At 39.7% G+C, this 72,089-nt stretch overlaps 1 protein-coding gene across 3 annotated transcripts; it reads left to right on the top strand.

The window, feature by feature from the left end:
- The first annotated feature begins 22,098 nt into the window (after window positions 1-22,098).
- LOC143675731 (isopentenyl-diphosphate delta-isomerase 2-like) lies at window positions 22,099-52,473 on the top strand. 3 transcript variants are annotated; one of them, XM_077151774.1, is made up of 6 exons: window positions 22,099-22,164; window positions 46,427-46,469; window positions 47,834-47,996; window positions 48,367-48,459; window positions 50,915-51,045; window positions 51,637-52,473. In XM_077151774.1, the coding sequence occupies exons 1-6, from the start codon at window positions 22,139-22,141 to the stop codon at window positions 51,952-51,954; spliced, it is 774 nt and encodes a 257-aa protein (XP_077007889.1). In that variant the 5' UTR covers window positions 22,099-22,138; the 3' UTR covers window positions 51,955-52,473. The 3 variants fall into 3 exon arrangements, with proteins under 3 accessions (XP_077007889.1, XP_077007887.1, XP_077007885.1); XM_077151772.1 differs by lacking the exon at window positions 22,099-22,164 and adding an exon at window positions 28,269-28,489; XM_077151770.1 differs by lacking the exon at window positions 22,099-22,164 and adding an exon at window positions 29,275-29,405.
- The last annotated feature ends 19,616 nt before the right edge of the window (window positions 52,474-72,089 follow it).

Here is a 72,089-nt window from a genome sequence, read left to right as displayed (position 1 = left end):
AGGGGCTCGAGCTGGGGGTCTGGGTCCAAGGGGCGCGCGCAGGAGACCTCACTGCGGGTCTAAAGGACTGGAGGCCGAGTCAATTAAGGCATGAAGCGAGGTAGCTTTATTGTTGGTAGACGCTTATGCCAGGGCCGCCAGAAGCTAAAGACCACGAGGCTTGACGAGCCCTGGATTATATACAGTTTGAGGAGAGGCGGAGTTAGGGCGTGGCCTCCAGGAGAGGGTAGCCAATCACACAGGGAGGACGGATGAGTGACTGTGACCATAGAGATGCTGTTCCTGAGTGTACCCATAGCAGAGGATGTTGGGTAGGTGGAGGACTAAGGAGAAGGCCAATAGGGTTAGAGAGACAAGGCTGCATCATCACTAGTCGCTGGTGAGGCTTGTAATTCAGAGGCTTAGAAGAACCAGACGTGCCAAAATGGCGAGGGAGGGAGAGAAAGAGACTAAGCCACCAGGCCAAGAATAAAATTATGCCACAATTCCTCTCTTTTTCTTTTTTTAAAGAACACACTTGTGTGACAAGTGGCGGGCATGAACCTTTGCTGGGAGGGGCAGTGATAAGATTCCCCTTGTGTGCAAGGCTCAGGGTTTCAGGGGAAGGGTATGTGCTGAGCCGACCCTTATGCAAATCTCATGTGCCCCAGAAGAGCCAGAGGAGGTCTATTAGAGTGACCCTCTTCTGCGATCTTTGTGCGCACCCAGCGGTGCCTATCTTGTGGACCCAGATGCACGTACTCTGGTAACATGCAGCCCCCGTGGGGGAGTGTGAGGAATGTGGGCAGGCGATGACTGTTACAGCCTAGGGGAAGCAGGAGAGACTAGTCCTCCACTGTCCCCGGCCCGAGGGTGATCAGTCCTCAGGTGAGGCTAAGCCTGCGAGTCAAACCTGGGCTTGTCTGCGTTCCTCCATAGAACAGTCCGGACGAGAAGGCTGAGCATAACAGCAGCCAAAACTGGGCCTCAGCTCGAGACCGGCGACAGAGAATGAGCAGCTTAGAAACGAGAAATGTTGAGGAGTAGTGCTATAAGTTGTGAGGGCGAGCAACGCTAGCTAACTATATCTGCGCTTGCTGCCGGTTGTCTGCATAAGAGAAAGGGTTTAGAGTTGCTAGAGCAAGAAGTTTTTAGGTATGCGGTGAAGATTTAGTCTCGCAAGGTGAGACGGGGCATAGAATGGTTAGCCGGGATAGGAGTAACAGATTTTAGGGAAGGGGTACCATCCATTGCAAACAGAGGAGGCAAGTTTACAAGCAGCTTAGAACAATTAAGTCTCTTTGCTGTTGTAAATTGAACACAGCGCTATGCATCAGATGGTTGATATTTTCTTGCGTCTCCAAAGCTTGAGAGGTCGTTTGGGTCACGTTGAGGAGAGTCTCCGCAGTGACAGAGGCTTGAGTGAAGGTCACGGCGGCAACTGCACTGGCTGCTATAGCAGCGATGATGGCGGCGGCGATGGGGCTACGTGTTGCACTGGGCAAGTTGTTACAGGATTCCTAGAAATAAGACTTAAAAGGAGAACTTATTTTATGCAATCACGGGGGGTTTAAACGCGCTCTCCTTTTCGGCTGACTGGTAGATAACTCTCGGCAAAACCTGTACTAGGATGCAAAACTGTGAGTTGTTGAAAATACTAGTACTGACACAGGGTGTTAGACCCATGCTACATGCCCATTTAAGTCCTGGCAAAGGAATTAGGTAAGTGTTTCCTGAGGAATTGAACTTATTGGATGCATTTCTACTACAAAGTCCCTGGAAGCCTGCCGGTGGCGTGCTAATGCAAGTGCCCCTACCCGATACTTCCAACAGGGAATCGGGTACACTCGCATGTATTGCTCGTGCAGACACTTTTCCCAGGTTTGTTTGGATCAACAGAGGGAATGTCAAAGTCATCCGCCCCTGCAATTAAGTGACATAAATCAACTTCGAGGGAGGGCCACCACTGTCCCATGGGATGCTTACTATCAGTTTTGGTAGCCACGATATCACCATTGGAATTCAGGATTTGCCAAGTTTGTTTTACAGGTTGGTGAGGGTTGGGAGGTTCGGCACCTGCTAAAATCCTTTTAAGATGAAGTCCCAACAGAATACAGCCCAGCAGCTGGGGTCCAGCTACCCTGACTGCCTGCATCACTTTGTCCCGCACAGCTATTTTAATTATTCTTTTAATTAAAGGAGAAAAACTAACAGGTTAATATTCCAATCTTTTGGGGCAATTGTTGCTAATATCACTGCTCACACTAGGGCCAGAGGACAAATGAATAAGAACCAATAGTTCATGAGACGTTAGTGATGGGGTAAACCTGTAAGCAGGAGTTCTTCTGGCTCCCGGTCTTTGGCTTTATTTGTAGAGGCCGTTGCTGGCCGGACGGAGCGTGAAGGGATCCAGAGGGGTTGCGGCTCACTTTCTGGAAAGACACAAGCAAAACCGCGCCCCTGCGCTAGGAGCGGGGCGGGACCTGACCAAGTATTTGTGACTGGGTCACACCAGTAGACTAAGGGGACCACTGAAGGTCAGTTGGCTGGGCCCCAATGCCTGTGCAGGGGTGACAGACCATCTTTGTCAAAGGTCAACAAATTTAAAACTATGAGGACTTGAGTAATAATGTCTTTGGGTGATGCCTGAGGCATGTTACTTCTTTGCTTTTCAATTTGAATTTTGATCCTTTTGTTTAGTGCCTCAACCATGGCCTGCCCCTGAGGGTTATAGGGGATGCTAAAATGGTGAGTGATGTTGTACATATCCAGAAAACTTTTGAAGGCAGCACTGCGATACGCAGGACCATTGTCTGTTTTTAGGTCCCAAGGGACTCCCATAAAGAGAATTCCTTGCCTGAGGGCTTGAACACAATGCTTGGCAGTCTCTCCTGGGAGAGGGACCGCGTGACACATGCCAGAATAGGTATCTATAATTACATGTAAATATTTGTGCCGCCCGAAAGACAGAACATGAGTGACATCCATCTGCCATCTAGCGTTGGGCTTGAGACCTCGGGGATTTACCCCTTGTGGCTGTAGAGGTCCCAAGGGCACGAATGGAGCGCAAGTGGCGCAGCTTCTGACTAAATGCTTAGCTGTTTCGATAGGCAACCTACATAGATGCCGGATTGCCCCTGCAGACAGGTGGAACCTGCTGTGTAACTGTTTGGCAGCGTTGACGGGGTCCTGCACGGTTGCAAGGACCTGGGCTGAGACAGCCCTGTCAACGAGCCGATTGCCTTCGGCAATGGGGCCTGGGAGGCCCGAGTGGCTGCATACATGTGCAATGAACCACGGAGGCCCTCTTTCTTCAAGGGTGTTTTTTAGTAAAAATAAGAATTTGTCTATATGCTTACTTGGATCGGGGTAGAACATGGCTAAGGCGAGGACTTTACAAACTTGGTAGGTGTACAAACTATCAGTGAAAATATTTACCGGCTCGTCAGGGAATTGTTGTAAGGCTAGGGTGACAGCTACCAACTCCCCTACCTGTACCGAGTGATGGTTTGATTGCACAACGCAGACAGGCTCTTTACGGTGAGGGACGAAGGCTACAAACGCGAGTTTGGTTTTACAGGCGTCTGTAAAAATAGTAGTGGCTCGCGGCACAGGGGCCGACACTGGGAAAGGGTGAAAAGGACCCGAGCTTGGCCGTAGTGGGATGTGTCTGACTGCCTGACAGAGCTTGTGAGGAGGGTATTTGCTGGAGACCTCCCCGTGGAAGCCGAGCATTAGCGCCTGCATGTCGGGATTAAATTGTAGCAGCCAGGTAAACTGCTTGTACCAGCTGAACTGCTGCTTTGATTAGTGACTGATTAGGTTGATATCTACCCAGGTTACTGGAGGCAAAACATTCATTGAAAAGGTGTAAGGCTAGTTTCGCCTGCCATGTGAGCTTCATATATTTTGTTTTTGCAAGCCTCTTGTACCCTAGAGACAAAGGAGGCGAAATCCTCGTCTGTTTTCTGAATTAACTTGGTACGGGGCAGCGGCATAGACCGCTGGGTTGAAGTACCGACCGCTCCCGAGGAAAGACTCGAGAGGGATGCCGAGGCCCGGGGGCCCTCCTGGGTAATCTATTTGTTGAGCAGCCCGCTCGGCCTCTGAGTTGAAGTGCGCCTTCCAATCAACATACTGGCCTGGGGTGAGAATAGCTCTGGCTAGAGTTGTCCAATCATGAGGTGTATTAAGCTGCGTGGACATTTCCTCTAGCAGGTGGGTCGCGTATGGACTCGCAAACCCGTCTTCCTTGACCGCTTTGCGCAGTTGCTTGATTGCCTCTGCATTGTGAGGATACCAAGCAAGTGGGCACTGCTGCGTCGGCTGGAGATTCATAGGGAAGCATCCAACCATGGGCGGCGGGAGGGGCCGCTGGGGCTCAGTAGGCCATGCCACTGCAGCGGACTGAACAGGTGGGCTACCAGGCCAGACTGGGCCGGCGGCCGTGGCCCCAGAGTCACAAAATGATGGACGGGTCTCACAAAAAGGCGGAGGAGGGGCATAAGATGGCGGACTAGGCTCCTCCCCTGTGAGAGGAGGGGTCGAGGGAGTGTCCTTCCGCTTTTTTAACTCCGGAGGAGGCGGAAGTGGGTTGGGAGGGAGTGAGTTACGAGATGGCTCCTGGCCACTCCCTTTCGGGAGGGCGGGGTAGAGGTTCTTCCTGTGGCTTTGTTCTTTACTCGAGGAAGAAGCCGGAAGGCCGCCATTTGTATCCCTCGGGGGATCTACCTCTAGCCGATTATTAAGCTGATCGAGCAGCGATTCGGCGACCGAGTCTGACTCAGAATCGGAGCCGTCAGCCTCCACGGCCCTTGCTCGGGCCGGGCGGCCGTCTGTCGGCAGCGAGGAGCCCTGAAGGCAGGAGCGAATGGCAAGGAGAGTGGGGAGCAACCCCGGAGGGAAACGCTTACCCTCGTGCTCCATTTTGTCCATTACTCTCGCAATTAGCTGATCGTAAGTGTCTATACTCCACAGGTGGCAAGTCACTAGCCACGGGTTAAAAGGAAGCAGGAGATCCCAATAAACCTGCAGCTGCTCAACAGAGACTTTACAATTATGAGCGTCTAAAAGCGCCGCTAGGGCACGGACCTGTGGTGCCTGCTGCCGAGTAATTCTGCTACCCATGTTCACCAAAATTTAGGGAGACAACTAGCCACTCCGGTTAGGGCCTAGGACTTCCTTGGGAGTTTATTTGGGTGGCTAGTGCCGAGGGCGCTTACCTTGGACGAGGTCCTAGGGTGCCGTGGGAGTTCGCCGGGTGAGGAGAGAGGGGTCCCTGTTCGGGCGCCACTTGCGGTTTGGCCCAACCGCTAAGCTATCGGGGACCCTCTACTCCTCAGCTTCTCACTGCTTGCTAGATGACACTGCCGCACACAGAAAAGGGGCTCGAGCCGGGGGTCTGGGTCTAAGGGGCGCGCACAGGAGACCTCGCTGTGGGTCTAAAGGACTGGAGGCCGAGCCAATTAAGGCACGAAGCGAGGTAGCTTTATTGTTGGTAGACGCTTATGCCAGGGCCGCCAGAAGCTAAAAAGACCACGAGGCTTGACGAGCCCTGGATTATATACAGTTTGAGGAGAGGCGGAGTTAGGGCGTGGCCTCCAGGAGAGGGTAGCCAATCACACAGGGAGGACGGATGAGTGACTGTGACCATAGAGATGCTGTTCCTGAGTGTACCCATAGCAGAGGATGTTGGGTAGGTGGAGGACTAAGGAGAAGGCCAATAGGGTTAGAGAAACAAGGCTGCATCATCACTAGTCACTGGTGAGGCTTGTAATTCAGAGGCTTAGAAGAACCGGACATGCCAAAATGGCGAGGGAGGGAGAGAAAGAGACTAAGCCACCAGGCCAAGAATAAAATTATGCCACAGGTAACAGAGACCACAAGGAGATAGAAATAGGTTAAGATATTGGGTAATTAGAGCTGAAGGGATACAGATTGTGCAACAGGACTGAATATAAAAACTCAGAAATGGACAGCACAATACTACCTAACTGCACTACATTATGCTAAAACACTTAATGAAGCCGCATGTGAGAATGATAGAGGGAGGAGGGCTGGGGGTACAAATGAAATCAGAAAGAAGGATAGATGTTAAAGATTGAGATGGTATAATCTAGGAATGCCTAGGGTGTGTAATAATAGTGAAATGTGCAAGGTACAATTTTAAAAATGTTTGTGCATGAGGAAGAACAAAGGAATGTCATTATTGCAGGGTGCTGAAAATAGATGGTAATTAATATTTTCAAATGTCACCTGATGTGTGAGACTAAAGCAAAAAATGTTTATTTGTTACAAAATTTATGTTTTGACTAGTGCATTTCCTAATATAACTTATGTAGATAGTTTGATTTGAACACCATAAGTACTTGGAATCTCAAGTAGGACATGAGATTTTGCTGGTTTGTCCAGAGTGATGCCCCGATGAATCCCAGAGTGATTCAGTCAGTGAGTGGAAAAGTATATGCAAAGCACCCTTCAGGGAATGCTGAGAATGGGGAGAAATTCAACTTTCCCAAGTTGAATTCTTTTTTTAAAAAATTTATTTATTAATTAAAAAATTAGGAAACAAAATAAAACATCCACATACATAATCAGTAATTCATAATATCATCACTTAGTTACATATTCATCATTTCTTAGAACATTTGCATTAATTCAGACAAGGAAATAAAAAGACAATAAAAAAAGAAATTAAACAAACACAGAAAAGAAAGAAAAAAAAAGAAGGTTATACCTACCATACCCCTTACCCCTTGCTTTCATTGATCACTAGCATTTCAAACTAATTCATTTTAGCGTTTGTTCCCCCTATTATTCATTTTTATTCCATATGTTCTACTCCAGGTTATCCTGGAGGTTATTCTTATGCATTAAGCGGATATCACCTTGTTATCAAGATGTAATGGAGAGGCTGGAGGGAATGGCCTGAAAATGAAAACCTTGTGTCTGATGTTCCTTTTATCTACCTTGTCAACAGATGAGTAGAACATATGAAATGAAAATGAATAATAGAGGGAACAAATGTTAAAATAAATTTAGTTTGAAATGCTAGTGATCAGTGAAAGCAAGGGGTAAGGGGTATGGTATGTATAATCTTTTTTTTGTCTTTTTTTGTTTTATTTGTTTTTCTGTTGTCTATTTATTTCTTTTTCTGAATTGATGCAAATGTTCTAAGAAATTTTGAATATGCAACTAAGTGATGATATTGTGAATTACTGATTATATATGTATAACGGAATGATCACATGTTAATATTTGAGTTGTTTGTTAATTTTTCGAATTAGTAAATAAATAAATTAAAAAAAAGTTCCAAGCAAACACCTCACCCACAAATATATAAATAAGGCAAATAAGCAGATGGAAAGATGCTCGACATAATATATTCACCATTAGAAAAATGTAAATTGTAACAATGAAATACTGCACAGCTATTGGTACAGTTGAAATTTCCCTCAGCCCCCTGTAAAAAGATGATATCAATTGCTATTAGGATATAGAGCAATAACTACTTTCATTCCTTGCTGGTGGGAATGCAAAATGATATAGTCACTTTGGAAGATAGTTTAGCAGATTCTTACAAAGCCAAACCACAGACCCATATGACCTGTAGTCAGACCCCTAGGAATTTATCCAACTGAGTTGAAAACATATATCCACACAGAAACCAGCACAAAATGTTTATAGCAGCTTTAGTTAGAATAACCCTGAACTGGAAGCCATCTATATGTCCTTCAAAAGGTGAATGGCTAAGCAAATTGTGGTATTTCCATGCACTGGAATGGTATTCAGCAAAGTAAGTGAATGAGGTATCAAGCCACACAGTGACATGGATAAATTTTAAATACATTTTGCTAACTGAAAAAAAACCCCATCTGAAAAGCCTGCATACTCTTTGATTCTGTTTATACCCAATTTGGGGCATTGGGGAGAGAGTTGAATATGGGAAAAGGGGGAATTTTTAGGGTGTTGAACCTATTCTGTATGATACTGTAAATGATGCATATGTGACATTGTATTTTCAAAACCCTTAGAATTTACAGCATAAAGAGTGCACTTTTATGTTATTGCAAATAAAAAAATCTTTTAGGAGTTTTAAGGAATCACAGGATGGAAAGTAAAATGAGACAAAACAATCTAACTGTATTAAAAACACATGAAAAAACCTTACAGAAGTGCATGGAAGTTGGAGAAAAGGTACTGATCTAAGTAACTTTGTAAATGAGTGAAATATGTAAAACTAGAGATAAGACTTCTGGGCCAAGATGGTGGTTTAGCAAGGTGCGTGATTTAGTTCGTCCTCCAGAACAACTACTAAATAACCAGAAATAGTACAGAACAGCTCCTGGGCCCAAGTCAGTGACCAGACACACAGTGTAACCCAGTCTGGAACAGCAGGACTGGCTACCAGCCCCACCCCAGAACTGTGAGTTCCCCAAGCTGTGGCAGCTGGTGCTCCTCCCCCACAGGCTGCTTCCCAGAGGGGAAAGGAAAGGGACTTTTCCAACAGCAGGGGTTGAGCTCAACCAAACGCCAATTGTGGAATTGATTAACAAATTCTGACTGCTAAAAATAGGCCATCAGCTCAGGTGAACCTGGTCAAAGCAGAGGTTGCTCATTTTTGCCCTGGCACCAAGGGGGAGAGGTGACAGATAAGAAAAAATTCAGAAGTTTTTGTGACTGTGTTTCTACAAAGACTTGACTGCCTTTGGATACAGCAGCAGGGCTTCTCAGGCTGCAACTGCCCCAGGCATAGGCAGAAACAAGAAAGCTTGTTTCAGGGCTTGTCTGGAGCCTGTACCTTCCCCAGGGGAGGGGTGCAGCCCAACTCAGAAGGAATCCCTCCCTCAAGGAATTCAGACACCAGGGCTTGGTAATGTGAAGCCATTAAAACCAGCCTATAACCTCTCCTCTGTCTCTGCCACGTCCCCAGCTGGGAGAGTCTGCCAAAGTTACAGGTACCACATCATCTTATGCTGGTGGGACCTGCAGGCAGACAAGCACCACATACCAGGCAGGATAAGAAAAACAGTGTCCAGAGCTTCACAGGAAGGTCTTTCAAACTGCTGGGCCTCACCCTCAGGGAAAACTGATGCAGGTGACTACTCCAGACAGGAGGACAGTTTTGTCTGGGAAAATATGGCTGGCATCTATAATATCTAAGTAGTCTCTCCTAAGGGGGGTGAAAAAGGCACCATATAGTCAGGGGAAGAAACAAGAAAACAAGAACTGAAAAACTATGATCTGTTAAACAAAACCGCTGTGGAAGGCAGTTTGGCAGTTCCTCAGGAAGCTAAGTACAGAATTGCCATATGACCCGGCAATACCATTGCTAGGTATCTACTCAGAGAACATAAGGGCAAAGACAGTAATGGAGATTTCCACACCAATGTTTATAGCAGCATTATTTACAATTGCCAAGAGATGGAAACAGCCCAAAAGTTCATTAACAGATGAGTGGCTAAACAAGCTTGGAATACACATATGATGAAATATTATACAGCTGTAAGACAGAAAAAAGTTATGAAGTATGTAACAATGTGGGTGGACCTTGTATTAGTTAGGGTTCTCTTGAGAAACATAATCAACAGGAAACACCCACAAATATAAAATTTATAAAAGTTTCTCACATAACTGTGGGAACTCAGGGTCCAAAATCTGCAGGGCAGATGGTGACACTGATGATTCTGAAGGAGGGTCTGAATGAACTCCACAGGAGAGGCTCGCCAGCTGAGGCAGGAAGAGGGCCTGTCTCTTCTGAATCCTCCTTAAAAGGCTTCCAATGATTAAATTAAGCATCACTCATTGCAGAAGACACTCCCCTTGGTTGATTACAAATGGAATCAGCTGTGAATACAGCTGATGTGATCATGATTTAATTCTATGAAATGTCCTCATCGCAACAGACAGGCCAGCAGTTGCCCAACCAGACAGATAGGTATTACCAATTGGCCAAGTTGCTACATGAACCTGACCATGGCAGACCTTGAGGACATTATGCTGAGTGAGATTAGCCAGCAACAAAAGGATAAATACTGTATGGTCTCACTGATATGAACTAACATTAATGAATGAACTTGGAGAATTTCAGTTAAGAACCAAGGTCATCAGGACATAGAAATAAGGTAGATATTGGGTAATTGGAACTGAAGGGATACAGATTGTGCAAAGGGACTGATTGTAAAAATTCAGAAATAGATAGCACAATACTACCTCACTGTAATACAATAATGTTAGAATACTGAATGAAGCTGAATGTGAGAATGATAGAGGGAGGAGGCCTGGGGGCACAAGTGGAATCAGAAGGAAAGATATATGATAAAGACTGAGATAGTATAATCTAGGAAGGCCTAGAGCATATAATGACAGTGACTAAATGCACAAATATAAAAATGTACAGTTTTTGTACATTTGCATGAGGAAGAACAAAGGAATGTTATAATGCAGGGTGTTGAAAATAGATGATAATCAATATTTTTAAACTTTAACTTATGTGTGAGACTAAAGCAAAAAGTGTTAATTTGGTACAAAATTTATACTTTGACTAGTGCATTTCCTAATATAGCTTATGTGGACAGCTTAATTGAACATCATAAGTGTATGGAACCTTGAGTAGGGCATGAGATTTTGTAGGTTTGTCCAAAGTGATACCTCAATAAATTCCAGAAGGACTTGAAGAGTGAATATGAAAGTATTTGCAAAGTCCCCTTGGGGGAATGGTGAGAAAGGGGGAAAATTCAACTTCCCCAAGTGCAGAATTCTTGATATTCTTACAAGCAGTGTAGACCACCAAAGCAACAGGCTGAGACCCCAATCTTGGGGTTTGTTCATATGAAACTTAACCCTGCAAAGGATAAGCTAAGCTTACTTAAAATTAGACCTAAGAGTCACCCCCAAGAGAACCCCTTTTGTTGCTCACATGCGACCTCTCTCTCTCAGCCAATATAAGAAACAAACTCACTGCCCTCTCCATCTCTATGTGGGACATGACTCCCAGGGCATGGCAATGTGGGACAGAAATCCTAGAATGAGCTGGGACTAAGCACCAAGGAATTGAGAAAACCTTCACCACCAAAAGGGGGAAGAGAGAAATGAGACAAAATAAAGTGTCAAGGGCTGAGAGATTCCAAACAGGGTCGAGAGGTTATCTGGATGTTATTCTTACACCTTAAATAGATATCACCTTTTTAGCTAAGGCATAACAGAGAGGCTGGAGGGAAGTGCCTGAAAATGTAGAGCCGTGTTCCACTAGCCATGTTTCTTGAATATGATTGAATAATGATATAGCTTTTGCAGTGTGACTGTGTGATTGTGAAAACCTTCTGTCTGATGTTTCTTTTATCTACCTTATGGACAGATGAGTAAAGCATATGGTTAAAAATGTATAAGTAATAGGGGGAGCAAATGTTAAAGTAAATTGAGTAGATTGAAGTGCTAGTGATCAATGAAAGGGAAGGATAAGGAGTATGGTATGGATGATTTTTTTTCTGTTTTCGTTTTGTCTCTTTTTCTGAATTGATGCAAATGTTCTAAGAAACAATCATGATTATGAACATACAACTGTGTGATGATATTTTGAGTTATTGATTATATAACAAGAATGGAATGGTCATATGGTAAAAAGAAAGAAAGAACCTCAGTTGAAAGTTAGCCGCCTTTCCTCTGAAGAACTATACATTTTTAACTAAAGCCAAATAAATAAATAAATAATAGGTGGAACAAATATTAAAATAACTTTAGTAGTTTGAAATACTATTGATGAATGAAAAGGAGGGGAAAGGGGTATGGTATGTATGAATTTATTCCTGTTTTCTTTTTATTTCTTTTTCTGAATTGATGCAAATGTTCTATGAAATGATCATGATGATGAATATACAACTATGTGTTAAAAAAGAGTGTTCATATGATATGTTGAATGGTTTTATTAATAAAAATTAAAAATGAAAAAAATTGGGTAGACTACAATACTCATGGTCAATGAGAGGAAAGGGTAAGGGGTATGGGATGTATGGGGTTTTTCTTTTTTCTTCTTAGTTCCTTTTCTGGAGTGATGCAAACGTTCTAAAAATGATTATGATGATGAATTCACAACCGTGTGGTAATATTGTGAGCCACTGATTGTATACTTTGGATGGACTGTATGGTGTGTGAAGGTATCTTAATAAAAATATTTTTGAAAAACAAAACAAAAAAAAGAAATAGAAGACCTCAACAAACCAAATACAAGTAAAGAGATTCAATCAGTTTTCAAGACTCTACAAAAAAAGAAAAGTCCAGGACCAGATGGCTTCACATGTGAATTCTATTCAAGAAAGTCTCAATTCTGCTCAAAGTCTTCAAAAAAAATTGAAGAGAAGGGAAAGCTACATAAGCCATACTATGAAGCCAAAATATTCCTAATACCAAAGCCAGATGAAGATACTACATAAAAAAAGAAATGAAACTATGAATCAATCACTTTAATGACAATAGATGCAGAAATCCTCAACAAATACTTGCAAATTGAATCTAACAGCACATTCAAAGAATTATACACCATGACCAAGTGGGATTTATTCCAGGTATGCAAGGCTGGTTCAACACAAGAAAATTAATGTAATATATCATATTAATAAGTCCAAGCAGAAAAACCACATGGCCATCTCCATTGATGCAGAAAGGCATTTGACAAAATTCAACATCCTTTCTTGATGTAAATATTTCAAAGGATGGGAATTAAGGGAAAGTTCCTCAAGATGACAAAGGGAAGATGTGAAAAACACCCAGTTAACATTGTCCTCAATAGAGAAAGACCGAAAGCTTTCCCTCTAAGTTCAGGAACAAGACAAGGATGCTCACTGTCAGTATTGCTATTCAATATTGTGCTGGAAGTTCTAACCAGAGTATTTAGAAAAGAAAAATGAATAAAAGTCATTCAAATTAGAAAGGAAGAAGTAGAACTCTCACTGTTTGTAGATGACATGATACTATATGTCAAAAAATCACCCCCAAATTTTAGTAAAGCTACTAGAGCTAATGAATGAGTAGAGCAATGTGGCAAGGTACAAGATCAACACCCACAAATCAGTAGTGTTTCTATACACTAGTGCTGAGCAATTTGAAGTGGAAATCAAGGGGAAAAATTCCATTTACAATAGAAACCAAACAATCAAATATTTAGGAATAAATTTAATTAAGGATACGAAGGACCTACACACAAAAGCCTATAAGAAATTGCTAAAAGAAATCATGCAAGACCTAAATAATAGAAGGGTGTACCATATTCATGGATAGGAAGACTAAAAATAATTAAGATATCAATTCTACCCAAGTTGATTTATAGATTTAATGCAATACCAGTTAAAAGTACATATTATTTGCAGAAATAGAAAAACCAATAGCCAAAATTATTTGGAAGGGCAGGGTGCCATGAATAGCTAAAAATATGTTTAAAAAGAAAAATTAAGTGGGAGTTCTCACATTACTTGACTTTAAAGCATATTAAAAGCTACAGGGTCAACGCCACATGGCACTGGCAGAAAAATAGATATACTGACCAAGGGATATAGATGTAAAATAATGACTGAATTGAGTGTTTCAAAATAGATCCTCTCATCTATGGACAATTGATCTTTCATAAGGCATTCAAGCCAATCCACCAGGCATAGAGCAGCCTCTTCAATAAATGTTGTTTGGAGAACTGAATATATATCTGCAAAAGAATGAAAGAGGATCCATATCTCACACTCTTTACAAAAATTAACTCAAAAGGGATCAGAGACTACTAAAGATGAGAGTGAAGGACACAAAACTTTTAGAAGAAAATGAAGGAAAATATCTTATAAATCATGTGATAGGAGGTGGTTTCCTAGAGCTTATACCCAAAGGATGAGCAATGAAAAAAATAGACAAATCAGATTTTCTGAAAACTAACCACTTTTGCACATCAAATAACTCTGTCAGGAAATTAAAAAGGCAGCCTACACAATGAGAGACAATATTTGGAAACCACATATCCAATAAGGGTTTAATATCCAGAATATATAAAGAGATTCTGCAATTCAACAACAAAAAGAAAAACACCCAATTTAAAAATGGGCAGAGGATATGAATAGACAACTTTTTGAAGAGCAAATATCAATGGGTAAAAAATCAAGAGGACAAAGAGATTTCACCTCATACCTGTAAGAATGGCTGTTATTAAATAAACAGAAAACTACAAATGTTGGAGAGGATGTGGAGAAATTAGAACACTTATTCTCTGCTGGTGGGTATGTATAAAGGGACAGCTGTTGTGGAAAATAATTTGGCAATTACTGAGAAAACTAAATACTGAGTTGCCCTATGACCCAGCAATGCCAATACTCGGTATATACCCAGAAGAGCTGAAAACAGTGACACAAATGGACATTTGCACACTGATGTTCATAACAGCAATATTCATAATTGCTGAAAGATGGGAAAAATCCAAGCACCCATCAACAAACAAGTGGATAAACAAAATGTGATATATATATATAAATATACATAAATACATATTGTTTATACACATATCTATGATGAACTATAATGCAGCAGTAAAGATGAAATGAAGTCTTGGAGTGTATGACAATGTGGAGGAATCCAGAGGACATAATGCTGAGTGAAATGAGTCAGACACGAAAGGATAGATATTGTAAGATTTCATTATTATGACTCTGGTAAAGGCAATCTCAGAGGTTACACTCTAGAATATAGCAGACCTAGAGGTACTCAAAAGCTAGAAATGGAGGAAAGGCTACTCATGAGGTTGAACCTAAATGCAAGGGAATGAATAGAAATGATTGTAACTAATTAGTGAGGTTATAAGTAACATTGCCATATTGAAGATGAATGTGATTGAAAAGGGATGTATAGTGCCATGTATCCCACTGATTAAATTTACAATGATAGCTTTAAAAATGTTTATATACATCCAAATCATGGTTTCTAAACACCATTCTCCAATGAAAGGAACCAGGAATCCTTGGGGAAATGACTGATTGTAGGGCTGGAGCATCTTATAGTGCCAAAAAGTAAGGAAGGGTTCAAAAGAGAAAGTGGATGGGGGCATGTCATTGGGACACAGGAGCTCACTGAAAAAGCACCAATGGTCAAAGCTGGAAGAATCTGAGCCTATCTTTGAAGCAATAATAATGATGATGATAAAATGCTTATTATGCCCACATATTGGTTTATAAATATGATGACATATAACTAAATGTAATGTGGTATAGTGGATGAAATCCTGGAACAAGAAAAGGACACTAAGAAAAAACTGCAAGTCTGAATAAGGCATCAAGTTTAGTTAATAATAATGTACCAATGTTGGTTTCTTTTTTTTGTCAAATGTACCCTGGTGAGGTAAGGGGTTAACAAGAGGGGAAACTGCGTGAGGAATATATATGAAATTTGGATATCATTTTTGCAAACTTTTCTGTAGATCTAAAATTATGCCAGAAAAAAAATTATTTGAAACAAGTTTAGTAAAAAAGGATTCCTTCAGTGTAATCATTTGCTAAAGGAGATGACATTTCCATGCACATTTCTGTGATAAGCAAAGTTCCCATCAAGTTCATTTGCCTTTTCTTCAGTTGTCAGGGTACTTCCTCACCCCATCCCTACCCCTTTCTCTCTGCTCCTGTTATGGCCAAATCCAGCTTCCTTTTCTTTTCAACCCATTAATTACATAAATCCATTCAAACCTGGAGATGACTCTCTTTCTCTCTCTTTTAACATTTTTTATTGTGAAATGTATATACAAAAAAAGAAAAAGAAAAAAAGGAAAAGCAGTAAGTTTCAAATACACTCCAACAAGCAGCTACAGATTAGATTTAATAGTTTGGTATGGGTTACCATTCCACAGTTCAAGATTTTCCCTTCTAGCTGCTCCAAAATGCTGGAGGATAAAAGAAATAGCAATATAGTGATAAAGCAGTCATACTCATTTGTTAAATCCTATCATCTCTGTTATAACTTCTCCTTCTCCTTTGATCCTTCTCCCTCTCTATAAGGGTCTTTGTGCTATGCCATTTCTAACTTTTTCATGTTGAAAAGGGGTTGTTTTAGTAACATAGTATAGGGGATGGAATTAGATGATATTCTTCAAGATGCTGGCTGCTCTTTTTGCACTGCCTATCTAGCCTAGGAAGCCTCTGGAAGCAATGGGTTTCAGGAAAGTAAACTCAGTGCAAGAAACTTTTATATAGAGTTTCAGGTACAGTTCTAGGTGTTCTTTAGTGTTAATAGGCATGAAATTGGTTGGGGGTTAGCAAACCATGACAACTGCAAATATCTAGCTGAAGCTTGTGTAAGAGTAGCCTCCAGAATAGCTTCTCTGCTCTCAGATACCACTGATATCTTCTTTTATTTATTCATAAATATAAAAAATTATCAACAAATGAAAAAAATATTAACATATGATCATTCCATTCCACAAATATAATCAGTAATTCACAATATCATCACTTAGTTGCATATTCATCATTTCTTAGAACATTTGCATCAATTCAGAAAAAGAAATAAAAAGACAACAGAAAAACAAATAAAACAAAAACAGACAAAAAAGATAATACGTAGCATACCCTGTACCCCTCGCTTTCATTGATCACTAGCATTTCAAACTAAATGTATTTTAACATTAGTTCCCACTATTATTTACTTTTATTCCATATGTTCTACTCATCTGTTGACAAGGTAGATAAAAGGAGCATCAGACACAAGGTTTTCACAATCACACAGCCACATTGTGAAAGCTATACAATTATTCAATCATCATCAAGAAACATGGCTACTGGAACACAGCTCTACATTTTCAGGCAGTTCCCTCCAGCCTCTCCATTACATCTCGAATCACAAAGTGATATCTACTTAATGTGTAAGAATAACCTCCAGGATAACCTCTCAACTCTGTTTGGAATCTCTCAGCCATTGACACTTAATTTGTCTCATTTCACTCTTCCCCCTTTTGGTCGAGAAGGTTTTCTCAATGCCTTGATGCTGAGTCTCAGTTCATTCTAGGATTGTCTCATTTCCTTGATGCTGAGTCTCATCTCCTTCCAGGATTTCTATCCCACATTGCCAGGAAGGTCCACACCCCTGGGAGTCATGTCCCACATAGTCAGAGGGAGGGTGTTGAGTTTGCTTGCTGTGTTGGCTGGAGAGAGGCCACATCTGAGCAATGAAAGAGGCTCTACTGGGGTGACTCTTAGGCCTAAATTTTAATTAGGCTTGACCTACCCTTTGTGGGTTAAGTTTCATATGAATAAACTCCAAGAGTGGGGCCTCAGCCTATAGCTTTGGTTCTCCACACTGCTGGAGAGAATATCAAGAATTCTCTACTTGGGAAAATTGAATTTCTCCCCATTCTCACCCCTTCAGGGACTCTGTAAATACTGTTCCACTCACTAATCGTATCACTCTGGGATTCATGGGGGCAATACTCTGGACAAACCAACAAAATCTCATGTTCTACCCAAGATTCCAAATACTTATGGTGTTCACTCAAGCTATCTACATAAGTTATATTAGGAAATGCACTAGTCAAAATATAAATTTTGTACCAAACATTTTTGCTTTAATCTCACACATAAGGCGACATTTTAAAATATTAATTACCATCTATTTTCAGCACCCTGCAACAATGACATTCCTTTATTCTTCTTCATACAAAAAGATTTTTAAAATTTGTACATGTCATCACTATTATTATACACTCGAGGCATTCCTATATTATACCATCTCAGTCTTTATTGTCTATCTTTCCTTCTGATTTCATTTATACCCCCAGCCCTCCTCCCTCTATCATTCTCCATGCAGCTTCATTCAGTGTTTAATAGAATTATATTACAGTTAGGTAGTATTGTGCTGTCCATTTCTGAGTTTTTATATTCAGTCCTGTTGCACAATCTGTAGCCCTTCAGCTCCAATTACCCAATATCTCACCCCATTTCTATCTCCTGATGGTCTCTGTTACCAATAAAATATTCCAAGTTTATTCACTAATGTCAGTTCATATCAATGAGACCATACAGTATTTGTCCATTTGTTTTTGGCTAATCACACTCAGCATAATGTCCTTAAGGTCCATCCATGTTGTTACATACTTCATAACTTTATTCTGTCTTAAACCTGCATAATATTCCAGCATATGTATATGCTACTGTTTGTTTAGCCACCTATCTGTCGATGGACATTTAAGCTGTTTGCATCTCTTGGTAACTGTAAATAACGCTGCTATAAACATTGGTGTACAACTGTCCGTTTGTGTCCTTGCCCTCATGTCCTTTGAGTAGAGACAGCATATGGATGGGTCCTGTTTTTTAATCCGTTCTGCCAGTCCATGTCTTTTGATTGGGGAGTTTAATCTATTAACATTTTGCATTATTACTGTATGGGTAGTACTTTTTTCTGCAATTTTGCTTTTTGGATTCTGTATGTCATATCTAATTTTCCGTGTTTTTAGCTTTATTCATAGTCTTCCTTTCCACACCCTTCTCCACACCTCTCTCTTCTGTCTTTTTATATCTGTCTCTAGTGCTCCTTTAGTATTTCTTGCAGAGCTGGTCTCTTGGTCACAAATTCTCTAAGTGATTTTTTGTCTGAAAATGTTTTAATTTCTCCCATTTTTGAAGGACCATTTTGCTGAATATAGAATTCTTGGTTGGCAGTTTTTCTCTTTTAGTAATTTAAATATATCATCCCACTGTCTTCTTGCCTCCATGGTTTCTGCTGAGAAATCTATGCACAGTCTTACTGGGTTTCCCTTGTATGTGATGGATTGCTTTTCTGTTTCTGCTTTCAAGATTCTCTCTTTCCCTTTGACCTCTGACATTTTGATTAGCAAGTGTCTTGGAGTACGTCTATCTGGATCTATTCTCTTTGGGGCATGCTGCACTTCTTGAATCTGTAATTTTAAGTCTTTCATGAGAGTTGGGAAATTTTCAGTGGTAATTTCCTCCATTAGTTTTTCTCTTCCTTTTCCCTTCTCTTCTCCTCTGGGACACCCACAACACATATATTCATGTGGTTCGTATTGTCATTCAATTCCCTGAGTCCCTGCTCATATTTTTCCATTTTTTCCCTAAAGTTTCTGTTTTGTGTTGGATTTCAGATGTTACATCCTCCAGTTCACTAATCCTATCTCTTGAAATCTATCATTGTAGGTTTCCACTGTTTTTTTCATCTCTTCTACTGTACCTTTCATTCCCATAAGTTCTGTGATTTGTTTTTTCAGACTTTCCATTTCTTCTTTTTGTTCATTCCTTGCCTTCTTCATATCCTCCTTCAATTCATTGATTTGGTTTTTGATGAGGTTTTCCATGTCTGTTCACATATTCTGATTTAATTGTTTCAGATCCTGTATCTCCTTTGAACTATTGGTTTGTTCCTTTGACTGAGCCATATCTTCAACTTTACTGGTGTGATTTGTTATCTTTTTCTGGCATCTAGACATTTAGTTACCTCAACTGGTTTATTCTGGAGACTGCTTTCACTTCTTTTTCCTAGGGTTTTCTTGCTGGATGAATTTGTTGTCTATCTGTTCTTTGACATTCAGTTCAGCTTTTCTGGACCTCTAGCTTAGGTTTTGTTTAACAGAGGAGACTTTTTCAGTTCTGGTTTTCTTGTTTCTTCACCTGTTTGTATTGTACTTTTTTCCCCCCAACCTTAGGAGGGTCTATTTAGGTTTTATAGACCCCAGCTGGATTTTCCCAGATCAAACTTGCCTCCTATCAGGGGAAAGAGTCACCTGTGTTGGTTTTCCCTGAGGGTGAGACCCAGCAGGTTGAAAGACTTTCCTGTGAAGTCTCTGGACTCTGTTTTCTTATCCTGCCCTGTGGCAATTATCTGCCTGCTGGTCCCACCAGCATAAGATGATGTGGTACCTTTAACTTTGACAGTCTCTTCCTGCTGGGGACATGGTGGAGACAGAGGAGAGGTTGTAGGCTGGTTTTAATAGCTTCAAATTACCAAGCCCTGGTGTCTGAATTCCTTGAGGGAGGGATTCCACCTGTGTTGGACTTCACCCCTTCCCTGGGCAAGGTATAGGTTCCAGACAAGCCCTCAAGCAGGCTTGTTTCTGCCTATGCCTGGGGTAGTTGCAGCCTGAGAAGTCCTGCCACTGTATCCAAATGCAGTCAAGTGTTTGTAGAAACACAGCCATAAAAACGTCTACTTCTTTGCCTTTTTTCTTTTTCTGTTGGCACAATGAGCGACCTCTGCTTTGACCAGATTCACCTGAGCTGGGGGCCTATTTTTAGTAGTCAGAATTTGTTAATTAATGCCACAATTGTTTTTTGGTTGGGTTCAGCCCCTGCTGTTGTTAAATCTCTTTCCTTTCACCTCTGGGAAGCAGCCTGTTGGGGAGGGACGCTGGCTGCTGCAGCTTGGGGAACTCACAGTTCTGGGGAGGTTTGTAACTTGTCCAGCTGGTCCAGACTGGGGTACACTGTGTGTCCAGTAACTGATGTGGCCCCAGGAGCTGTTCTGGACTGTTTCTGGTTATTTAGTAGTTGTTCTGGAGGATGAACCAAAACACACACATTGCTAAACTGCCATTTTGGCCCCTTCCCTCAGTTCACACTTTTGCTTGGATCTTTTGACTATGTTTTAATTGGGTTGTTTATATTCCTATTGTTGAGTTTTAAGAGTTCTTTTTATATATTGGATATGAGTTCTTTATCAGACATGTGATTCCCAAATATTTTCTCTCAGTTTGTGCCTTGTCTTTTCATTCTCCTATCTTTCACACAGTAAAAGTTTTTAATTTTAATAAATTACAACTTATCAATTTTTCTTTCATAGATTGTTCTTTTGATATTGTTTCTAAAAACTCATCACCAAACCCAAGGTCACATATGTTTTTCTCCTATGCATTCTTCTAGAAGTTTATAGCTTTGCATTTTATATTTAGGTACATGATCCATTTTGAACAGCTTTTTGGTGAAAAGGGCAAGGGTTTTGTCTAGGCTTGTTTATTTGCATATATATGTCCAATTAGCACAGCATCATTTCTTGAAAAGACTGTATGTTTTCCATTAATTAGCTTTTGTACCTTTGTCAAGGTCAGTAGATTGTATTTATATGGGTTCTATTTCTAGGCTGTCTATTCTATTCCATTGATCTATGAGTCTAATCTTTCACCATCCTCTCTTGATTACTATAGCTTTATAGTAAATTTTGAAATTTAAGAGCGCAAGTTCGCCAACTTCGTTCCTCTTTAGTCTTTTATTAGTTAGTCTGTCTTTTGCCTTTCCGTATAAAGTTCAGAATCAATTTTCCATGTATATAAAACAGCTGGCTGGGATTTAAATTGGGATTATGTTTAGTCTATAGATCAAATTATCAAGACAAAATATCTTAACAATATGAGATTTTACCATCCAGAATGTGGATTATTGTTTCGTTTATTTAGACCTTCTTTCATTCGTATTTTATAGTTTGTTGCATACATATCTTGCATGTATTTTGTTACTTATGCCTAAGCACTTCACGTTTTTTTTTCTTTTTATTGGCCTGGGTTCCAGGAATCGAACCTGGGTCTCCAACATGGCAGGCAAGAATTCTGCCACTGAGCCACATTGCAACTGCAACACCCGAGCACTTCACTTTTTTTTTTTAATTTTTTTTTTTTTTTGCAGGCACCAGGAATTGAATCAGGGTCTCCAGCACGACAGGTGAGAATTCTACTACTGAACAACCATCACACTACCCCCAAGTACTTCACTTTTGATGCTATTGTTTTAAGTGGTATTGTTTTTAAATTTCAAATTCTGATTGAAAATTTGCACATGGCTGACATATAAGAAGGTAATTGACTTGTATATTTATCTTGTATACTGTGGTCTAGCTATACTCACTTATTAATCATAGGAGATATTTTTGTAGATTTTTTCATACTTATTTACATAAGATATTATGAAATAAAGATAGTCCTATTTTGATGGGAAAGCAGCCATTGTGCAAACAGGTGCCCCTCCTGAGCTGGCCCAATAAGAGCCTTGAGCCTGGAATATTCCCTTATTCAGAAACTGGACAGTGAGCTCATACTCAGCCCAGATTCTTCCTTATAAGGTAATCCTCCCCTGATCCAGGTGCACAGCAAATCCTTACTTACACATGGGCGTCATATGACAGCTGGACTCTGGCTATCTGCTGGCTGAAAATGACCTTACTCTGTCTCTTCCCTATGTGAGTACACGTTGTTCCTTCCAGTACCTATGTGACTCCCATTTTTAGTATCTGGCCACACTCTTGTATTGGAGTGGGTTGACATCTCCTAGGTGTCTCTTCTGGCTGGCAGTCTGGTGCAGTGGGCATCTCCAATTAATGAGCCATGGCATGGTGGTGACTTAAGGAACCCAGTGTTCCACTAGGGTACCAGCTGCCTGCAGGGTGACAGATTGAGATGATGGCCTTCCTGTGGCTACAGGGAGGCAAGTGTTCTGTAGATACCACATTGTCTACTGGGCCACAAACTACAGAGGTGGGCCCGGGACGGGGTACTGGAGTTTCACCAGGTCTGGCTAGTTGCAGGCCCCAAATGCCTGAAGCGTTAGCTAGGGGTGATAGCAGAGGCCACGAGGCTTTCTTGGAGAATGCTAATAGATTGCTTTCTATAAGCTTTGAGATTCCAAAGGCGGAGCTGGGGGAGGTGGATTGGTGGGAGGCCTTGACCATTCTCCTTAGCCCCTGCTCCCACCCCAACTCCCCTGCAGAGCTGAGTGGACAAGATTAGAGATCTAGGGTTCGAGGAAGACTGGGGAGCAATTCTGCAGCCACTGCTTATGGCCTTTCAACAATGGCACCAGGCCAAGCCTGAGGGTGACTCAGGAGCTAAGTATCTATCCACAAGCAGGTTCTTGGCACCAGCAGACACCTAGACATTCCTGTGGCTGTTGAAACTGGAGAAAGGAAGAAAGAAGAAGAAAAGAATGTAAGCTGTTTGGGATCTCATTGCCGAAAGGCCTTTAAAAACCTTTGAGACTTGGTTCCTTTGCTTCCAGGATAATGGAGGCAATCTGGTGAAAGCCTTGAGAGTGTCGGATTACACCCCCACCCACCTTCAAAGCCCAGAGCACAACCTGCAACCTCTGCCCAGACAGTAGTGGTAGCTGTAGGGAAGGTGGGGTGGCCCTGCCCCCCACCCACGTCGTCCTGCAGCTGTGGGACCCCAGCAGCATTCACTTGAGCAATGACCGCAGGAGGCAGGGATGACCCTCGTGGCAGTGGCCAAATGACCGAGTGCCCTGTGGACCGGCACCGCGGGGCGGGCACTGGGCTTCAGAGAAGCAGGTTCCTCTGCCTCCAAGACTAAAGAGAGGGGGAGGGAGAAGGTGGGGCGGGAAAATGGGGAAGCAGAAAGACAGGGAGGAAAGATGGTAACTAACCTCACCCCTACTCGAGGTCGCTGTGTCTGCAAAACTGGCACAGGAGGGGTGCATGTCACCTGATGGCAGCTCTCCAAGCGCACCGTCCCCCTTTCGGGACGCCTGAGCTTGGCCCACACCCAGGAGGGCTGCTTTGCGCTGCTCTGAGACTCACCCAAAGAAGAGCGGCTCTGCTGGGCTCTTTGCTCCCCCCACAAACAAACGGGAGGCCTTGCTGCAGTCTGCACCCTGGGGGTGTAGTGACCGTCGGGGTGCTGTTCCCTTGCCCTCCTATGAACCTTGGGATGGGTCTCAGGGCCTCACAGGCTTTTTACCCCATCATCTCTGTTGAAGTGCCTGTGTCCCCAGGAGAGAAGGAAGCCTCGGGGGAGGGGCGGTGTTGGGTGGGAAGATTTCAGAGTGTTGTGATTTTGTGGTCACTGGATGCTAAAAGGATACTGGCATTGGGAAGAGGGGGAAACAAATAATGCCCTCCGGTTTGGGGTCTGAGGCCACCACCAGTATGATTCTTGTACAAGCTGCCCACACACCTCACTGTGTGGCCCCACCATATAATGTATTATTGGTAGAGATGTGTTTCTATGTGCACTAGTGCCCAATCCCTAATGGGAATTGCTGCAGTGGGAATTGTGTTGGGAATGGGAATTGTCCCATTTTAGTGGGGCATATGAAAGACTGAACTTCAGTGACTCATGAGCTGTGGCTAATGGCCTGCTATTTGATGAGGCCACTGGCAAGACAAAGTGGAATATGAAATCAGACCTCTGTGGGGATAAGGCAATGGGCTAAATATCAGTTCTGCTCCTAATGAGCTTTTCTCCCATGCCTCTGGCTGGTGAGGGCATCAGAACCAACAGCAGACCAGGCTTGTCAGCTGAATGTAGAGGCTGAGATAAGACAGCCCATGAGGGTTCAACCTCCATCCTGGACTGGGCTTTCACGTATGGACTGTCACTGTCAATAGAAGACTTAAGAACAACATGAAAAAGCTGTCCTAGTGACAGACTCCTGTCCTCAGGCCAGCATCTTCTGAGCAGATAGATCATAGGGCCTCTCATTTTACTGGATCCTGACTGTAGCTGGGACACATTCTGTGGGTTTGGCCTCGCCATTCCCATGCATTCCACTGACTCAGGCCCCACAATACCCTGCCCAGGCCCGACAATACCCCATGTGTTTCCCGTTCAGCTATTTCCTGAACACATTGCATCTGATAATGACACCAGTTTCGCAGCCCATCAAGGGGCATATGATGGACTTTCCATGCCCTATTACACCATGAAGTCACAGGGTGGGTAACTGAACATTTTCATGGACAACTAAAGGAGAGGCTTAAGTGGCTGTGGGAGGAGACAAGATAACTCCTCCCTGGATGACATACCTCAGGTGAGAAGCCTCAACGCGGCAATTCCAGGAAAGGGTGCTTTCCATTTGTACCGTATGTTTGATAACCAAATCAGGTACCTGGGGAGGCTGGGGGAGGGGACATATTAATGATTTTGCTTTTCAGAAATGCTTCTAAATTTGTTCCCTCCTCCTGAAGAAAAACTCTCCATGCTTCCTTTTCAAATTGCTGTGAGCCCTTTTGGTTCAACTTAGTGCTGATGCATAATCACACATGTTTCTGTTTGCTAAAGCTGCCAGAATGCCAGAAATGGGTTGGATTTTTCAATGGGGTATGATTAGTTTACAAATTTACAGTTCTGAGGCCATGAAAATATCCCAATTAAGGCATGAAGAGGAAGATACCTTCTCTGAAGAAAGGTTGCTTGCATCCGGGGTTCCTCTGTCAGATGGAAAGACACATAGCAATGTCTGTGCTCCCTTTCTCTTGGATTCTGGTTTCAATGGCTCTCTCTCTCAGCTTCTATGAGTCCTTCCTTGTTTCTCCTGGGATATTTCTCTCTAGGCTGTCTGGGCTTTTCCTATCATGTATCCTCTTTGCAAAGAACTCCAATAAAGAATTAAGATTGAATGGGCTGGGTCTCATCTCAGTTGAAATAGCCTAACCAGAAATTCCCACATATTATAGGCCTGTCCCCACAAGAATGCATTAAAAGAACATGGTCTTTTCTGGGGTACATAAAAGATTCAAACTGGCACAACACCTGACAGTACTGATTTCAAGACAGGAAGATGGAGAACCCTAAGGCTGGAGTCCCACCTTGGAAGGTGCTATTGGCGGCCCTGATAAACTGACTGCCTGGTGAATGCATGCTCTGCTTTGGATGCCTTAGCACTGGAAGCTCTTTGTTTCCAGAGGTTTTGCATATGCCCTGTGAGAGTGCACTTTTTCTGTGTTCCCTATTATGACACCTGCTTTTTGAAATAGCCCCTCAACATCTGTTACTGGACAAAGGCAGTGAGCTGTCTTCCCCATGCTCGATGACCCATTCCTGAGACACCCAGGGTTGCAAAGAGAGAAAGAGTTTATTGCCAGGCATGAAGCAGGAAAGCAGATGGCCTATCAACATGAAAATCTCTCTGTTACAATATAAGTACAGTAATTTGGACAGTTTTATAATATCAAAAAAATGGGCAGGTTTTAGGATAATGAGCACAATGACTCCAAATGATGTAATTAGAGGTGATCTAATTAGTTGGCATGCACAGATTGATAACATGCTTAGTCACAGAATATATGTAAGAAGATGGTCTTAATAGGATGGTAGGCATGATTTTTAGTATTATAATGAGGTAAGGTGACTTATAGGTTAAAGTCTGTATTAGTTTCTTAAATGCTGCCAGAATGCAGTATACCAGAATTAGAATGGCTTTTAAAAGGGGGAATTTAATAGGTTACAGGTTTACAGTTCTAAGCCTATGAAAATGTCCAGATTAAGGCATCCAGGGAGATACCTTCATTCAAGAAAGGCCGATGGGTTAGGAACACCTCTGACAGCTGGTAGTCACGAGACTGGCTTCTGTTGGTCCCTTGCTCTTGGTCTCCATTGCTTTCAGCCTCTGTTCCTGTGGGGTTTCCTCACTTTGCTTCTCCAGGGTTGGCTTTCTATCTCTTGGCTTCCTTTGGCTCTCTTTGGGTTCTGGCTTGCTTAACATCTCAATGCTATACCTGCTGGGCTCCAAACATCTTCAAACATGGTGTCTCTATTCTCTGCCTGTCAGCTCTTCTCTGAAGTTTCTTTCACCTTTGTCATTTCTGTCTTTTCTCCAAAAATGTATCCCCTTTTAAAGACTAGTAAACTCTTCAGGGCCCACCTGGAATGGATAAAGTCACATCTCTAGCAAATCAAAAGGTCACACCCACAATTGGGTGTGTCACATCTCCGTGGAGATAATCTAATAAAAGGTTTCTGTCCTGCAATATTGAATCAGGATTAAAAGAAACAGCTGCCCCCACAAGATTGGATCAGGATTAAAGCATGGCTTTTCTGGGGTACCTAATAGATTCAAACTGGCACAAAGTCTGAGCTACCGCACATGTTAGGTGGGCCCATTTTGGTTAGATCAAGCTTCAGTTATCAAGATAACTTTGGACCTGGAGGTGTTTGATTTGAGTTGACCCAAGACTCTTCATTAATAAACATTAGGAACTGTCTTTGGTGAACACGAGTCTCCAGAGTTGCAAAACTGGAAGAAAATGGGTACAAATGAGGGTCAGTCATCAGTTTTTACAAACACAAGGGCACAAGATAAAGGTTATACAATCATCAAAGATCAAGGCAACTAGATTAATTTGACCATTTCTGGTATTTCCTCTTGGCTATTCTAATACACTTAGAAAGTAAAAAAGAAACATCTACAAATTGATTTAATAATCATAATCATTTGTTAATTCCTAACTTCTTGGCTACACATCCCACCCATTCAGGTCTAGGATGGGATAGCTTAGTTTTTCCCATAGGTCCTGAAAAATCAAGGGATGGAGTTGAAGAATCTGGTGCCTAGCTAAGAACCTAGGTGTGATCTTTTCAGGCCTGACCCTAGGCCATTACTAAGGCTTTGTCTGGCAGGTCTCACAGGGGAAAGATTTGGTGCTCAGTCATTGCGATGATACGAAACAAATGCAGGTTCCCTGCCTGATGCCACAACAGCCAATCCATAACCCCAAGGTTTCAAAAAGAGAGAGTTTATTGCTATGGATGAAGCAGCAAAGCAGATGACCTCTCAGCCCACAAATCTGTCTCCCCAAGTCTGAGAAGTTCATAGTTTTTACGGATGCAGACAAGAAGGGGTGGGGTTGTTAACTTTACAATAGTAAGTGTACACAGGGCTGAGACTAGTTGAACTTGAGTAATTTCAGATATTAACTTCTGCCTATTCTACAGTATAGAAAGAATAAGACACCTATATAATGGTTCAATAATCATAATCATTTGTTGACTCTTAATTTCTCAGTTACAGCACTACGGTTTCTGAAGGGAGTTGCAGTCAGTCACACATGACACCCCAGGCTGGCCATGCTCTTAAACATGTCTCCATTTGAAATGAACTAAAAAGGATTCATGCTCAAGTGGGGTGGTTGTCTGTACAGCTGCAATCCCCCTTGAGCTCTTTCTTTAATTTCTTTAGCTGACAACTTTAGTATTTGTGGTTCTTGGTTGAGAACTTGACTCCAAGGAGGTCTGGCCATATTTCTAGGAATGGTCCTCCTGGAAGCCACAATTAAATGCCATGTAAACCTGATAAGGAAGCTTTCCAAATGAATCATCATCATTGGAATTATTCATCATACACATCTCCACCTTCAAATTTGAGGTGGTTGCTGGTCCTACTGATTGTGACCTTCTATTGCAATTTTATTTGTTATAGCATGGTATGGGTGAAGGGAAGTAGACTGTTGGGCAAGGAGTCATCATATGACCTGCCATGCCTCCCAGGGTTTGCCCAGTCAGAGCCCTGATCCAGAATAATCCCTTTTTTGGGGAGTAGGCTGTGAGCTTATTATACTCAGTCAAAATTATTCTTCCTTGTATGGTGATCCTCCACTGTCCCATAGGAACAGCAAGTTCTTTGAATTGCTTCATCATGTATGTCATGTGACACCTGACCAACTCCACTAATATATCTGCTCCTAGCAGGGAAGGGATGAGGTAGCCCCACTGTAGCATCAGAAGGGACCCACTCGCTGAACTGAAAATGGCCCTGGTCTCTCTCTTCTCTATGTGAGTAAACACTGTTCTATCCAGTGCCTCATGTGAGTTGTGCTTTTACTGGGGACACCAACACTTGCATTGGAGTGGGTTGACATCTCTTTAGTGTCTCTTTTAACTGACATATTTCTTTCTTTTCAACTGCATATTTTCACTTCTTTGTCTTGCTTATTGTTTTAGTTAAGCATTCCGGTTTGATGATGAATAACAGTGGTAAGAAAGGACATCCTTTTCTTGTTCCCAGTCTTATAGGTAAAGCATCCAGTCTCTCACCATTGAATCTGATGTTAGCTGTAGGTTTTTCCATATGACCTTTGTTGTGTTGAGAAAGTTCCCTTCTATTCCTAGTTTGATGAGATCTATTATCATGGGTGGGTGCTGTGTTTTGTGAAGTGCTTTTTTGTAACTGAGAAATTAAGAATTAACAAATGATTATGATTACTGAATCATTATATAGATTTTTTCTATATTGTAGAATTGACAGAAGTTAATACCTGAAACCACCAAAACTCAACTAGTTTCACCCTTGTTTATAGTTGCTATTGTAATGGTTATTCTGGCCTAGTCTAGTCCTGTTTATATTTTCTATTGTAATGGTCATTGTAAACTAGTCTCAGCTCTGTGTATGCTTTCTAATGTAATGGTAACAAATCCGCCCTGCCCACCTTGTCTGACTCCATATATACCCTGAACTCCTTAAACTCAGGGAGACAGATCCAGGGGCCCATAGGCCATCTGCTGTCCTGCTTCATGTGTAGCATTGAACACTTTCTCTCTTAAACCCTGGTATTATGGATTGGCTGCTATGTACAATGGGCAGAGAACCCTCTGCTTTTGTCCAGTATCAATTTGGTGACTATGAAGGGAGAAAGATTCCTAAGAAGCAAGGGTTCAGAATGCCTGATGTTTTGGAGCCCCGATGGGACAGGTAAATGTAGTACTTAAGTCTTTTGCGACTGCTAGACTCTTTTAGTCTAGAGGCTTGGCAGCTGCATTTTTCTCTACTCTGCTGGTACTCCAGACCGCTGGCATCTTGAAAAGCTTCAAAGAGAGAAAAGAGTTCCCAGTTTCAGGTCCAGACGTCTGACCGAGTGAATGGGTCATCAAGTTAAAAGCAGATCAGGAAGTTAGTCCAGCAGTTTTGAGTCCCTGGACCTAGGCCTTGAGGTCCTGAGTCCCACTTCCAGAATGTTGTCCCTTGCTCTGATCTCTGTACCTTTCTGTTTTCTGGCTACCATTCAGTATGAGATTTGGGGCCCTACCCTGAGTTTGTTTGTGGAGTATGCTCCTGGAAAGTAAGCAGTCCAATAATTAATTGGTATTTGATGAAATTGAGTATGCCTGCTTAACTATTTAACTGGTGTGTTATGTAGGGATAATGTTGAATACCTGTTTAAATGTTAATTAGTATGTTCGGTCTAGTTATTAATTTGTGTGTTACTTACATATATAGTAAGTGTTAAGTGTCTGTTAAAATTTGTTAGTCATTGTCTTATTGCATTTGTATTGTTCAAGTGTTCCTAATTGGTTATTGATTATTGAAATTCTGAGAAATGGGAAACTTTGGGCAAGTGAGAGGAGAAATGGGGTAACAAGATACATGTTCAATCCTTTATTTGTCTTTCTCAGCAATCAATGTTGAAAAAAATGTAAAATTTTGCCTGTAAAGATTAGCAGCCACCTCCACCCTGTAACCAAGGGTCCAATAGATCAGGAAAGCAGGAAACTCCCTTATTCTCCTACTCTGTATCTCTCTTTATCAGACGTAAAAGACCCTGAGATAGAAATGATCTCCCCCTCCCATACAAAGCAGTGTAGTCATGCTTTCTAAAATCAGCAGCAGAGCCTCTGGCAAGTTTCTACCTCATTGGCAAGTGCCAATTGGTAAGAGCCTACAGCAATGCATGAACAGCGAGGCCCTAGAGAAATTATAATATTCAAGCATACCAGGAAAAGTAGGGTTCAAATTAGCGAGTTTTCTATCTCTATGCTTCTGGGTGGGTTTTTTTGTGTGTGTTATCTTCTATTTGTGTCTGTTTGTGCAGTGTTTATTTTCCTGTCTCCAAACGGTAATACCAAATTGGCAAACAAAACTCTTAAAAGAGCTGTATTCAGATTTCTTAAAGATAAGTAAGCACCTATATAGTAGTACTCTTGGAGACCTAGAGGGGGAGAAAACAATCTAGGTACCAGGGTTCAAAGTGTTAGTTTTTACAATGACAGTAAAGAAAAATAAACAGTGAAAAGAAATCAACCCCCTGGAATTTCCTGAAGGCAGTAGAGGAATGCTTTGGGGAAAGGCAAAGACTTTTCCAATTGCTTTAGGAGCTTTAGAAGAAATATATCTAATAATTAGAAACAATTAAAAGAAGGGCATAAGAACTCTCATCAACACTAAGGCCACCTTAGGGGTCTTAAATCGTTCATTTAAAATTTTTAAAACCAAGCCTTGGTTCTTTCCATCTCACCTAACCCTGCCCCTAGAGCCTAACCAGCTAAGACAGATATGGGGAGGGGTTGGGTAGAGAAGGATGGGTAAGGGTAGGCTTGATTTAGAATTCTTTCTACTGGGTCTGGAGACTAGAAATGAGGGGCGCAGATGAAATATTGTGAAGTAGGCCATGTTTGTTCTGAGAGAATTCCCCAATTTGAAATTATTTTTTAATTCCCAATCATACCTTTGCAACAGTAGCTGCAACAAACAAATCATTATTAAAATATAAATAGCTTTAGGATAATGGTAATAGAATAAGATCTAATTTCCAAATTTCAGAGAGTAAGAGAAAATGTCCCTGAAAGACATAGTGAAGCTTCCTGGAGTTATACTTGGAGAAAACTAAACCACTGTTGCATATTTTCCAGAGCTTGAGGCTTTTGAGAATGTTCATAATTTTAGGATATTATGAAAACAAAAAGATTTTTTTAACCTCCAGTAGAAAAAAGGAACATCATATCTATTAGATCTTTAAGATGGTGAAAAATGTAAGTTTGTGTTTAATGAAATTATTAGTTTGACAAACTATTTTAAAGTAATTAAGCTTTGTAGGAGGTTTAAGACTGTATCAAAGATCCTTTTGGTGACAAGGTATGTGAGTATGTAAATATGCCAATTTGAAACTGTAGTGTACCCCATAAAAGCCATGTTCTTTAATCCTGATCCAATATTGTTGGGTGAGATCTTTTTGATTATGTTGTTTCCATGCAGACATGTCTCCAACCATTCAAGGTGGGGTCACTTATGGAGTCCCTTAAGAGTAAACCATTTTGGAGAGAAATTGCAGAGCCCACACAGGCCAAGACTTTTGTAGGTGCAGGAAGAAAACATCCCAAGGAAAGCTTTGTGGAAATTGTGGAAATGAATTTTGTCTGTTGTGGTCAATGCTGACTAAAATTTGATGAGTTTGAGAAGGGAGAATAGTTTGGTAAATGGCTAGTTTTAATGTGAGAGACAGGATCTGAGTGGATATGAAAAGTTGTAGAATAGTTGAGTTTCTTTTACTCAACACTAATAAAAAATTTGATAGTCTTACTTATCACATTATTGAAGAGCTTTTCATGTCAAACTGTGTGGTCATAAAAAATTGGAATTTAGTCTCTCTTAAAAATAATGCAGATTCCAAAGGAAGAGAAGTTGATTTTATCCAAAAACTAAATTTTCTGTAGCACATAATCTAATTCAACCTGTCTAGGTAGATGATTTAAACAACAAAACTCATGGACCCCAGAATGGGAATGAGGGCTTGCAATTCTGTAGAGTTTAATGTAATATCCTGATACATTCCAGAGTATGTTGAACAGATCATTAAAAAGTACTGGCAACATCCCTTGATGGATAGGAGGAAAAATGGTCCTATTAAGCTTTACCACTGGGAAAAGCCCTGATACCGTCTCAAATACTAGAACTCCCAAGTCAACAGGCCAAGCCCTTTATCTTGAGGCTTGCTCTTGTGAAGCTTATTTATGTAACAGAGAAGTTTAACTTACCTATAGGAATGGCTAACAGTAACTTCCAGAGAACTTCTTTTGTATTCAGATATGGCCTCTTTGTTTCTAAGCTGAACTCTGTAAGGAAAATCATTACCCTCCCCGCTATGTAGGACATGACATTCAGGGGTGAAAATCTCCCTGGTAACATAGGAAATGAATCTAAGGGATGAGTCTAGCCTTAGCACCGTGAAATCAACAATGCCTGCCTGACCAAATTGGGGAAAAGAATTGTAACAAAATAAGGTGTCAGTGGCTGAGAGAATTCAAATAGAGTTGAGAGGCTACTCTGGAGGCTACTCTTCTGCAAGCTTCACCTAGATATTGCTATTTGCCATGGTTTGACAAACCCCAACCAAAACCGTTCCTGCCAACCCTAAAGAATACCCATGGCATTATCTGAGCTTCTACAAAGGTTCCATGCAGTATGATTACTTTCGAGGAACATACAAACTCTAGATGGGTTCCTAGGCCGCATAAGTCCTGAAACCCAGAGGGGCCAGCCTCTCCAGAACATCAACCAGTTCCATCCTTCATCCCATATTATTGACAGTACTTTTCAACATAAAAAAAGTTATAATGGGCATAGCCCAAATACCCCTAGAGATTGGGAGAGAGATCACAGGAGAAGGTGGAGTTGTAACAGAGCAGATAGGATTTAACAAATGAATATGACTGCTGAACCATTATGTTGATTTTTTTCTTTAGTTTCCAATGTCTTGGTGAGTTAGAAGGAAAAACCCAAAATTGTGGAGTTGTAACCCATGACAAACTCTGAAATCTGCTCTACAACTAATTGTTTGCAGTGTGAGTTGAAATATATTGCTTTTTTACATATATGCTATTTTTCACAATAAAAAAATATATAAAATAAAGACACCTAGGGCTCTAACTGAGATTCTATGAAAGTTCAATGCACTATGATTACTTTCCAGAAAACTACACACTCCAAATGAATTCCTGGCCAGATAAGTCCTGAAACCCAGAGGGGCCAGCCTCTCCAGAATATCAACTAGTTCCATCTCCCTATCCCATATTATTGACAGCCCTTTCCAACATGAAAAAGTTTGAATGGACATAGCCCATATACCCCTAAAGATTGGGAGAAAGATCACAGAAGAAGATGGAGTTATAACAGAGAAGATAAGGTTTTACAAATGAGTATGACTGCTGAGTCATTATAATGATATTTCTTTTAGGCTCCAGTGTCTTAGAGCAGCTGAAAGGAAAAACTGCAATTGTGGAACGGTAACCCATACCAAACTCTGAAATCTGTCTTATAACTACTTGTTACAATGTACTTTGAAATTTATTCTTTTTTGTATATATATTATATCGCACAATAAAAAAATTAAAATGAAAACAATGAAAAATAATGCAGATTGCTGTTCTGCTCTTAATGAAACATGATAAAAAGTTTTCTTAACCATCTGGGTATTCTTTCTAGAAGAGACAGATTTTATGTCATATCAGAATAATAATCTTGTTGATTTTTATGCTGACATTATCATCATTTATTTTAGAAGACTTTTTATCGTCACTTTGTTTAAATAAGGGGCCAAATCTTGTTTCACAGTAACCCATTTTCATTTTTAACATAATGTTCAAACCTGACAACTTCAGACATTTTGCCCTTTCAAAATCGATCTCTACAGATTATCTTTTATTTTAATCTTTGCAAAGGATGTGCCCTCTTACCTGGTAAAAGTGAGATGATATTACATAAAGAGTGTTTGGAGGAATTGCAATAATCAAAAAAGATTTTCTTTCCTTCTGTTAACTAAGAGTGAACTGTTATTCAAATATTTAGAGGTTATATAAAATTCCTAAAGACTTGACAATGTTCTCACTGTCCATATTACATCCTCATTCTGATCTGCATGATGTTAGACAACTACTGTTGTCTATTGATGCTATTAGGAATGGTTTTGTTATTCTTAAAAGAAGATTACAGAACAGGCCACGATGGCTTAACAGGCAGAGTTCTCACATGCCAGAGACCTGGGTTCAATTCCCAGTGGCTGCCCATGGCAAAAAGAAAAAGGAAGTTTACAGATCATGGAACAATGAAATCTACTTGTCAGTTATACTGCTTTACTCTAATGCATCTCTGGAAATTCACCTGTAAGTCAGAACTTCATCTTCAACAAAAAGGGACTTTAAAGGAGAAATAGTGCAAGTATATAAATCATGTTCTGCCTGTTAATTCACATAATCCTGGTAAATGTGTAAAGCTGAGTGTGCTGGTTTGAAGCTGTTATGTACCCTGGAAAAGTCATGTTCTTTTAATCTGATCTTGTGGGGGAAGACCTATTGTTAGCTGGGGTCTTTTAATTAGGCTGTTTCCATGGAGATGTGATCCTGCCCATTCAAAATGGGTCTTGATCCACTTATTGGAGTCATTTAAGAGGGACACATTTTGGAGAAAGCACAGACACTTGGAGACAGAAAAAAAAAAATACCTCAGAAGATGCTAGCTAAGAGGAGAAATCCAGAATTTTCCCAGGAGAACCTAAGAGAGGACCCAGGAATCAGAAGCTGAGAGCAATGAAGCAGGAGCAAGGACAAGCAGATGCCAGTCATGTGCCATCCGAGTTGACAGAAGTGTTCCAGATGCCAGTGGCCTTTCTTCAGAGTCCAGGTATCATCTTATTGGTGCCTTAATTCAGGCAGTCTCATGGCCTTAGAATTGCAATGTGTAATATAATAAATCCTCTTTGTAAAAGCCAACCTATTTCTGCTATATTGCATTCCAGCAGCTTTAGAAAAGCAAAACAGATTTTGGTACTAGAGAAGTGGGGTTCTGTGATTAGCAAAACCCAAAAATGCTGGAATAGCTTTGTAAATGAATAAGGGGAAGATTCTGGAAGAGCTGTGAGGAGCTTGATAGAGAAAGCCTAGATTGCCTTGAAGAGACTGTTCTAGGATATATGGACTCTAAAGATACTTGGGATGAGATCTTAGAAATGGTCTGGTTGCAAATTGGAAGAAAGGTAACCCTTATTTTAAAGTGGCAGAGAATGTGGCACATTTGAGCCCTGGATTTGGATGGAAGGTAGAATTTGAAAGTGAACAAGCTTGTATATTTAGCTGAATTGATTTCCAAACGGAGTTGGAAAATACAGCCTTACTTCTCATTACAGCTTACAGTAAAATGTGAGAGGAATGAAATGAATTGAGAACTGAACTCTTGGCTACAAAGCAACCAGAAATTAATAGTCTGAAAAATTCTGGGCTTCCAGAAAGTGAGACCCCAGAGAATCATACCCCAAATCAAATAAATCAAATAAAGATTTACCCAACTGTGGAAACAGTCATCCATTTCAGAAAAAGCCAAGAGTGGAAATATAATTATCCTGAAAGAATTTGTGCAAAGTCCTATTGTCTGACAGCTGATACCCCTTATACTGCATGCCAACCGTACAAATTTGTTTTATGAGATCTGTATGCATGGAACCACTGCCAGTCTAGACTAAAATGAAGAGAAAAGACAGATTGAAGGAAAAAGGACTTCAAAGACAGAACCATGGAAACTAAGGTCTGGAGCCAAGAAACCTTGGGCCGGTAGAACAGACTCACTCATGCATGTGGAAAGGGTGAGTTTGCCCTGGAGGCAGTTGGGCAGGCTTACTGCCTTGCTGTTCAAGAAAGGCTTGATACCTCAGGCCTTAGAAAGAGTGGGGCACATTTCTTGGCAATTCAGGAGAGCCTGGCCACCATCCCACTCTTCTGAAGGGGTAGAGTGTGTACTCCAGAGATGGCAGAGAGTCTGGATGCCACCCAGATGCTGGAGGAGGCGGAGTCAAGAACAAGGTGTTTTTCCCAATTTTGTAACCCTCTCTCCAGTGTTTGAAGAGAGCAGGTCCACTGCATAAGTCCTTGGAAAGATGAGACTGCCTCTCTCAAGTGCCAGGGATAAAACATCATTCTATAAATGACTATCAGACTTTGCAATATAATGGAGTTTGCCCTGCAGGTTTTCACAGTTGTTTGGGTCTGGTGACCCCTGTTTTCCTTCCAATTTCTCCTTATGGAAATGGAAAAATTTATCCTTTGACTGTCCCTCCTTTGTAATTGGAAGCAGATTACGTGTTCTAAGTTCCACAAGTTTACAGCCAGAGGAGAATTTCACGTTAGAATAGACCACACCTGTAAGTGATTTTAATGAGATTTTGTACAGTTTATGACTTTGTATTATACTGAAATGGTTTAAGGTGTTTGTGATATTGCAATGGAGTGAATGTATATTGTATACGGAAAGAACATGTCTTTTGAGGGTCCAAAGAGTTGAATGTGCTGGTTTGAGGCTGTTATGATTTCCAGAAAAGCTGCCTTCTTAAAATCCAATCATGGGATGGCACACCTAGTACTGGGAGGGAGCTTTGGATTAGGTTGTTTCCATGGAGATATGGCCCCGTCGATTCAAGGTGGATTTTAATCCACTTACTGGAGTCCATTAAGGGAGAGGCATTTTGGAGGAAACATAGACACATGGAGACAGAAAAGAAAATACCTAGGGACGTGCTAAGCTAAGAGATGAAATCCAGAATTTGTCCTGCAGAAGCTAAGAGAGGACCCTCCAATCTGAAGCTGAAAGCAACAAACCATTAGCAAGGACCAGCAGATGCCAGCCATGTGCCTTCATAGCTGACAGATGTGTTTCAGATGCCAGCGGCCTTTCTTCAGAGTCCAGGAATCTATCATCTTGTTGATGCCTTAATTCAGACATTTTCATGACCTTGGAGCTCTAAATTTGTAAACTCATAAATCCTCTTTGGAAAAGCCAATTCATTTCTGCTATATGGCATTCCATGATTTTTGGCAAACCAAAACAGTGGGACAGAACAAAAACTTCGACATTTTCTGGCTGATGTTTCCAGTATAAGCCAACAGTCAAATGTCTTTATTTCTGAAACTAGCTTCATTTAGAAAATGCTTATAAAAAATTAAGGCCTATATTAGAAACTCTTACAGCAGTCCCATATATCCCTGAGCTTAACTGTTTTTTCTAAGTTCTGAGATGCTTTGTTCTTTGTGTATGACCTGGTAGGTCTTTGGAATTTTGGGTATCTGTGTGACATCTGCGACTCAGCATTAGGGTACTGCAGCTCTGAAACTCAGCATTACTCCAGACAGCCACTTAAAATTTTTTTAATTTTTATTTTTTATCATCCCATAGCTCTGCATTCTTCACCATGATCATTTTTAGAATATTTGCATCACTCCAGAAAAGAGAAAGAAAAAGAAAAAAAAAGAACTCATATACTCCATACCCACAGTATTTCAATCTACCCGGTTCTAACCCTTTATCTTCTCCATTATTTATTTTTACCTCCCCCCCTTTTTTAAACTCATCTATCCACACTCTGGATAAAAGGAGCATCAGACACAAGGTTTTCACAATTACGTAGTCACATTGTAAAAGCTATATAGTTATACAGTCTTCTTCAAGAGTCAAGGCTACTGGAACACAGTTCAGCAGTTTCAGGTACTTCCATCTAGCCGCTCCAATACACAATAAACTAAAAAGGGATATCTATATAATGCATAAGAATAACCTCCAGGTTTACCCCCTAACTCCATACAGCTGTTTTTAAAGTAAAAGAAAAAGAGATTAGAATTTAATTAGAGATGTGAATGAAGTTGATCTGGGTAGGGCTAAAGTAAATCAGAATACAGGATAAAAGATGTTATTGTCTGTATTTTAAGACCTTTTATTCCTTTTTAAGAACAAAGGAATAGATATTTACTTTAACCAACATTTAAATTTTCTGTGGCACACTAACTTAATTTACTTGTCAGTTTATTTAAACAACTTAATTCAGCTTTATGTAGCAGAGAACCTAGACTATGGAATGATATATTAGTATAATTTTGATGTAATACTCTTACACATTTCAGAGTGTTTTGGGCACAACATGAAAAAGTATTTGTAAGGTCCCTGAGGGGCTGGTAAAAGAAAGTGTGGAACTATTAAACTTCCCCACATGAGGAATTCTTACCATTCTTACAAGTAATCGGGGCTCCCAATTAAATAAGCCAAGCCCTTGATCTTTTTTTTCCCCTGTAGGAACAGACTATACATTGGGGAAATTATAATACGTTCATAGAAAGACTAATTTCTCCACAGCAGGAAATAAAGATGAAATTAATAGCATTGGTAATTCTTTTTTTAACTCTTTTTAGTGTATAATATAACATATATATAAAGCAAAGAAATAAAAAAGCAATAGTTTTCAAAGCACTCTTCAACGAGTAGTTAAAGGACAGATCCTAGAGTTTCTCATGGACTGCCGTATGATCCTCGTATATTTTTCCTTCCAGCAGCTCCAGAATATAGGAGGCTAGAGGGTTTAAATATTTTTTTATCATCGCAATAAACTTTTTTCCTTTTTTTTGGTGAATAATAGCATATATACAAAAAAACTACAAGTTTCAAAGCACAGCACCACAATTAGTTGTAGAACGTATTTCAGAGTCTGACATAGGTTACAATTCCACAGTTTTAGGCTTTTACTTCTAGCTGCTCTAAAATACTGGAGACTAAAAGAGATATAAATTTAATGATTCAGCACTCATATTCATTTGTTAAATCCTATCTTCTCTGTATAGCTCCACCATCACCTTTGATCTTTCCATCCCTCTCTTTAGGAGTGTTTGGGCTATGGCAATTCTAAATTTTTCATATTGAAATTGTGTATCACTATTATGGGGTAGGGAGATGGAACTATCTGATGTTCTGGAGAGGTTGGGCTAGGTTTCAGGACTTATCTGGTCTTGGAGGTTGTAGGTTTCTGGAAAGTTACTCGAGTGCATGGAACCCTTGTGGAATCTTATATATTGCCTTAGGTGTTCTTTAGGATTGGGTGGAATGGTCCTGGTGGGGGTTGGCAGGTTATGATAGGTAGCAAGGTCTAACTGAAGCTTGCACAAGAGAAGACCTGAGTAGCCTCTCAACTCTATTTGAACTCTCTCTGCCACTGATACTTTATTAGTTATTTATACTTCTTTTCCCTCCTTAGGTCAGGATGGAATTGTTGATCCCACGGTGCCAGGTCTCCTTCTTCCCTGGAATTCTTATCCCACATCACCAGGGAGAATTTCTCCCTTGGATGTCATGTCCCATGTAGGGTGAAAGGCAATAACTCCAAGAACTTGAGCTTGAGGCTTGCCCTCATGGGAGACTCTTTTTAATAATGCCAAAGCTAAACTTACTTATAGCTAATACCTACAAGGATCCCCAGAGAAACTCTTTTGTTGTTCAGTTGTGGTCTCTCTCTTTAAGCCAAACTCTGCAAATAAACTCACTATCTTCTCCTCCACATGGACATGACGTCCAGGGTTGTAAGTCTCCCTGGAAATGTGGGACGTGACTCTCAGGGATAAGCCCAGCACTAGTATCATGGGACTGGTTGACCAAAAGTGGAAAAAGAAATAAAAGTAAAGTTTCAGTGGCTAAGAGATCCAAATAGAGGTAAGAGATCATTCTGGAGGTTACTCTTATGCAAGTTTCAGCCAGATATTGAAAATGCCACAGTATGCAAGCCCCAGGTAGGCACAAGGTTTTTGTTCTTGAAAACTCTAAGGAACAGCTCAGGTTCTATCTGCAACCTATAAAATGTTTTTTCTCCATGTAACAGGGTTATGTCACCTCCTTCTACTCCTTTTGTTAAAACTTACAATTTTCTTTTTGTTTGTTTGTTTAGTTGTATATTCATCATCATGATCATTTCTTAGAACATTTGCATCAATTCAGAAAAAGAAATAAAAACAGAACAGAAAAAGAAAGAAAACGAAAACAGAAAAAAAGTTGTACACATGTGATAGTTAGATTCAGTTGTCAGCTTGGCCAGGTGCAGGCACCTAGTTCTGTTGCGATGGACATGAGCCAATGGTACGTGAACTTCATCTGTTGCTGATTACATCTGCAGTCGGCTAGGAGGTGTGCCTGCTGCAATGAATGACGTTTAACTTAATTGGCTGGTGCTTACCTGAGCGAGCACAACCTAGCACAGCCCAAGCAGCTCAGCATACCTCAGTACAGCACTCGCATCTCAGCCCAGGCCTTTGGAGATGCAGAAAGGAATCACCCCGGGGAAAGTTGTTGGAACCCAGAGGCCTGGAGAGAAGGCCAGCAGAGATTACCCTGAGTCTTCCCCCATAAGAAAGAACCTCAGATGAAAGTTAGCTGCCTTTCTTCTGAAGAACTAACAAAATAAATCCCCTTTTATGAACAGCCAATTCTTCTCTGGTGTGTTGCCTTCCAGAAGCTAACAAGCTAGAACAACATACCATACCCCTTACCCCTCCCTTTCATTGATCACTAGCATTTCAAACTAAATTTATTTTAACATTTGTTCCCACTATTATTTACTTTTATTCCATATGTTCTACTCATCTGTTGACAGGATAGATAAAAGGAGTATCAGACACAAGGTTTTCACAATCACACAGTCACATTATGAAAGCTATATGATTATTCAATCATCATCAAGAAACATGGCTCCTGGAACACAGCTCTACATTTTCAGGCAGTTCCCTCCAGCCTCTCCATTACATCTTGAATAACAAGGTGATATCTACTCAATGTGTAAGAATAACCTCCAGGATAACCTCTCGACTCTGTTTGGAATCTCTCAGCCATTGACACTTTGTCTCATTTCACTCTTCCCCCTTTTGGTTGAGAAGGTTTACTCAATCCCTTGATTCTGAGTCTCAGCTCATTCTAGGATTTCTGCCCCATGTTGTCAGGAAGGTCCACACCCTTGGGAGTCGTGTCCCACATAGACAGGGGGAGGGTGGTGACTTTGCTTGTTGTGTTGGCTTGAGAGACAGAGGCCACATCGGAGCAACAAAAGAGGTTCTCATGGGGGTGACTCTTAGGCCTAATTTTAAGTATGCTTGACCTATCCTTTGTGGGGTTAAGTTTCATATGAACAAACCCCAAGACTGGGGGCTCAGCTTATAGCTTTGGTTATCCACACTGCTTGTGAGAATATCAAGAAGTCAACTTGGGGAGGTTGAATTTTCCCCAGTTCTCACCATTCCCCGAAGGGGACTTTGCAAATACTTTTTTATTCACTGGCCAAATCACTGTGGGATTTATCGGGGCGTCACTCTGGACAAACCAACAAAATCTCAAAAGCATACAATTTTCAATTTAATTATGAACCTTATTTTTCAGAGCCATAAGCCTCCAGATTGTTCCTATGCCATTTAAGCCCTGAAACCCAGACGGACAAGTCTCTCCAAGAACAACAACTAGTTTCATTACTCTACCCTTTAATGAACATGCTCCTTTCCAGCATGAAGACAGTAGAACAGTCCTCACCCAGATATCCCTCAAGATTTATGAACGAACAAAATTAAAAGGGAGTAAAAGAAATGAAGTATTAACAAATAATTTATGACTACTGAATCATTATATAAGTGTTTTACTTTCTATATTTTAAACTAGGCAGAATTTAATTCCTGAGACTACTGAAACTCAACTAGTCTCACCTAGACCAATTGTTCTGGCTAGAACTTCTAGTATAATATTGAATAGCAGTGGTGAAAGTGTCATCCTTGTCTTGTTCCTGATCTTTAGGGGAATTCTTTAAATCTTTCACCATTGAGTGTGACGTTAGTTGTGGATTTTCTTAAATGTTGAGAAACTCCTTCTATCCATAATTTCTTAGTTTTTATTTTTAAACAATAAGGTGTACTAGATTTTGTGAAATGCCTTCTTTGTTTTTACTGAGAAAATCATGTATCTTTCCCCCTGCATTCTATTTAGGGAGTGTTTTGCTTTGGTAAGGCTGAAGAAATGCAATATACCAGAAACAGAATGGCCTTTAACAGTGAGGATTTTTAGCTTACAAGTTTACACTTTTGAGGCTGAGAAAATGTTCAGATACGGGCATCAACAGGCTGGCATCTTCTCCCCAAAGACCAGCTGTTGGTCATCCTCAGATCCTCTGTCACATGGCCTCACACATGGTAATGTCTGCTGGTCTCTCCTTTTTCTCCTGGGTTTCGTTGATTTCATCTTCTGGCTTCAGTGACCTCTACTCTGAGCCTCTGTGTGTCTTCTTGTCTCTCTTCACTTTCTGTTTGTTTTCTGTGTGTCCTTTATCTTCTTATGAAGGTCTTCAATAAGAGGATTAAGACCCACTTTGAACGTTATAGGTCACATCTCAGTTGAAATAACATAATCAAAAGTCCCCCCAACAATAGGCCTACACTCACAGGAATGGACCAAAAGTACGTGATCTTTCCTGGGGTCCAAACAGCTTCAGGCTACCACATGCAGTTTATAACACTGATTGCTTTTCATATATCACCTTGGTCTGTAAGGTTCTTTCCTTGTAATATCTTTATCAGGCTTGGTATCGGGATAAGTCTGGCCTCATTCCATCTCTTGAATTCTTAGGAAGAGATTTAGAAGCATTGGTGTTAGCTCTTAAATGTTTGGTAGAATTCACCGATGAAGCCATCTGTTCCTGGACTTTTCTTTGGCGGGAGGTTTGATTATTGATTAAATCTCTGTAGCTGTTACAGATTTATAACATGTATAGACATATTGGATATGACAATTATAGCACATAGGGGGAGAAGGGAAAGGAACTATACTGGAGCAAAGTTTCTGTATTTTACTGGAATTAAGTTAGCATGATCTTGAATTAGTTTGTAACAAATTAAGACACATATTATCAAGTTAAAATGACTACTTTGCTTTAACTTTTAATAACTCTGTTGCTTTCCTTTTAAGACATGCTGATCTTAAGACTTTTTGAGTAATATACAATAATTGGGTAAACAGTGTTGGGAGGCAAAATCTAAAGTAATTTTCTACTTGACACAGTTCCTGTAAGTAGAAAATCATAAGTATTTCATTGTTGCTTTACATTTCTAGATACAAAGAAAACGAAAACAGTTTTTATTAATCTTTTTATTTTGAAATTATTGTAAATTCACATGCATAGTATAAGAAACATCATGCTAAGAAATGATCACGATGATGAATATACAACTATGTGACGATATTGTGAGTTATTGAGTATATATCAAGAATGGAACGATCATATGGTAAGAATGTTTGTATGTTGTTATGTTTAATAAATAAATAAATAAATAAATAAATGCAATTTTAAAAAAAGAGAGGGAAATGCTATGGGAAGAGACCATGTTATCCTTTACCCAGTTCTTCCCGATGGTAAAATCTTGCAAAACTATAGTATGATATTACAACAAGGAATTGGACAGTGATATAGCCGGGAAAGTTGAGTAAGAATGATGAGCTCATTGGCTGCGCGGCGCGGGGGCACAGGAGAGTAGGGAAGGAGGTGCATCTGGGCGCGCGTTCACGGGTCGCGCGCTTTGGGAAGGCGCGCGGCGGCGGGCACGGAGAGGCGCGGAGGAGCGGTGGGGGCAGGCAGCCCTATCCGCGCAACCGGGAGCAGCCCCGGGAGCAGCCCCGGGAGCCGGGCGAGACGCCCCCAGAACCTGTGTTCGGCGCGCTGGGAGATTCCGCGCTCGCTGCCACGGATCCCGCCACTAAGGTCTGCCTCGGTGCTATGGCCATGTTCCTGTACATTCTAGAGCAGCGGCCAGCAGGATGCAGTGAGATGCGTTCCCAGACCAGAGCCACTGTTTCGAGTAGGATTGACATCTTAACAATATTTCGTCTTTCAATTCTTGAACATGGAATGTCCTTCTATTTATTTAGGTCTTTGATTTCTTCTAACAATGTTTTGTAGTTTTCTGTGTACAAGTTCTTTATACCCTTGATTAGTTATCTGAATGTAGTTAAAAGGGAAATGTTAGAGTGTACATATGGTAACAATAAAAATCTTAAAAAAAAAATCCATGGAACTGCATAACACAAAGTTAAACCATGGACTATAGTTCACAGTACAATTATGAAATGTGGTATCATCAGTTGTAACAAATGTTCCACAGTAACGCAAGAGGTTAATAATAAGATGGTATATAAGAATCTGTATTTTATGCGTGATTGTTCTGTAACCCACAACTTCTCTAATAAAGACAAAAGAAGTTATTATGGATAATTCATTTACTGTATGAAATGTAAATTTGTATTGAATTGACTAATCTTCTACCTCATAATTTTTTAAATTTTAATTATTTTTATTGTTTTAAAATTATTTTTAAAAATTAATTTGATGTACTGCTGAATTCAGTTTGCTAATATTTTGTTGAAGATTCTTGCATTTATAATCATGAAATACTGGTCTATAATTTTCTTTTCTTGTGGTATCCTTATCTGGCTTTGATACGACGGTGAGATTGGTCTTGTAGAATGTTTTAGAGTGCTACACCTTTCTTCCATTTTTTGAAAGAGTTTGGTTGGATTGGTGTCAATTCCTCATGGAAGGTTTGGTAAAATTCCTCTGTGGTGCCATCTGGTCTGGGCTTTTCTTTGTTGGAAAGTTTTTAATTACTAATCAATTTCTTTACTAGTTATTCGTTTTTTGAGATCTTCTGTTTTTCTTCCTGAGGAAGTGTTGGTAGGTTTTGTGTTCTGGGGAATTTGTCCATTTCATCTGGGTTATCTCATTTGTTTGCATACAGCCATTCATCATGTTTTCTTATAGTCCTTTCATTTCAGTGGGGTTGGTAAATATTGTCCCCCTTTTCACTTCTGATTTTAGATTTTTGTGTCTTCGCTCTTTTTTTCCTTCATTAGGCTGTCTAAAGGTGCATCAGTTTTATTGATCTTTTCAAAGAATCAACTTTTGGTTTTGTGATTCTGTCATTTTTTTACTCTCTATTTCATTTATATTTCATTTTAAATTTTCTTCTTTTCTGCATGCTTTGGGTTTAGTTTTCTCTTCTTTTTCTCCTTCTTCAAGTTTTGACGTTAGGTCTTTGCTTTGAAATCTTTCTTCTTTTTTAATGTAAGCACTTAGAGCTATAAATTTCCCGTTCAGCACTGCCTTTCTTGCATCCCGTAAGTTTTGTATGTTCTATTTTCATGTTCATTCCCTTCACGATATTTGCTAATGTCTCTTGTGATTTTCTCTTTAACTTACTGGGTTGTTTAAGAGTATATTGTTTAATTTCCACATATTTGTGCATTTTCCATTTCTCCCTCATTTCTAGCTTTAACCATTGTGGTTGGAGGAGATACATCATATGAGTTCAGTGTTTTAAATTTATTGAGGCTTGTTTTGTGACATAATATATAGTCTATCCTGGAGAATGATCCATGTGCTCTTGAGAAGAACGTATACTCTGTTGTAATTGGGTGAAGTATACTATGTATGCTAGGTTGGTTTAGAGTATTATTCAGGTCTTGGCTTTTCCTTATTGCTCTTCCTTATAGATGTCCTGTGAATGGGATGTTTTTGTCCATTATATTTCAGTGATGATACTTATTGTTCCTTCAGAAATATTTTAATTTTCTTTTTTAAAATATGATGTTGAATGAAAACTTAAACATACAATTCACTCTGGAAAAATATATATTGTCACTAGATTTATCTCCTGGATTTCACCCTAGTGATTTAAAATTACACCTGACCCACTCTCCATTTTTACTAGTGATGTGGATCCAGGGCAGCCAGATCAGTCCCCTGCACCTTTTCTATTTTAGCGAGGAGTCCTGGAGTCAGGTCAAAGTATCTTCCTACTTTCTGAGACCTTGAATCAGGATATGATCTTCACTGCTGATTTTTATGGCTTAATTATAATAAACTTAAAATTCCAGTTTTTCTCTTCTTTGTGCTTTTAAGAATAAGCTGTCAATCCACAAGTCAAATGAAAATTTTTGTATTGTCCTTGGATTGTAATTGGGAGGAGAGAAACAGCAAGAATGAGAACTAGAGCTAGAGAAAGAAGGAGTATGATTTCTGGTGCTTAAGAATTCAAAGATTTGAGATCATCCTAATTAATATCTTTCCAAATCATAAGGGTGTAAATGTACTCTGGCTCAAGTTGGGCATTTGTTTTATTCTCTAGGTTTCCACGCCTGATATCCAGGAATCTCCAGTTTCCAAGAACGGTTAGTGTGTTTTGTCATGTGAGATTTTCTTCCTTTTTTTGGTAAAATTTTGAACATGTTCAACACTATTCTGCCTGAGTTTCTGATCTATCCCGTGTCTACTCATTTGGTGTTTTTTCTTCAGCCAGTCAGTTACTTTGTTAAGAAGTTGAGCAGATTACTAAAAATAAGAGAGCAATGATAAAGGATGGAGTCTCCCATATTTCTTTAAAAATAAAATGAGAAAGGATGATGAAAATATTTTATGTAAAAATAAGTGGTTCTTGGGTGGTGCCCTGGTAGCTCAGTGACAGAATTCTCACTTGCTGTGCCAGAGACCCAGGTTCAATTCCTGGAGCCTGCCCACGCAAAAAAAAAAAAAAAAAAAAAAAAAAAAAAAAAGGTGATTCTCATTCCTGCCAATCCTGAAGAACACCTAGGGCATTATATAAGATTCCACAAAGGCTCCATGCACCAGGGTAACTTTCCAGAAACCTATAGCCTCCAGATGGGTCCCTAGACCAGATATATCCTGAAATGCAGAGAGGCCAGCCTCTCCAGACCATCAGCTAGTTCCATTCCCCATCTCATATTATCAACAGCCCCTTCCAACATGAAAAAGTTAGAATGGACATAGCCCGAGTACCCCTAAAGAGTGGGAGAAGATAGTGATGGTGAAGTTATACAGAGAGCGTAGAGATTAAAAAATGAGTATGATTGCTCAATCATTATATTGATATTTCTTTTAATCCCCAGGGTCTGGGAGCAGCTAGTAGCAAAAACCCAAAAATGTGGAACTGTAACCCATACCAAACTCTTGAAAATGTTCTACAACTAATTGTTGTGATGTGTTTTGAAATGTATTACTTTTTGTATATATGTTATTTTTCACAAAAACAGAAAAAAAATGGTTGTGATGATAAAAAAACTTTTTATTTAAAAAAAAGTGGCACTCAGCATATTTTCAAAGAAAATCATCAAATAAGAATGTATTTGGCACTAAAGAGATGCACAAAGTTTTCTATCGGTAAATGATAGGCTAAAAAAATTGAGCTTTCCTTAAAGCATGTGAAATGTCACCATCTTTGACCCAAATCCACTGTTTTGTCCAGGCTCTGACCTGTTCCCCACAAATATTTTGCGAAGAGCACTACCTGAGCTTTTCTTCACTATTTGTTTCTTCCGTGGGGATTGATTATTTGAATCTTAACTGAAAGACTCCTGGGAAGCCCGAGGAATATATATATATATATGTTCTACATTTAACAACTGCCCTATTTTTATACTATTTTTGTTACTTATAAATAAAGAGGTACGTTAAAAATAACGAAAATTATATGACAGCATTTTTCACAGAAACCTGTAATTGTGTACATATATTTTAGGTTGGATCACAACTAGCAACTCTATCTGGAGGAAATCTTGACTGGCTTGATAAGCAGCAATTGCAGCGCTTAGATGAAAAGTTGATTGTTATTGATGAAAATGATAAGGTTATTGGTACAGACACTAGGAAGAATTGCCATTTGAATGAAAACATCGAAAAAGGTAGTATGGAATGTTCTCTTTGTCCATTTTGCAAGATTTTCTCATTTTTTCCAGCCGGCAAGAGGAGGAGAGGGGAAAGAATTAAGGCATTTCTCATGATGAGGAGACCCCTCAATCAGTTCACGTTTGTCTTCTTTAGGAGAAGATTCAAGAACAGTTAATCTTAAACCATTTATATGGACCTTTAATTTGTCAAGCAAATTTTAATTAGGTGGAAATTCTGAAATATTAGTTTGGGTCATCACCATAATCATAGACTTTCTGCTATATTATTTTTTTTCTGTGAGACAGAGTCTGAGGAAAAAGTGAAACAAACTATTGTACTGACTGCATATTTTTATGTTCATATGAATGGCATTTATTTTTTCAGGACTGTTGCACCGAGCCTTCAGTGTTGCCTTGTTCAATACGGAGAATAAACTCTTGGTACAGCAGAGAGCAGACACTAAACTTACTTTTCCTGGTGAGTCAGTTCAATGTATAGTTTAAGAGGAAGGTTTCATGTTTGGCGTGAAAGTATCGGGAAAATAAATGATTTGGATTACCAGTGTCCATCTCTCACTTTGGTCAACAGTTAGTTCATCCCTGAGGAAATGGGTAGTACTGACAGATCCTTATTATGCTGAGGTTTCTTCTAATGGTTGTTTGATTTTTGCAATACAACTCTGTGAGTCTTTGGTTGATTTTTGTTTTGTAGTGGAAAGGTATTTCAATGCAGAAGAAATGAGCGATGTAAGGATTTGGGAGATTAAAGTAAATAATATTTAGCATAAAATTAAAGAGAGAAATGATTATTTTACAATACAAGACTTAGAGTTATATATGTATTTTATTGTCAGTTTTATTCACACACCATCCCATATCCTAGGTATACAATCAGTGGCTCTTGGTATAATCACAGTTATTCATTGACCACCATAATCAAGACGACATTCCCATTTCTTACGAAAAAATAATCCCATCCCCTTATTATTGACATTTAGCTTTGGTAAAGTGCCTTTGTTACAATTACTGAAAGAATATTACAGTGCCACTGCTAACTATAGACTGTAGTTTGCATTAATTATATTTTCCTGTATACCACCCTATTATTAATAATAGTGACATGCATTTGTTCTAGTTCATGTAAGAACTTCCTTATTTTCTCACAATTAACCACCATCATCATCCATTTCAGGTTTCGCTAAGTTATACAGTCCCTGTTTTTATCCTCTAGCTTTCATTTTGGTGATACACACACAACACTAGCCTTCCTCTTTCAACCATACTCCCACTCAGCTTTGTTAGTTATACTTTCAGTATTGTGCTACCACCACCACACGTATGGTGGTCATGGACAATAATGGACAAAGTACTGTTTCCATTTCCAAACATTTACAATCAACCTCATTAAGCATTCTGTAGTCGTTAAACATCAGTTGTCCAATCTCCACCCACTTTCTATCTTCTGATCAACTGTGCTCTAGCGTTTAATTCTCGAGGTTGCTCATTATGGTTCATTCATATCAGTATATTTTTCGCACTTACAAAATCATGAGTGACCAATGTAGGGATAACAACTTTAAGGGGAGAAAGCGTGAATACCAGCCATAGAGAGAGCTCTTGTGCATTCTCTTTTATTCTGGGTAGAGTTGAAACTGAACAGGAGTCTGGTTTTCTGTAAAAGAAGAAGAAATTGAAATGTTAAACAAAAAAGAAGGCCTAGGATCATCTGGTTTTCATTTTAACATTTTTTGCATGGAGACTTCTACAGTTTTCAAAAACACACCTTGCCTACTGCAAGCAAAACTGGATGGAACACCCCACCCCAGCATAAACGATTGTGGTCATGGAGAATCCTTTCTTCCTCTCAGTTCCTTGTTCTCTGAAGTTCGGTGGATTTATCCTAGTCATTCCCAAACTCATTTCTGTATTTGCTGGCCAAGCTGTAGGCAGTTGGCCCTTCTGTGAAGCTGAATTAAGTTTACATAAGAAAAATTTAAGGCTGTTAATTTAAAAGCTTAACTGTGGGGCAGGCCATGGTGGCTCAGCAGGCAGAGTTTGATTGTAGGTGCCTGTCTGTGTAAAAGAAAAAAGGCTTAACTGTGGAACACATAACCACAGTATGCCAATAATGCTCCTTGCTTTAAGATAGACATCAAAATTGAAGCCACCTTCAGGATATACAGAAGTGAGGCAAGGGTTCCAGCTCTGTAATTGTATATTGAGTTTTAAGCAAACTTTTGTAAAGTGACTTAAAGCATTCACTATCTGAGGAGTGAGATGGAACAGAGGGAGAGTTCACGTGGGGAGTGGTTCCCTCTCACTTCACGTGTTCTTGCCATTACTTAGGTGCAGTAAGTAGTGCTTTCCACTAAGAAAACTTTGTCAAGGATATGATAGCTGCAATTCCTCCTATAAAACTATACTCATTAAACAAGAGCACCCTACTTTGCAAATGTGACTCTTGCCTTCTCAGTATCATCTCATGTCAAAACACTTGCCCCAATACACACATCTCACAAATACACTTTCCTCTTCCTCCTTTCCTATGATATTCAGATACTTAGTTGGGGTATAAATATGTATGACACCTCATCCTTGTCTCAGTGCAGCAGAACATACATGAGATGATAAATTCCAATTCAAGGATCTTCCTTAGATGAGCAATAAAGGCAACCCATTCTTAGGAGCACCTGCACGAGGTACCCAGCATTATGCATTACCTTGTCACATACCTCATCCAATCTCTCAGTGCCCATGAAAGCATCAGAGTCAGGCTCTATATAAATGCTCACAGCAAACCCTGTGCTCTTTCTGCTCTCCCAGGCTATATTTGTTACAGATCATTTTGTGTTTCCTAAAGGGTTTGTGTTTTTATTTAGCATATTCTGTTTTCAGGAAATAAAGGAAATGTTTTCCATGTGCATTCTGTCCAGGGTATTTTACTGACTCTTGCTCTAGTCATCCAATATGCAACTCAGAAGAACTGGAAGAAAAAGACGCTGTTGGAATAAAGAGAGCAGCTCAGAGACGTCTGCAGAGTGAGTTGGGAATTCCGCAAGAACAGGTACCTAATATCTGCCCAATAACAGGTGTAACAATAGTTAACCCAGTGCATGAAACTGGGTGAAAGTTGAACATGAGTTCAGTGATGATTTGTGTCCTTGGCTTCGAAAAGGCAAGTTACAAACAAGCAATAGAGAGAGCTGTTGTGCGTTCTCTTTTGTTCTGGGTAGAGTTGAAACTGAACAGGAATCTGGTTATCTATAAAAGAAGAAGGAATTGAAATTTTAAACTAAAAAGAAGGTCTAGGATCATCTGTGAACCAGTCATTCATTTTTGCCTCTATCTGTTAAAGAAGCTGTTAGAGAGAAAATCGATATTTTGTTTACAAAACTGGTCAGTTTCTATGGGAGTTTCTATTGCAGGGTGGGAATCTCTGTAAAGTCTGTCCCAGACAGATATACTGAAACTTTAAAGGCCAAAAACAGATTACTATTCAGACTTGAGTCTACAAAAGTTTAGTTAGATAGAACTAAAGCTTTGGGAACTAACTCTTTTGAAGGAAATGAATATGTATTTGTTTTCTATATTTGTCTATATATTCTCTATATTTTTTACTTTAGCGTTGTTAACATGGCACCAATTTTTGTCATAGGTTTCTCCAGAGGACATGTCATTTATGACAATGTATCATCATAAGGCAAAATCAGATAAAATTTGGGGAGAACATGAAATTTGTTACCTTCTGCTTGTAAGAAAGAATGTTCCTGTAAATCCAAATCCCAGTGAAACAAAAAGTTTCTGCTACATGAGCAAGGAGGAATTAAAAGAGCTACTGGAAAGAGGGGCTAAAGGAGAAGTAAAAGTTACTCCATGGTTGAGAGCCATCTCCGAGAAGTTTCTGTTTAAATGGTGGGATCACTTACCTGATGTGGCCCAGTTTGCTGAGCCTCATAAAATACACAGGGTGTGAAAGCATGGATGACAAGAATTAGCCGTAAATACTGCACCCAAACAGAAAATGCTGTGCTTATATTCCAGGCAAGCTTACCATACAACTGACTTTCTGTAGTTCACCTTTGCCAAACAAACTAACAGACAAAAAACACTTGATTGCTAATAATCTAGAAATCACTTATATTTAGCCTTTCTATCTGCTTCATCTTATCTTCACATTTTTCTTTTTTCTCATTTCCATAATTTTCTTCTGCTTAGTTTTAAAAAGGAAATTTAATATTTCCCCCTTACACTATTGATAAATAGTCAGTCATTCTTATATCTCTGGACTTGACTATGTCAGTTTCAATTCATCTTTCATTTGGGGCAGTCATATACTCATTGTATGGTGTATGGAGTTTATGGAGCGAAAGAAATTGGGTACTGATCACTGCTGAGTGTTGTAATAAGATGGAAAGGATATTCCTGTTGTTCTCTTGCATTGTTTGTGTCCTCCTATAAAGCTCGGAAAATGTGGTATAAGATTAAAATCTGTATCTCTTGAATCTGTGTCTCTTGAACTTTCATTCACAACTGTGGTACTGCATTCACTTTCATTGTTTCGTTCAACCTCACACTAGAGGTTCTTCCATTAAGACAAGAAAAAGACTAAAGTTTGTAAAGATTGGAAGAAAGAAATACAACCATAATTATTTCCGCACAGTATGGTTATGTGTGTCCTAAATCAAAATAATCTTCAGGTAAACCATTTGCATTAATAAATGGATTTAGTAAGATTACAAAATATGAAGTTAATATGCAAAAGTCACGTAAATTTAACAGCTTAGATGAAAGGTGTTAACTCCTCAAAAAGCATCAGCTGCCACAGCTTGACGCAACATGAAATTTGAAAACCCTAAGATGTTTTCAAATTTGAAATGTGAAAATTGAATTTGAAGTTTAAAACTCCCAAATGAAAGAGAATGTGAACAGTGACTGGAAAGGGGAACAAGAGAGGTTTCTGGAAACTCATAATGTTCTGTTTCCTGACCTGGGTAGTGGTGACAATGTTCATCCACTTTGTGAAAATTCACCAAGATAAATATGTTAGTTTTCCCTATCTCTGTATGCCTATCTCTCCATATTTTTATCAACATATAACAAGATGATATAAAAAGACATCTTTTTATGTGTCAATAAAAAGTAAAATAAAATAAGATTTTAAAAACTCTTCAAAAAAGAAATATCCAGGCCCTGATAGTTTCACTGGAGAACTCTACCAATGATTTAAAGAAAGAACACCAATTCTACACAAACTCTTCCAGAAAATAGAAGTAGAAGGAGCACATGCCAGTTCATCTCCTATAAGCCAGTATTACCTTGAAACCAAAACCTAGAAAAACAGTACAAAAAAAGAAAACCACAGAACACCCTTCTTGAATGTAAATGCATATACTCCTTAACAAAATGTTAGCAAATAGAATTCAGATACAGACACATATGCATATAATTATGCACCATAATCTAGGGGTTTATTTCTGAGATGCAAAGCTGGTTCAATATTTGGAAATAAACTAATGTATTCCACCATATTAACAAAAGAAAAAAAATACATGATCATATGAATTGATACAGAAAAGCATTTGAAAAAAATTCAATACCCATTATAAAACATCAAGAAACTAGGAATAGAGGGTAACTTCCTCAATTTGATAGAGAGTATCGACAAAAATCTTACAGCTAATATCATACTTAAAGGTGAAAGACTAAATGTTTTCTTCCTAGGTTTGAGAACAAGGCAAGAATGTCTGGTCTTACCCCTACTACTCAACCTAGTATTGGAAGTTCTAGCCAGTGCAGCAGGCAAGTAAAACAACCAGAAGTCATGCAGTAAAGAAAGAGAAATAAAACCATCTCTATTTGAAGATTACATGATTGCTTTCATAAAAATCTCAATGAATCTATAAAAAAACTTCTAGACTTAATGAGTGGATTCAGCAAGATCACAGGATATATGACCAATTAAAAAAATAAATCACATTTTTGTATAATTGCAATTCATTTACAGAAAGTGAAATTAAAAATATAATGCTGTATACAATTGCTCAAAAATGTGGAATACTTAGGTGTAAATCTAGTCAAATATGCACAGAAGTTGTAGTGCTGAAAATTACAAAATGCTGATGAAAGAAATCAAAGAATATCTACATTAATAGAGATACATACTGCGTTCATGGATTGAAAGGCTCAATCTAATCTAGTAAAAATGTCACTGTCTCAAATTGATACTTTTACACAATTTCTATCAATATCTCTGCAAGATTTTTTATAAATAAAGACAAGATCACTCTAAAATGCGTATGGAAATACAAAGAAACTACGATAGCTACAGCAATTGAAAATGAATAAAGTGGGAGGAACAACTCTATCCAATATATAGCTACAATAATAAGACATTGTGGCAATGGTAGGGGATAAACAGATAGATCAATAAAATAAAATGGAGAATCCAGAAATAAATTCCATAAATATGACCTCCTCATTTTTAAGTAAAATTTGTAGTTTAATTAAAATAAAACATGGATAAATTAAACAAACACAAACACTTTTCTGGTTATCAAATATTGGGACTCAAAGCATCTCCAAAACATTAGAGGTCCAACTTATTCCTGAGATACAGCAATCATCACAGAATATGTGATCAAATTTCACTGTTTGAACCACTCACATTTCTGTAGCAGAAAATAGAACAAAGTTCCTCAGACACACTTCTCCCTTCTGTCTAAAATATTTGCACAAATAGGCCCTTTCCATACTTCAAAAAAAAAACAAACATCTTTCTTGCTTAACCAATTGGCTGGTTACTCTCACCCTGGCATCTGATCTCTTAGTTAAAAGGTCCAGGGTGCCAAATTCAACCAGAAATTACCAGGACATCAGTGGCTACTTCACTGATCTTTCTCATGAAAGGATGTATGTGTCTTTCTACAAGGAAAGTCACTCCTCTGAGATTATTGTGTCAGGTGACAGTCATAGAGTGGAGTGGGGAAGAGGGAGAATGAAAAAGCAAAGGGATAAGAAAAGAATGAGGCTTTCATTATCTATTCACAGCCAGGAAGAATAGTCCAGTTTTAACAAACCACCCACTATTAACTCCAAACATACACAACCCAAAATAGAGGGGAAGGATAGAGGTCCTAAGGGCTGGAGAGACAAACGCTAATGACATAAAATAGCAGACTCCTCCACAGACATTTCTCACATCCCTAACACTGGAAGATGTTTAATTAAAAAGTTGCTGTTCAAAATTGTTCAGAAAACATGCTTAAAAATAGGCCTGCAGTCATTTTAAAAATAAACAGTCACTCCTCAGATATAAGTGGTATATATCAGATACCAATACTTGAGGGGCCTTTGACATGAATTTGAAAAATGGGCTGGCAGAGAAAAAAGAAGGAAAGAAAGGAGGTGGTGGGGGGAGGGAAGTATGAGGAGTACAATGTGGAAGGTAAGAAAGCTAGGAAGAGCATGTTTATAAGCCCATGCTGATCTATTCCAGCAGTCAAAAAAAGCAAATCCACAATGAAAAAAAAAATCTGAAAATCAATTTTAAATTCAAAGTACAAAAAATTGCAATCCAAAGCAATAAATATCCCAATGTTCTTGAATTGTAAAATAGAGCCTTCTGAGCCTGGATACTCAAACAGTTCAATGCTTTTCAGAGGTCATTCTTAAGTATTATCTGGCATAACTCTATCTCAGGTTTTATTCCTTGGTATAGACCAGTTCTGGGAGCAGAGAAAATCACAGGTATTTTCAAGTACAATAAGCTCCTGCAAGCAAATAGATGCAAGCAGAGAGGGATAGGAGAAAAAAACAGTTGGTTACTAAAGAGCTCCCATTTGATGTAGACAGTTTAAACTTTTCCCGCACAAATGTGTTAAGAAATGGGAATATGAACTATAATACCAAAGACACAAGACACTCCTCTCTCCAGAGGAAGGAGGAGAAGCGGACCTTAAAAAAAGTCAGAGAGAATGCTACCAAAGCTGCACAAACTGTGCTCTGTCCCTAAGGACAAATACCCCAAAGTCAGAAGGAAAGCAGCTCTTCTTTTCCATCTCTATCATTTCCTTCAATAGTTTTAAAGATTCCAAACCCAGACTCTTGCAGAACTGAGCTACAAGTGGGATACAGGGAAGTGAGACAGGTGGCAAGGAACATGAATAAGGCTCAACCCATCAAACTTCTGTATGCTTTCCCAAATTTCCCTGCCAGTTTAGTTATTGGTAGGTTGTGATTATGATTTGATACCAAAAAATTAAAAAATAAAAATAAAAAGAGGGGTTTGGTTTGGGGCACCCAATAGAAAAATGACCAAGGAAGCCAGAATTTAGTTGTTTCCTCTGTGGGCTGCTTAGTTGTAAGGAAAAGATGCTTAGGGCCTTCAATCTCTTCTGTCTAACTGGGAAGGGAAACAGGAAACAGGGAGAGGATATAGTCAGATGAAAGTCATCTCATCGTTTGGCACGGGGTGGAAGAGGGGGAGGTGGAGATGCAGGGGGCTGCCAGTCTTGCCTCTTCTTCCTTTCAATGTTGAGCCAGTTGGCCACATCATGTGCACATGTGTGAATGTTGCTGCTTTCCTCTGATCCTGTCAGATGTCCATCTCAAACTGAGCATCATCTTCAACTGCATGCTTCCTGTCATAATTGTTCACGTTGGTCAAATTGTTTACTTCTATATAGACTGAGCCCCCAGTCTTGGGGGTTGTTCATATGATACTTAACCCCACAAAGAATAGGTCAAATCTAGTTAAAATTTAGGCCTAAGACTCACCCCTAAGAGAGCCTCTTCTGTTGTTCATATGTGGCCTCTCTCTCTCCAGCCAACACAACAAGCAATCTCACCACCTTCCCCCTGTGTACATGGGACATGAGTCCCAGGGGTGTGGACCTTCCTGGCAATGTGGGACAGAAATCCTAGAATGAGCTGAGACTCAGCATCAAGTGATTGAGAAAACCTTCTCAACCAAAGGGGGAAGAGTGAAATGAGACAAAGTGTCAATGGCTGTGAGATTCCAAACAGAACCAAGAGGTTATCCTGGAGGTTATTCTTACGCATTGAGTAGATATCACCTTGTTATTCAAGATGTAGTGAATAGACTGGAGGGAACTATCTGAAAATATAGAGCTGTGTTCCAGTAGCCATGTTTCTTGATGATGATTGACTAATGATATAGATTTTACAATGTGACTGTGCAATTGTGAAAACCTCATGTCTAATGCTCCTTTTATCTACCTTGTCAACAAAGGAGTAGACATATGGAATAAAAATAAATAATGGGGGAACAAATGTTAAAATAAATTTAATTTGAAATGCTAGTGATCAGTGAAAGCAAGGGGTAAGGGGTATGTTAGGAATAATCTTTTTTCTGTTTTCATTTTATTTCTTTTTCTATTGTCTTTATATTTCTTTTTCTGAATGGACATAAATGTTCTAAGAAATGATGAATATGCAACTAAGTGATGATATTGTGAATTACTGACAATCTATGTTAATGTTTTATTTCATTTGTTAAATTTTTTTAATTAATAAATTAAAAAAAAATGTTTACTTCTACTATGAAGTCTTCAATTAAGGAGCCAGTACTCATCACTGCTGGGATATTGGGCAGATGGCAGGGCAGGGTCTGAGCCATGAGAGAATTGTAAAGATCCAACAGAATCATAAATGATGCAGGTTCCTCTTGGTGTGGGCATTGGCAGGAGGAAAATGCACGGCATTGAGGGTGGACACGGTGCGGGTTGGGGTGGCGGGCTCGTGGGCTTTGTTGGGTGGAAGGTAGCTGGGGCAGGTCCCAGCTGCATGCACTTCCCAGGCGGGCGGATCTGTGGAGTGTCTGGGCGTGCTACCCTGCATCCTCGCTGCCTTCCCCAGTCCCGCTCAGCTCATGTCACCACCATAGCCCCTTCCTTGGGCCTCCACCAGTCTTTCAGCTGCAGCAACAGCAGTGGGGTCAGCAGCAGCCCCTAGTGATTTTTGAGACAAGTACAAAAGCAATTCAGTAGAAGGACAGTCCTTTCAACCAATGGTGCCTGAACAAGGATATCCTGAGGCAAAACAAAAACAAAAAATGAACCACTACTTAAACCTCACACCCGACAGAAATATTAACTCAAAATGTATTAGGTATAGAGTGGGCCACGTTGGTTCAGCAGGCAGAGTTCTCACCTGCTCATGCAAAAAAAAAAACAACAAAACAAAAAAAACCTAGTATTAAAAAAAGTATCAGATTTAAACATAAAACTAAAAATTTTTATTAGGAAACATAGGAGAAAATCTTTGGGATAAAGATTGGTTACGTGCTCTTTGATGTAACACCAAAAGTAAAATGTATAAAAGAAAAAATCAGCATATTGGACTTCATCAAAATTAAAAACTTTTGCTCTGCAAAAGACCCCATTAAGAAATTGATAAGAAAAGCTACAGATCCAGAGAATGTATTTGCAAGCCGCATATGTAACAAAGAGACTATATCTCAGCTGCATAACAAACTCTCAAAATTCAAAAGTAACAAAACAAAAAAATCCAAAGAGAAAATGGTCAAAAGACACAAACATTTTACTGAAGAGGATACAGGAATGGCAAATAAGCACATAAAATGATGTTCAACATCATTGGGTATTAGGGAAATGCAGATTAAGACCACAATGAGATATCACATCATACCCATTAGATCATTGGCAAGGATGTGGAGAGAGATTGGAACCATTGTGTACTGCTGGTGGGATTTTAAAATGATGCAACCCATGTGGAAAACAGTTTGGGGATTCCTCAAAAACTTTAGCATATAATTACCATACAACCTGTTGTTTTAATTTTGTTAAATGCTGCCAGACTGCCATATACTAGAAATGGGGTGGCTTTTAAAAAGAGAATGCATTAAGTTACAAGTTTACAGTTTTAAGGCCATAAAAATGTCCAGACTAATGCATCCAGGGAAAGATACCTTGGCACAAGAAAGGCCGATATCTGTCACATGAGAAGGCATGTGGCTGGCCTCTGTGATCCTTACTCCCAGTTCCATTGCTTCAAGATTGTAATGCCAATCATTGCCTCTGTAAGCATCTGTGGGCCTTCACTCAGATCCTCTGGACCACAACTCTGGGTTCTGGCTTGCTTAGCATCCCATAGGAAGGTATATGGCTCTGTATTTCCAAACATCTGTATCTAAGCATCTGCTTTCTCTGTTGGCTCTCCAAGCATCTCCAAATATATGCATCTTTGTGGACTCTAAGCTTTCTCTAAAATGTTTCCTCTTTTAAAGGACTCCAGTAACCCAATCAAGACCCACCTTGAATGGGGGAAGCCACATCTTCATGGAAGTAATCTAATCAAAAGGTTTTACCCACAATTGAGTGGGTCAAATCCATGGAAACAATCTGACTAAAGTTTTCCACCCTCCAATATTGACTCAGGATTAAAAGAAATGGTTTTTCTGGGGTGCACAACACTTTCAAACCAACACACCTGGCAATTCCACTACTAGATATTGACCAAATATAATTGAGAACATATGTATATGCAAAATCTTATGCATGAATACTGATAGAAGTACACATACAATAGCAACAAATTATACATTCCAACCCAGTTTTAGGAGGGTTCAGGTGGGGTAGCTATAAGACCGAAGAACAGGCTAGACCCAGAGTTAAGCATGGATTTTATTGGAACTTACAAACAGGAGAAGATTCTTCCCAATGGTGGCTGGTTGGAAAATGGAAGTCAGTGTTCCACGAAGGGCAAGGACTGCAAGGGACAGTTTATAAGAGTTTAAGATAAGGGTGTGAAAACAGAATTTCAACAGGGTTTCATGACACAGGGGCCTGGAGGTTTGTCATCAACAGTGATGGGGGGATGCTTGAATGCTTTGTCCATGATACTACTGAACATCCTTCCCCTCACCCCCCTGAGGAGGTCTGATGACTTTAACTTCTGTCCTGGTCATTGTAGGTGGCTATGTGCAGTAACATATTCTCAGTATGGATGGGGTCTGGCTTTGGATTACCACAATCCACCTGAACGCAGACTACATGGACCATAGGACAGACATTACCTCCATTTTCCGCAGCAGTATCAGAGAAAACAGAACACCAAGAGTCCTCCATGTAGAGATAACAACCACAAAGAAATGCTGTCATGGCCAAGAAAGGAAATTAGAAGATTCTTTTCCAGATTTTTCAGTACATTGAGTTCTGCCAGGCCAGCAGAGTATTCTACACAGCCCAGTTCACATGGTCACAGTTCAAAGAAGGGTGGTGTGCTTAGTTTGAAACTAATATGTACCCCCAGAGAAACCATGTTCTCTTAATCCTAATCCAATCTTGTGAGGGTAAGCCTATTAGGGTGGGAGCTTTCATTAGGTTGTTTCCGTGGAGATGTGACCCATCCAATTGTGAGTGTGAGTGACCTTTTGATTAGCTGGAGATGTGGCCCCATCCATTCAAGGTAGGTCTTAATTAGTTTACTGGAGTCCTTAGAAGAGCCAACACAGAGAGCAGAGGGTTCAGATACTTGAAGAGCCAATACACACACAGATGTTTGGAGACAGAGATAGAAATAGCCTAGCAAGGCTGTGCAAACCCAACATGGGGTTAGATTATGGGCATGATTTGCTGCTGAAGCCCACTGTAAAGAGGTGTTTACTAGGGTGTTATGGGCAAAAAGATAGATCTTTATGGGAAATAATAAGGGCTAATTTGTGCTGGCTTAACAATATACATGCTAGAGTTCTGTTGGTTAACAACAAGGTTCTCTAGGCAGAGGAACATTTTGGGAAGGTTTTAAATATCAGGTACTTTCCCCTTGCAATTTTTCTAAGTTCTCTTCCATGACATCAATACTCAGTTTAGGCATACATTATACATAAGGTTCCTGTGAGAATAGAAGGCCCCAGATTGGTGATAAAAATTTTAACAGGCATTTTTTTATGTAAATCATGATCAGATTACAATATTTTCAGTGACCCTTTTCCCCCACAGGCTTAAGATTCCCAACCAGCACAACTGCAGAGGTTGGCACTAAAGTCAAAGGATCTCATTTTCCCCTGCTTGCATGGTCTGAGGCATAGATAACAACAAATAATTATGAGTTCTCCTTTTAGGCTGTAAAACACCTGGCCCTTTAATTTGTAGTCTCAGAACCTGCCTTAGTCCTGTCATTAGTATTTCAACAGGAGCTGGGGCTGAGACCTGTGGCATTGCATTTAAACAAGTTAAGGCCTGACAGAGTTTCAGTTTAATTGTTCTCTGTTGCAAGGGGCTCTTATCGTATTTTAGCTGTTCCTTTAATAAACCAAACATTCTTTCAGTAAGGTCTGTGCATGTGGGATTGTAGGGCAGATGGAAGAATCGCATGCTGTCCTGATCCATGGCCCAGGATTGCGCTATCTGCTCAGTGAAAGGGGTCCCCTAATCATTGTCTGTCTGTGTTAACAGTCCATGCAGAGTGCTTGCACTCTTTCCAAATATTAGAGGATGGCCCATTGGTGTGCCTTCCCCACTAGGAAAGCTAACAACAATCCTGTATCTGTGTCCATGACAATAAAAAGCATAACTTGCCCCCACCTAGAGCAGAACGGGACTGATGTAATCAGTTTACCACTGGGTCACCAGGAATTGTGACTGGTCAATGTGCCCCATCTGGTATGGTAGCCCATGTTGTCAATGCAGGTAGCACAAAGAGCATTCTCTAGTGATGTCCACTAACTTCTGGCATGTGCTTGGCAGCTGGAACTGCTGGTCCAGATGCCACAGGGTTTAATTCCCTTGGTGTCTGCTTTTTCAATGAAGCCATTCTGCCATTTCCCTGACTTCAGCTGTGCTGCTCTGAAACCGTGTGAGTGCATCTGCTTCCACATTTCTGAGTAACATGTTGGGAATATGGGCAAGAACAAGATAGACAGACATCAATGATGAACGATAGGCATCCCAGGTGTCTTTCCACAATTCTAGTCCTTAGACAGGTGATCTATGACTGCCCATTGTTCCTACTTCCAGATTGCCATTCAAATCATAAGGCCTTTGTAAACAGCCCTGCAGTCAGTATAGATGGCACATTTTCTGATTTATGCACTATTGCTATCTGTACTGCTCTTAACTCAGCCCATTGATTGCTTTGCATTGGCACCAGTCTCCCATCATATAGTGTCAGTACTGGGTTGTATTGCCACAGCTGTCCAGGTGGGAGGCTGCCTGCCAGCAGATCCATTAGTATACCAAGCAGATTTGGGAATGGTACTCTTGCCTTCATTAGTGAGCCTTTCAACAGCTGTTTCATGTGCAGCAGCTTTAACTGTTGAATCTTCTAGATAGGTCACTGTCTAAGAACCTTGTGCATTTCTGTACTCAGAGGACTGGTATTGAAAATGCTGGGCTGTAGCAGGTAGGCTTTTATTTGGTGAGGGTGCTCAGTTGGGTACTACTAGAGTATGGCTTAGAAGCTGTGTTGGTTATCCACCCCTGAATAGGGATGGCCAGTTTCAAGGTAGCTGGGCATCTTTGTGTCAGTCCCTCTACTTGCAATAAGGTATTATATGCAATACCAATTGCTTTTCCAGAGACTATATCTCAGCTGCCCCTTTCCATACTTGTGACTAAAAGCCAAGGAGTATTCATTTAGAATGTTTCCTCTGCCAAGGACCCCACGCAAAGCCAATAGTCATCCCGGCAACATCCGGTTTACAGGGCAGTTCCGGCTTCCTACCCAATCTCCACCCCAGAGCTTCTGCTATCACCATTTTTGCTTTTCAAAAAAAGAAAAGTCCTCCCATTTCCAAGTATAACCTTATCTAATTAGCATATACAAAGCTTTTAGCATTTGGGCTAAACAATGAACAAAATGTTTTCAATACTACTACAACCCCAAGAAAATCATTAGTTGTTTTGGCATATGCAGCATAGGAAAATATTTAACTTATCATTTACTGTAGAAGGAATAATTTTGTCTTATCCAACCATACAACACTAAAGAATTCAACAGGGTAGCCAAGGCATTGCAGTTTGTCATGATTAATTGACCATCCCTGACTCTCAAGGTGAGATAATAATGAGCCTGAGGCTTCTTTTAGTCCTGAAAGAGTCACTGATTAAGATGACATCACCAATATGGTGAAATAGACTTTTCCACTTAGCCAAATTCTTTGCCAGAGACTGTGGTAGATGGTTGGTATATGTACAGAGCCTTGATAGTGCAGTGAAAGTTCTTTGTTCTCCTTCCCAGGTGAAGACCAAAGCAGGTTGACTGGCCTTCTTTAAGGGAATACTAAAGAAATCATTACAGTTAAATCTAAAACAAAGTGATAATGACATATTGAGTGCTAATTCTTTGTAGTAAAGGGGTAACCTTTTGGAACTGCTGCATACAAAGATGGCTTTATTTTATCCTCTGCTTGCCAAACCCTTTGTTTTCTCCTCTACATCTAACGAACAATCTATGGCATCCCGAGTTTTTGGGTCTCACCCTAAAGTAGTTTGCATTATCTGGATTCAAACCTGAGGCAAATTATAGCCCCTGAGTTGGACATAATCTGCATGCTAGAGTCTCCAACTGACTGTTCACTCAGTGCAGGTGATGAGAGAGACGTTCATTTATGCCTGGGCAAGGTGCGTATCTCCTTTTACTTCTAATTTTAGTGCTTGTTCTGCCTGGGTAGCCATCCACAAGTGGTGATACGGTTGCTCCTATTTGACAGTCTCTTTTTTTCTTACTCAAATTTAGTTGTCCTGCTGTCTTTTGTTACTCACACAGTGGCCCTCATTTATCTAGGAGGGCATCCATCCCTCCTCACATGGATGATAGAGACAACTTGGTATTTCCTCCCATGGATTCTCCCTTCCCAAGACTCATGTCCACTACAGGCAGTTGCTCTTTGGTTTCCTGGGAGTTCACAATTGTTCCAACACAGGTTTTGGAGGGCTTTGGTTGGGGCAGCTTTAAGAACAAAGAATATGCTAAGTGGAGGGTTAAGCATGGATTTTTAAAAAGTGTATTTTATTTATTAAATGTACCAACATACAAACACAAACATTCTTACCATATGATCATTCCATTCTACATATATCATCAGTATTTCACAATATCATCACATAGTTGTATATTCATCATCATGATCATTTCTTAGAACAGTAGCATTAATTCAGAAAAGGAAACAAGAAAACAGAAAAAAATCATACATACCATTCTAGTTTACTACCTGCTGGAATGCAATATGCCAGAAATGGAATGGCTTTTAAAAGGGGGAATTTAATAAGTTGCTAGTTTACCATTCTAAGGCCAAGAATATATCTCAATTAAAGCAAGTCTATAGAAATGTCCAATCTAAGACATCCAGGGAAAGATACCTTGGTTCAAGAAGGTCAGTGAAGTTCAGATTCTTCCTCTCTCAAGTGAGAAGGCGCATGGAGAACACAGTCAGGGTTTCTCTCTCATCTGGAAGGGCACATGGTGAACATGGCATTATCTGCTAGCTTTCTCTCCTGGCTTCCTGTTTCATGAAGCTCCCCAGGAGGCACTTTCCTTCTTCATCTCCATCTGGTGGACTCTCTGCTTCATGGTGCTACAGCATTCTATGCTCTCTCTGAATCTCTCATTCTCTAGAATGTTTCCTCTTCTATAGGACTTCAGAAACTAATCAAGACCCACCCAAATGGGTGGAGACACATCTCCCCAAATCCAGCTTAACAACCCTCTTGATTAGGTTACATCTCCAGGGAGATGATCTAATTACATACAATATTGAATAGGGGTTATTCTTCCTCTATGAAATGGGATTCTGATTAATACATGGCTTTTCTAGGGTACATACATCCTTTCAAACCAGCACACAAAGCATACTCCTGCCTCTCCCTTTCATTGATCCCTACATTTCAATCTACGAAATTTATTTTACATTTGTTCCCCCTATTACTTATTTATTTTATTTATCTATTCATTTATTTAAAAAATTAACAATAAGCAAACAAAAACATTAACTTATCATCCCATTCTACATATATAATCAGTAATTCTTAATATCATCACATAGTCACATATTCATCATTTCTTAGAACATTTGCATCGATTTAGAAAAAGAAATAAAAAGACAACAGGAAAAGAAATAAAATGATATCAGGAAAAAGAAAGACTATACATACCATACCCCTTACCCTTCACTTTCATTTATCACTAGAATTTCAAACTAAATTTATTTTAACATTTGTTACCCCTATTATTTATTTTTATTCCATTTGTTCTACTCATCTGTTGACAAGGTAGTTAAAAGGAACATCAGACACAAGATTTTCACAATCACACAGTCACATGGTGAAAGCTATAGCATTATTCAATCATCATCAAAAAACATGGCTACTGGAACACAGCTCTACATTTTCAGGCAGTTCCCTCCAGCCTCCCCTTTACCTCTTGGCTAACAAGGTGATATATATTTAATGTGAAAGAATAGCCTCCAGGATAACCTTTTGACTCTGTTTGAAATCTCTCAGCCATTGACACTTAGTCTCATTTCATTCTTCCCCTTTTGGTCAAGAAGGTTCTCTCAATCCCTTGATGTTAATTCTCAGATCATTCTAGGGTTTTTCTCAATCCCTTGATGCTGAGTCTCAGCTCATTCCAGGATCTCTGTCCCACATCACCAGGAAGGTCCACAGCCCTGGGAGTTGTGTGTCCCATGCAGAGAGGGGGAGTGGGGTGAGACTGCTCATAGTGTTGGCCAGAGAGAAAGGCCACATCTGAGCCACAAAGAGGCGACTTTTAGGCTTGAATTTAAGTAGACTTGACCTATCCTTTGTGCGGTTAAGTTTCACATGAACAAACTGCAATACTGGGGGCTCAGCCTATAGCTTTGGTTGTCCACACTGCTTGTGATTGTGATTCCTCAATCAACTTGGGGAAGTTGAATTTCTCCCCATTCTCACCATTCCCCGATGGGGGCTTTGCAAGTACTTTTCCACTCACTGATCGAATCACTCTGGGATTCATCGGGGCATCACTCTGACCAAACCAACAAAATCTCATGTCCTACCTGAGATTCCAAGTACTTATGGTGTTCAATCAAACTATCTACATAATAAAGACAGCCAACCCAATTACAAAATGGGAAAAAGACTTGAACAGACACCTATCAGAAGAGGAAATACAAATGGCCAAAAGGCACATGAAGAGATGCTCAATGTCCCTGGCCATTAGAGAAACGCAAATCAAAACCACAATGAGATATCATCTCACACCCACCAGAATGGCCATTATCAACAAAACAGAAAATGACAAGTGCTGGACAGGATGCGGTGAAAGAAGCACACTTATCCACTGTTGGTGGGAATGTCAAATGGTGCAACCACTGTGAAAGGCAGTTTGGCGGTTCCTCAAAAAGCTGAATATAGAATTGCCATATGACCCAGCAATACCATTGCTGGGAATCTACTCAAAGGAATTAAGGGCAAAAACTCAAACAGACATTTGCACACCAATGTTTATAGCAGCATTATTTACAATTGCAAAGAGATGGAAACAGCCAAAATGTCCATCAACAGACGAGTGGCTAAACAAACTGTGGTATATACATACGATGGAATATTATGCAGCTTTAAGACAGGATAAACTTATGAAGCATGTAATAACATGGATGGACCTAGAGAACATTATGCTGAGTGAGTCTAGCCAAAAACTAAAAGACAAATACTGTATGGTCCCAATGATGTGAATCGACATTCGAGAATAAACTTGGAATATGTCATTGGTAACAGAGACCAGCAGGAGTTAGAAACAGGTAAGATAATGGGTAATTGGAGCTGAAGGGATACAGACTGTGCAACAGGACTAGATACAAAAACTCAAAAATGGACAGCACAATAATACCTAATTGTAAAGTAATCATGTTAAAATACTGAATGAAGCTGCATCCAAGCTATAGGTTTTTGTTTTGTTTTGTTTTGTTTTGTTTTTACTATTATTACTTTTATTTTTCTCTGTATATTAACATTCTATATCTTTTTCTGTTGTGTTGCTAGTTCTTCTAAACCGATGCAAATGTACCAAGAAACGATGATCATGCATCTATGTGATGATGTTAAGAATTACTGATTGCATATGTAGAATGGTATGATTTCTAAATGTTGGGTTAATTTCTTTTTTTCTGTTAATTAATAAAAAAACTATCTACATAAGTTATATTAGGAAATGCACTAGTTATAATATAAATTTGTAAAAAATAAACATTTTTTGCTTTAATCTCACACATAAGGTGACATTTTTAAATATTAACTACCATCTATTTTCAGTACCCTGAAATAATGACATTCCTTTGTTCTTCCTCATGCACAAACATTTTTAAAATTGTACATTGTACATTTCACTATTATTACACACTCTAAGCATTCCTAGATTATACCATCTCAATCTTTAACATCTATCTTTCTTTCTGATTTCATTTATACCCCCAGGCACTCCTCCCTCTATCATTCTCACTTGCAGCTTCATTCAGTGTTTTAACTTAATTATATTACAGTTAGGTAGTATTGTACTGTACATTTCTGAGTATTTGTATCCAGTCCTGTTGCACAGTCTGTATCCCTTCAGCCTCAATTACCCAATATCTTACCCTGTTTCTATCTCCTGATGGTCTCTGTTACCAATTAAATATTCCAAGTTTATTCTCTAATGTCAGTTCATATCAGTTAGACCATATAGTATATGTCCCTTAGTTTTTGGCTAGTCTCACTCAGCTTAATGTTCTCAAGGTCCATCCATGTCGTTACATACTTCATAAGTTTATTCTGTCTTATGGCTGCATAACATTCCATCGTATGTATATACCACAGTTTGTCTATCCACTTGTCTGTTGTTGGACATTTTGTCTGTTTCCATTGCTTTGCAATTGTAAATAATGCTGCTATAAACACTGGTGTGCTAGTGTCCATTGTGTCTTTGCCCTTATGTCCTCTGAATAGATACCTAGCAGTGGTATATATGAACCTCTGGATCATACGGCAATTCTAAATTCAGCTTTTTGAGGAACTGCCAAACTGCCTTCCACAGTGGTTGCACAATTAGACATTCCCACCAACAGTGAATAAGTGTGCCTCTTTCTCCACATCCTCACTAGCACTTGTCATTTTCTGTTTTGTTGACAATGGCAATTCTGGTGGGTATGAGATGATATCTCATTGTGGTTTTGATTTGCATTTCTTTAATGGCCAGGGATGTTGAGCATCTCTTCATGTGCCTTTGGCCATTTGTATTTCCTCTTTTCAGAAGTGTCTGTTCAAGTCTTTTTCCCATTTTGTAAATGGATTGGCTGTCTTTTTGTTGTTGAGTTGAACACTCTCTTAATAAATTTTGGATACTAGACCTTTATCTGATATGTCATTTCCAAATATTGTCTCCCATTCTGTAGGCAGTCTTTCTACTTTCTTGATGAAGTTCTTTGATGCACAAAAGTGTTTAATTTAACTCTCTTGGAAACCTTGGTGTCTCAGGAATTGGTAATTGTGTATGTTGGGCAGAAAAACTGACAACCTTTGTCTGGTAACAATTTGGTGACACAGATGGAATGAACGCCTGAATCTCTGGAGTCCCAGCAAAGAAGAATTGGAGACATAGTCTGTGAATGAAGGAGAACCACCAGGAGTCCAGTCTCCCACTGCCCCCTTCAGATCCTGTTGGAACAGTTGCTTGAGCTGAACTTGGCAATTGGCACCTGAACAGGGACCTGATAGGGGAACTCTTAAAGTGTAAAGTGAGAAGATGCTCAAGGGACATCCACTACGAAAATGAAAAAGACCTACTAACAGCTACAAAAAGGAATTTCACATAATCTGTAAAAAGAAGCCATTATTAAATGAGTTCATTGTTCTCTTATATCAATTCTTGAAAAACAAAAACAGGAAGAATATTGTTCTAGTTTGCTAGCTGCTGGAATGCAATATATCAGAAACAGAATGACTTTTAAAAGGGGGAATTTAATAAGTTGCTAGTTTACAGTTCTAAAGCTGAGAAAGTGGCCTAATTATAACAAGTATATAGAAATATCCAATCAAAGGCATACATCCAGGGAAAGATACCTTGGTTCAAAAGGCCAGTGGAGATTCATGAGTTCTGGGGCAAGATGGCAACTTAGCAAAGTGATCGTTTTAGTTCATCCTCCAGAACAACTCCTGAATTATCAGAAACAGTACAGAAAAGCTCCTGGGGTCACGTTGGTGGCCAGAAACACAGAGTACCCCAGTCTGAACCATCTGGACTGGCTGTGAGCCCCCCTCAAACCATAAGTTCCCCAAACCATGGTGGCCAGTGCCCCTCCCCCACAGGCTGCTTCCCAGAGGGTGAAGGAAAGAGACTTTACCAGTAGCAGGGGCTGAGCCCAACCAAACGCCAATTGTGGAATTAATTAACAAATTCTGACTACTAAAAATAGGCCTCCAGATCAGGTGAACCTAACCAAAGCAGAAGTCACTGGTGGCAAGGGGGCATCATAGACAGAAAAAGAAAAGAGAAAAAGGAAACACATGTTTTTGTGGCTGTGTTTCTTCAAAGGCTTGACTGCCTTTCAATACAGCAGCAGGGCTTCTCAGGCTGCAACTGTCCCAGGCATAGGCAGAAACAAGCTCATTTGAAGGCTTGTCTGGAGCCTGTGCCTTCCCCCAGAGAGGAGTGAAGCCCAACTCAGGTGGAATCCCTCTCTCAAGGAATTCAGACAGCAGGACTTGGTAATTTGAGGCCATTAAAAACAGCCTACAACCTGTCCTGCATCCCCACCATGACCCCAGCAGGGAGAGTCTGCCAAAGTTAAAGGTATTGCATCATCTTATGCTGGTGGGACCTGCAGGCAGACAAGCACCACATACTGGGCAGGATAAGAAAAACAGAGCCCAGAGACTTCACAGGAGAGTCTTTCAACCTGATGGGTCTCACCCTCGGGAAAACCAATGCAGATGACTCTTTCCTCCTGATAGGAGGCCAGCTTGATCTGGAAAAATCTAGCTGGGGTCTATAATACCTAAGTAGACCCTCCTAAGGGTGGGGGGAAAAAGGCACCTTGCAAGCAGGTGAAGAAACAAGAAAACAAGAACTGAAAAATACTTCTCTGTTAAATAAAACCTAAGCTAGAGGTCCAGATAAAGCTGAATGAAATGTCAAAGAACAGATAGACAACAAATTCATCCAGCAAGAAAACCTTCACTAAAAGAGGTGAAAGCAATCTCCAGAATAAACTAATTAAGGTAATTAAATGCCTATATGCCTGGAAAAAATAACAAATCAAACTAGGAAAATTGAAGATATGGCCCAGTCAAAGGAACAAACCAACAATTCAAATGAGATACAGGAGCTGAAACAATTAATTCAGAATATACAAATAGACATGGAAAACCTCATCAAAAACCAAATCAATGAATTGAGGAAGGATATAAAAAAAGGCAAGGAATGAACAAAAAGAAGAAATCAAAAGTCTAAAAAAACATATCTCAGAACTTATGCAAATGAAATACATGGTAGAAGAGATGAAAAAACAATGGAAACCTACAATGGTAGATTTTGAGAGGCAGAACATAGGATTAGTGAACTGGAGGATGAGATATCTGAAATCCAACAAGAAAAAGAAAATATAGGGGAAAAAATGGAAAATTATGAGCAGGGACTCAGGGAATTGAATGACAATATACAGCACATGAATATTTGTGTTGTGGGTGTCCAGAAGGAGAAGAGAAGGGAAAAGGAGGAGAAAAACTAATGGAGGAAATTGTCACTGAAAATTTCCCAACTCTTATGAAAGACTTAAAATTACAGATCCAAGAAGTGCAGTGCACCTCAAAGAGATAGATCCAAATAGACATACTCCAAGATATTTACTAATCAGAATGTCAGAGATCAAAGAGAAAGAGAGAACCTTGATAGCAGCAAGAGAGAAGCAATCCATCACATACAAGGGAGGCCCAATAAGAATATGTGTAGATTTCTCAGCAGAAACCATGGAGGCAAGAAGGCAGTGGGATGAGATATTTAAATTACTAAAAAAGAAAAACTTCCAACCAAGAATTCTATATCCAGCAAAATTGTGCTTCAAAAATGATGGAGAATTTGAACATTTTCAGACAAAATGTCACTGAGAGAATTTGTGACCAAGAGACCAGCTCTGCAAGAAATACTAAAGGGAGCATTAGAGACAGATACGAAAAGACAGAAGAGAGAGGTTTGGAGAAGAGTGTAGAAAGGAAGACTATGAGTAAAGGTAAACAGAAGGATAATTAGATATGGCATATAAAATTCAAAAGGTGAAATGAATGTACTAACCATGCAGTAATAACATTAAATGTTAATGGATTAAACTCCCCAATTAAAAGAGATAGACTGGCAGAATGGATTAAAAAAACAGGACCCATCTATATGCTGTCTGTACTCAAGGACATGAGGGCAAGGACACAAACAGACATTTGCACACCAATGTTTATAACAGCACTATTTACAATTACCAAGAGATGGAAACAGCCAAAATGTCCATCAATGGATCGGTGACTAAACAAACTGCAGCATATACATACGATGGAATATTATGTAGCCAAGTAAGACAGAATAGTAAGACAGAATAAAGTTCTGAAGTATGTAACAACATAGATGGACCTTAAGGATATTATGCTGAGTGAGATTAACCAAAAACAAAAGGACAAATACTGTATTGTCTCACTGATATGAACTGACATTAGTGAATAAATTTGGAGAATTTTGTTGGTAACAAAGACCATCAGGAGATAAAAAATAGGGTAAGATATTGGGTAATTGGAGCTGAAGGGCTACAGATTGTACAACAGGACTGAATATAAAAACTCAGAAATGGACAGCACAATACTACCTAACTGTAATACAATTATATTAAAACACTGAATGATGCTGAATGTGAGAATGATAGAGGGAGGAGGACTGGGGGCATAAAAGAAATCACAAAGAAAGATAGATGATAAAGATTGAGATGGTATAATCTAGGAAACTCTAGAGTGTATAATGATAGTGGCTAAATGTACAAATTTCAAAAATGTTTTTGCACGAGGAAGAACAAAGGAATGTCATTACTGCAGGGTGCCGAAAATAGATGGTAATTAATATTTTGAAATTTCAACTTAT

This window comes from Tamandua tetradactyla, chromosome 1, assembly GCF_023851605.1.
Source record: "Tamandua tetradactyla isolate mTamTet1 chromosome 1, mTamTet1.pri, whole genome shotgun sequence".
Classification (NCBI taxonomy): domain Eukaryota; kingdom Metazoa; phylum Chordata; class Mammalia; order Pilosa; family Myrmecophagidae; genus Tamandua; species Tamandua tetradactyla.
The sequence above is the reverse complement of the archived record's forward strand: the minus strand, read 5'-3'. Positions and strand labels throughout refer to the sequence as shown.

Bases quoted from the DNA above. Each gene is read 5' to 3' on its own strand.
- LOC143675731 (XM_077151770.1), top strand. From the start codon at position 29,290: ATGGGCAGAGAACCCTCTGCTTTTGTCCAGTATCAATTTGGTGACTAT. The intron at 46,470-47,833 runs GTTAGTGTGTTT...CATATATTTTAG, and splicing joins ATCTCCAGTTTCCAAGAACG to GTTGGATCACAACTAGCAAC. The intron at 51,046-51,636 runs GTACCTAATATC...TTTTTGTCATAG, and splicing joins TGGGAATTCCGCAAGAACAG to GTTTCTCCAGAGGACATGTC.